Source organism: Benincasa hispida, chromosome 11, assembly GCF_027475165.1.
Source record: "Benincasa hispida cultivar pf3 chromosome 11, pf3_genome.v1.1, whole genome shotgun sequence".
Classification (NCBI taxonomy): domain Eukaryota; kingdom Viridiplantae; phylum Streptophyta; class Magnoliopsida; order Cucurbitales; family Cucurbitaceae; genus Benincasa; species Benincasa hispida.
Window position 1 is genome coordinate 80697136 of NC_143488.1, and position 72089 is coordinate 80769224.

At 34.4% G+C, this 72089-nt stretch overlaps 1 protein-coding gene across 1 annotated transcript; it reads right to left on the reverse strand.

Annotated features, from left to right (window-relative positions):
• Window positions 1-7607: 7607 nt before the first annotated feature.
• Window positions 7608-52715, reverse strand: LOC120090125 (ferredoxin-dependent glutamate synthase 1, chloroplastic/mitochondrial). Its single transcript, XM_039047644.2, has 33 exons — window positions 52175-52715; window positions 49344-49656; window positions 47693-48135; window positions 47427-47558; window positions 44193-44291; window positions 43627-43697; window positions 39436-39532; window positions 38709-38801; window positions 37752-37897; window positions 33746-33905; window positions 26110-26220; window positions 25769-25984; window positions 25270-25427; window positions 18805-18934; window positions 18577-18635; window positions 18362-18467; window positions 15292-15388; window positions 14864-14979; window positions 14547-14744; window positions 14304-14414; window positions 13799-14038; window positions 13601-13699; window positions 12890-12985; window positions 12608-12805; window positions 12317-12391; window positions 12020-12148; window positions 11791-11889; window positions 10639-10781; window positions 10446-10539; window positions 9786-10024; window positions 9611-9689; window positions 8542-8625; window positions 7608-8217 (listed from the first exon to the last, which is right to left on the reverse strand). The coding sequence occupies exons 1-33, from the start codon at window positions 52478-52480 to the stop codon at window positions 8056-8058; spliced, it is 4899 nt and encodes a 1632-aa protein (XP_038903572.1). The 5' UTR covers window positions 52481-52715; the 3' UTR covers window positions 7608-8055.
• Between the last annotated feature and the right edge of the window lie 19374 nt (window positions 52716-72089).

Genomic DNA, 72089 nt, shown 5'->3' on the forward strand with positions numbered 1-72089 from the left:
TTTCACAAAATGACCGAAACCCAAAAACTTTTCTACCAATGACCTCTTCCTAAAAACTTTTCTACCACTAACCTTTTTCCCATGCGAAATTTCAAAATTACCCCCAGTTTTAAATCATCCTTCAGACCGTTTGGTGAATGTGTGTCTCTAGGAATACTTTACAACGATAGGGTCTCCCTCTATTTTGTTCATTTCTTGATCGTTAAGAGAATACTAACCGACCGGATAGAGAATACTAAGCGAGCATTTAGAGAATATTAAGCAAGCGTTTAGATATTACTAAGCAATCGGATAGAGATTACTAAGCAATCATTTAGCTAACTCTTATGCGATCGTTTAGACATCTGTTATGTGATAGTTTAGCTAACTGTTACGCAATCATTTAGATATCTGTTATGTGATCGTTTGGCTAACCGTTATATGATCGTTTAGATATCTGTTACGCAATCATTTAGTTTTTGTTACACGATCGTTTGGCTAATTGTTACGCGATCGTTTAGATATCTGTTATGCAATCTTTAGTTTTTTTTATGCGATCGTTTAGTTTTTGTTATACGATCGTTTAGGTTTTGTTATGCGATCATTTAGATTTCGTTATGCGATCGTCTGGCTAACTGTTACGCGATCGTTTAGCTATCTGTTATGCGATCATTTAGTTTTTGTTATACGATCGTTTCGGTTTTGTTATGTGATCGTTTAGATTTTGTTATGCGATAGTTTAGTTTTTGTTATGTAATCGTTTAGATAAATTTGTGTTAAATTTGTAGAATATAATTGGTGTTGTACATTTAACTAAGCAAATAAATAACTAAGCAATCACCCAAATCTAAGTAAAAGATCATTTAAGATCAAGAAGGTCATTATACGATGGGCCCTCTGATGGTCTGGGTATATCAACAAATGGTTCGGTTGGAACGGTGGAATGCATTAAAATCGAAGGCATCACAACTGGTGGGATGGGAGCAAACATGGATGTTAGGTGTTGGAGAAGTGTGTAGTCCTGAAGATTGTCCATATCCATGTTCAATATCAAATTGTAAAGTACATCTAGGTTCACTGTTCTGATCAAACCAAGCTTCACTTCGATCATCCCCCAAGTTATATGACTCAATATGATCATCAAGTGAAGACATGGTATGAATATTACGTGTCGGAATGGTTGCAAACCCATAACTTTGATTGGTTGAAATGGGTTGATCGGTTGGATTGCAATGCTGGTACATATTATCCGTGTGTACTCCATGACTTTCGCAAGGTGTAACTGATACAAATAACGGCATATGGGATGCATCACTGCCTTCTAAAAAGAAGCTAAGATCTTCATCGTCGACTACGTCAATTGGGGGAGCCGGGACCAATAGATTATAGCAACATTTGATGTGTATATCAAACATATTCGGATCAATATTCAGTCTTTGGTACATTATACTCACTAATTCACTGTCTGTTATATCATTTCTGACTTTCAAACCTTTCATATGACCATCAACATAATTTCTTATGGACTCATCCCAATCCCCACCAAATCGTACAAAGATGCGAAGTAGCATCATTGATCTACAATGGGATAAACAAATCATTGATAAGTGAACGATCATTTATACATTATAGGATTGTATCAACAATAGCGGAAGCACAAAGATCATCTAAGCATTCAAATTCACTAATTTTGGCAGAATATAAAGCATGCTTTTGCAGAAAAAGTGAGTTTCGAGACATACCTCTTGTAGAACTTCTTCAAAGCTCCTTCACCAGCTACAATCTTATCCATATCTTGTAGTAGACCACCTTAAGATCTTCCCCACTATTCTCTTAGTGCTCTAGATTGAGTTGTGGGACTCAAAACAAGCTTGAATCAAGGGATGAAGGAGAAAAGCTCGCTGCTGCAACCTTGTTGAAGAATCTTTCATCAAACTAGTTTTTCTCTCAAAAACTCTATGGATTGCATGCCCGATTTTCACTCCAATCTCTTCATTATATTTCAGATCAACATGTAAAGAGAAGAGTTGCATGAGTTACAGCTCATGCTTGGAGAAGACAATGCAATGTTAATGCTTCATGTGTGAGCTACTTAGGTGATGGATAATGGAAAAATCCATTTTTCCATTTTGTGTTATTGTTTTCCAATTTTTCAATTTTATCTAAAAAAACAAATTTTGATTTTATAAAATCTATTTTGATTTTAAAAATAAAAAATTAATTAATTTCATAAATTAATTATTAAATAAAACTTAACTAATTTAATATTAAATATTAAATTTTAACACATATCCATCTTTATATATTTAAATCATATTTAAATATATAAATTCTCCTATTCCGTTTAATTCTAAAATTAAACATATAAGTATATCTCATATAATTACTAATTCCCTTAATTATAATTTGAACGTTTCAAATTAACTTATCACGCTATTCTAGGGCTAGTCCGTTACGAGCTAGTAGGGAAACCTCGCGGACCTACAGATCATTGGCTCCAATGATTCGAGATTAATCGGCTAAACTCATTAGACCAAATTAATCCCCATTCGTTAATAATGGGTCACTTCACTAAAGCCCATAGTTGCATTCCCCTTATTGTAGATATATTATGTCCACATGATTTAACCATAATCAGCAAGTCGACCCTTCACAGGTTGTTCGTAATAACGGTTAGGTCTAAAACCTGTTTTACCCTCGAGATTATGTCTTATTCCTCAAGTCCCTACTGATCCTCTAATGAACAACTGGTTTGTGATCCAATCACCAAACTAAACTCTCTCAGCCCAGTGAGAGGATGAGCCCCCTTGTTCAAGACTTGGATTCAGTACTTAAGAGAACAACCTTTCTTCTATCCCTAAATCGGGTAGGTGTAAACTCCTTCTTGCACCCTATGTCCCCAGCTATCTATCTGGTCTTACCCCTGAAATGGGAGTCTTATTGAGCCAGCGTTGTTGAGCCAACCCTCAGGCAATCCCAAATAAACAGAAGTTCATAGTTAGCTCAGGATTGAGATCGAGTTACCTAGGTCATCTAGGTGAAATAATCAGTCTTAAATAGTAAACAACATTATAAAGTAAGAGTGACTTATTTCTTGGTCCTGATCTTATGCAAACTCATTGCATAGGACGCCCCCACTTCTCATGTCATAACATGTACGAATTAGGATCACATCGTATGTAGCACTTTACAACTTTTTGTAACAACTACAAAGTAGGCCGCATCCAATGGTGTTACCAGAATAAGGTACCCAACCTCATTCATGTACTATAGATCATTTTGACTATTTACTCGAACCTAATCCACTCTTATATCTCCACATAAAATTCAAGTACTCATACAATAGTCATGGGTCTTAGTTTATTAGATTTAGACTTTCATACAATTTATGAGATCAATAACAAGTATATTGATAATAGAAAATATTTATCATTTTACAAACTGCGAGTTTTAGGACATAAAACCCAACATACATTACTATGCGATCGTTTATAAATGTTTACACGATCGTTTATAATTTACTATACGATTGTTGATAAGTTACTACACGATCGTTTAGTAATTTATGAATGATCGTTTATATTGTAATGAACGATTGTGTATAAATTACTACACAATCGTGTATAATTTATTATATGATCGTATTGTAATTTATGAACAATCATCTATATTGCAACGAACGATCGTCTAGTAATTTATGAATGATCTTTTACATTGTAATGAATGATTATGTATATATATTACCATATGATCGTTCATTTAAAGCTAAACGACACTTATTATGAAAGCGATATGGGACAAGAAATCGTAGAATATCACTCACATTCTCTCCGTTTCTGAATCTGACAATGAAAGCGATCAACAAAGATGTTGGATTGAAACTCTGAGAGAAAGTTATGAGAGAACAATGAGAAAATTTCTTGGGGAGTTCGACAGAAACTGAATATTGAGAGTGGCCTTCCATTCTCTTCAATGCTATTGGAAGAATTTTAGTTGGGAATAAATGTTTTGGTGGAATGTTGGTGTTATATTGAATGCACATTGTATAAGGGCTGAAGAAATCGTTGAAGGAAGAAGAAATGTGGTGCGGTTTAAGGAGTTTTAAAAATTGGGGGTAATTTTGGAATTTCACATGGGTAAAATGTCATTGGTAGAAAAGTTTTTAAAAAGAGGTCATTATTGGGTCATTTTGTGAAATTTTTTCATAAATTGTCACGTTTTTAAATTATAAAACTATATTTCTAAAAAAGGTGAAAAATAAAATTTGAGAAGCTTTTGAAATTTATGTTTATGTTTCTCTTTTCGACGCATGTACCTCCTTTTTCAACTCTTTTCCCCTTTCTACCTTCATCTCCCTTCTCTCTTTTCCATCATAATCTCCCTTTTTTCTTCTTTAAAACCCTTTTTAACCTTTTAATATCTCTCTTTTTTATCCTTTTCAATTTTTTCTAATCTCTACTTTAAATATAAAAAAAAATTAAAAAAAAAACTTTTGGTATGATCTAATTTTTGTTTATTAAATAAATTAATAAATAATGACTCTTTTCATAACCATTTAAAAATTGTGCTTTATTTTCTCTCAAAATTTCTTATCAAATTTTCAGCTTTTAAACTAAACAAAAACATTTTGATTCTTAACCAAAATTTCTAAAAATAAAAATAAGTTTTTGAAAACTATATAGTTTTTTGTTTCAAGATTATTTTTAAAAAGAGATAAAAAAAAATAATAAATCTAGCATTTCTTTTCTTAAATAAAATACTTATGAATTAATTGTTTGTATCCAGTGACGGTTAATCATAGTTATAGATTGATAACCTTGAAAAACTGTAATATTTTTTTTTTTTTAAATATGAAAATCTCCATTTTCTTTTTTTAAAAAATGCACTTTTTTAATGACACTTTTTCTTTTTTTCCCCTTAAATTTGACTTACCTATAGGGTTTTGGAAGCTCATTTTTCTACGCAAAACTGTTAAAAGAAAAGAAATGAATATATTTTCTATTCTTATCTTCGTCTTTTGATTTATATAATAACTATTATTTCTTTTTCTTTTTTTTTTCAGGGACAACTATTAATCTAAATACTAATAAAACATAATCATGGTAATCACTAACTAATTTTTTTTTATAGTTCAACAACAATAAGCTCAGTATATGGGATCAAACAAATGACATATGAGATAGTAAGTAGGTGTTTTATCTATTTGTGTTGTTCAGAAATTCACAATCTTTGAGTAAAACATTGATTGTGAGACTAATATTCAATTGGAAATTATTTTTAATCACTACTTTGAACATAAATTTATTCGAACTATTATCCATTGTTAAGCAAATTTTTACTTTTAAATAATTTTTACACGGTTGAAATTAACATAACTCAGCAAACATAAAGATTATAATCTTGACCAAAAAATCAAAAATTCGAATATCTCACCTCACATATCTTTTAACTCAAAAACCAATCAATATGTATTCGAACAAATTTGGCTCAGAATCTTTCAATCAAAACCCACAAATTGCCAATTTAGAATACCCTACAACGCTCAAGGAACATTGTTAACTTTTGTTTTCATTGTTGTTTTCCAAACAGCTGACCAACTTTGTTTGGTAACTTTGTTTTAAATGAAAAATTAATATTTTTGGGGGGAAGGGAAAAAAAGGGGCAAACTTTGACAAAATGGACAACTTTGTTATCTTCAAAATGCATTGCATCTCCCCTCCTTCAGTCAATTTCTGATTATTTCATTTTCCAACATGACTAATTTCAAGATTATCTAAACCCCTCTCTCTACATTAATAAATAATTCTTTGATCATATCATATGTATTATAATAATGAGAATAAGAATGTTTTTTTACCTAGTCCTTAATATATCAACATGACATTTGTCCTAGCAATAGATTTGGAACCACGAACTAAAACAACATTATTGTCACATCTTTGTTGAGGTGAACATACCATTTTTATTTAGTAGGGATGAGAGATTGAACCTTTAACCTCTAAGAGGGAAGGAGGGAAGGAGGGAAGGTCATAACAACTACCATTAAGCTAAGCTCACATTCATAAAAAAGAGTGTATCTTACCGATAATTGGCATCCAACCTTCAGATTTAGAAATTCAATTTCCACCTCATAATTATTATACTAAAGAAAAGAAAAGAAGTATGATTTCATCTCAATCGAGTTAAGATGTGAGTTTAGTGAACGATATCATCTCAACCGTGTTGAGATGTATATTTAGTGAACCATGTTCCTTTATCAAAATCTATAAATTCAGAATTGGTTATCTTTATAGGATTCCATTTAATGGACAAATACTACTATCCCATAAATTATTACGATGTGAGTTAATTAAAAATTAATCAAGTCAATGTACAACCAACCTATCAACCTAAAGAATAAAAGTTCAAATTAAATCTACGGTTTGGATGTTTTAGAACTCAATAAATAATAACAAAAATGAAAATAAATAAATAAATATATATATATATATATATATATATATATATATATATATATATATATATATGCTTGTTTGGAGTAAATGAATATTTGGTTGCTAAGATTTAGAGATACTTTTAGTTTCAGATATTCTTAAAAAAATATCTTAAATGATCTATGATATGATAATTAGTTAAAAAATTACATGCCAATTAGTAGCTTGCTAACTACAAACTAGATTGAATCTATTTTATTAATTTTTTTTTCATCCAAAGAATGTGGGACATGAAAATTTAAAAACTCAAGAATTAAACAAACACTAACCTTCAAAAACTATATATTTTTTAGAACATTCACCAAACCTTAGGGATTAAAAATATCTCTTTTGAATCTTGAAGATCCGATTACTAACTATTTGATTTTTTGTTTTTAATTTTTAAAAACTAACTTATAAATTTCTTCTTTAATTATCTACTTATTACTAATGATTTAAAAAACCAAGTCAAATTTTGAAAACTAAAAGAAAGTAACTTTTGAAAATTTGTTTTTGGAATTTAACTAAGAATTCAACCATTGTACCTAAGAAATATGTAAATCATGGTAAGAAAATAAGAGAAAATAAGCTTAATTTTCAAAAACAAAAAACAAACCATAGTTACTAAACAAAGCTAAAAGATTGAATATATAAATCTCACTGACAAAAAAATGTATTTTACCAATAATAATAATAATTCCTAGAGAGCCTTAAGGATTTAGTGTGGCCAAATAAAACTGAGTTTGAATTTAGACAACCTATCAAACTCCAAAGTGAAACTCAAGCACCATACACCATGACATCAAAGAAAGAACGATGGTCATCTCTCTTTTTGGGGCAAAGACTCTTTTTTGTGCCTCTAAAGTAGAGTACACAATTGGCCACTATCGCTATCGTCCGTCTTGGGGGCCTCTTGGCGATGGTTCACAAAGATCGACAAATCTACCTTTAAATCATCGCACTTCCTCACTTCCTCACTTGCACACATTTTATTGGCCCTTTGTATTATCTACTTAGTGACCTTTCTATGGAAGAAAAAGAAGGATCTCATGTCACTTGTTCTCTAGCTGAAGATCTTCCATACTACTACTCAATAATACTAGGAGCAAGCACTTCAAACAAACAATTTCATTTGAAAATAAAAGCATTCATGAGTAATCTATAAGAATAGACATTGTTCATTGATGTTTTACAGAATGTGAGTACAAAATAATCGGAGAATTTTGAAATCTGAAATGCAAGAAAGCAGATTAACTAGGAGAAAGAAAGCAATGGCCAATAATAACGAGCCAAGGCTAATTTATTTTTACTTAAAGTATAAACAGATGCTTTGCTTCAACAAGAATTCGGAAACCTAAACTACATGAAATCTATATATTATTTTTATGCTGCAAATTGATATTTACAGAGGGATCAATACAAGAGAAGGCTTACACTGCTGAATGGTAGAACAGGGTTCCTTCACCACCAAGTCATATAGTCTTCACCGTCGAGTTACGTGTGCGTCTTTTGTATCAAGAATTCCCATTCCGAACCCAGAAGTCGTAGAGTTGCAGTGTTTGCAAACTAATCACATGATCAAAGCAATTGTTGTTTTGATCCATTAGGCTGACTGAAAGGTCACTTCTCCAGTAGCTGTTCTTACATACTCAGCACTTGCCTCTGGGGTATCTTCCTCACTAGGTGGAACCAGTTGCCAGAAGAGCGGTAAATAAGTTTCCCACTCGCTCAGGATAACGGAACCTTTGCTGCTACCAGTTTTTTCCTATTTGTCAGAAGAATTAGTGTTAAAGTATTATATAATTAAATTTACCATATTCCATCAGCTTAAACTTTTTATCAGAACATGAGCAACTAATATTGATTTCCGCTTATTAAATCTGCTACAAATTTTCAAACCCACAAGGGGACTGTTAAGTGTTGATATAATTAAATTTACCATATCCCATCAGTTTAAGCTTTTGGATCAATCAGTGATTTAAGAGTCAGATATCTCAATTTGTTCCCAGATATTTAGATAGTGATTCAAATGGAATCGACAGTTCCATCTTCAAATGTTTGGAGTTAATGTGAATTGGAAAATACTTACAACATGGGCTTCGATGAGGCTCTTCAGCTGCATTTGCCCCACTGGAGCAGTTACTCTCTGGATTTTTACAATTTCTTTGTTCACCTGCTCATATTTCACAAGAAATATTCTGATGTGAGAATAGGGAGGAATCTAAGGAAATAAAGAACATTATATAAACATATAATATGCTAGCAAAGTACTTTTTTAAGTCTTGGCTCAAGGACAAGAAAACAAAATCTAAAAATAAATAAATAAATAAATAACAATCCGTAGTGAGCTAATGTACTGGATATTCATTAGAGAAATTACTTCTGCAAGTTGAGATAGCAACGAGATACTAACAAAGAAACTGCATGTCATTATATATCTACCTTTTCTTTTGGGGGGATTCTACTCTATAGTGCCTACTAGCCTAATATTATTGTCATCATAAAGATGATATTCACTTATTATCTCACATAGCAGAAGAATATGACGCTATTTTTGCTGTCTCATTCGCTCAATTCATGTCTTTTGGCACAATGATATGATGGATTTAACAATCCAATTTTTGGTTAAAATGTATTAATGAATGTTCCATCCAATCTAGACTGTCAAAAATCAGAAGCACCACATAATTGTCCGATCATAATTCATAAAACCAGTCACTGTTTATGTACGCTATTTCTTCCACTTTGTTTCCTAGAGTTGTTTCAGTTTCAAATTATATCATCATTGCTAACCTAATTTACAAAGTCCAAATGAGCAATTTAACCTCCTTTTGCAAACCCGAACTGGGCATCCAGCAACATTTATACTACTCCTTAAAAAGCTTTATTTTGGAAAAATAAAACGATAATTCTAACTGGAAAGTTCATGGTGAGTATGATGATTATCATCTCAGAATATCAAGCAGCAATAATCCACAGACTAACATAATTCATATTATTTTAAAAAACCGAGCTTTTCATTCTCTTGCTATTATTTGGAGACCAACATAATTCATGCTTTTATCTTCACACACACACACACACATATATATTAAAAAAAAAAGTGTATAGGGAAAAACAATTAGAAGTAAAGATTGGCTAGAATGAGGAGCAAAAACCTTCGGAATAAGAGTATCATCCTCGTCGAGAATATAAGCTAAGCCTCCGGTCATTCCAGCAGCTACATTTCTTCCCACTCTAAATAAGTTGGACGAAAAAAAAAATTGTCAATATAGTCCTCTCTAAGATCAACCAAAATACTGCCATATAACTTGGATAAAGAGAAATACATACTTGCCAAGTACAACAACGCAACCACCAGTCATGTACTCACAGCAATGGTCACCAGTTCCTTCAACCACTGCCTGAGCAAGTGAATTTCTGACAGCAAACCTCTCCCCGGCTTTTCCTCTAACAAAAACTTGACCGCCAGTTGCTCCATACAAACATGTATTCCCTACTATGGCTGCATCCTCAGGAACAAATCCAGTATTTTCGGTTGGAGTTACAACTAATTCACCTCCCGCCATACCCTTGCAGATATAAATAATTAGAGTTAGAAACTGTATAATATTCATGCATAAAGTCACAACACAAAGATGGACAATAAGATTCATCTACACAAACTATTAAAACAATAATATTGCATGTAATGTCTGATATGGAAACAGGCTTCTTTTTTTCTTTTTCTTTTCTTTTTCTTTTTTGAAACAAGAAACTTTTATTAGAAAGATATTTTCACCGCAGTGTGAGAATTTTGAATGTCATCAAAACTATCCTAGGACCCCTGCACAATCTACAAGGCAGCAGCTTTTGACTGCTTATTGTAAAGGTAATAATTTTCCGTTCATCCAAAAGTTCAAAACATTACATGACAAACATGGGGTCCTGAATCAAGTTGTTTCATCTCTACTTGTGATATCAACTCTTCCAGTATAATAATTTTTTAAGTACCTTTCCCACATAATCATTGGCCTCTCCTATAAGCCGAATGTTCATTCCAGGTGTAAGAAAGCATGCAAATGATTGTCCAGCGCTACCTGTGAACCTGAATACACGAAAGGAAATATTGTTCACCAACATGTGACTATGCCCCCAATTTACTTCTTGTTACATAAGTAATAGTTCTTTAAAATTTGTAACATACGTAATGTTCAGTTGGCCAGCAAAACCAGTGTCACCATATTTCTTTGCAATCGCCCCTGCTACACGCCCACAAACAGCACGATCAACATTATATATCTTCACTGTCTTTTGTACTACTTTCTCATTCTCAATTGCATCTAATATCTGGGTACATAAATTGAAAGGGAAAAAAGAAAGAAAAGAAAGAAAAAAGAATCAGGATATGGTCAGATAAGTTCAGCTAATACCTTTTCACTCATCACAAGTTTTTTAGAAGTGAAAGTTATAGCTAATAGAACAAATGGTGAACAAAACTGAAGAGTACTACATTTTGACTTTTACATATTCCTCACTCTTAGAGACTCTAAAAATAAAATCAGTTCAGAAGTTTCTTTCCACCATTAATACGCAAGTTTAATAGCATGCCTGTCGGGAATTCTTATACTATGTATCAAGTGTCAAGTCAATAATTCCCATGAGCTTAAAAAAGTGAAAGATGGGAATATAAAGCACAAACTTGCAGGACCCCATCAAAGAAGATTTACCATATACATAGCTCAAATAAACATGCCTAGGTGCGCTTTGACAGTACTTAGCCTCCTCCCCGAGGGAGTGCCTTAAATTCTTGTTAATTTATAATTTCTTCAAGGACATGAGAAATAGAACCCATAAAAGCCTATAACATTTATAAACAAGGGACAGTTGCAAATATAAACATTACACTCAAAGTATTAGCAGATATAACATAATGTAAAAAAAATTGCAAATATGGCCAAATTTAAATAGTCTATCAGTGATAGATTATTATTGGTAAGAGTCTATCAGTGATAGACCATATCTATCAACGATAGAAGTCTATCGCTGATAGACTTGTCTATATTTGTAATTTTTTTAAAATTATGTTATAGTATTTATAATTATTCCTAAGAATGCTACCAATTGCAATTACCCTATAAACAATCTCTTAGCAAATAACAAGAGAAGAGTTTAGATTTTTTAGCCACTTCCACTCAGATACAGCATGATCAGTGGGATATTCATATAACAGTTACTGAAAGTTCTGCACAAGTATTTAGGTTCTAAAACAAGGAAGAGGTGTTTTTTTCTTTTTCTTTTTTTTTTTGGAGGGGGGGGGGGGTGGGCGGGCCAGGCCGGGCCTCATCTTCATTCATACCTGATTGTCTGAAAGTAGGATATCATCCAGAATAGGACCATTTGTGTGAACATCTTGATTGCGGATTTCAGTACTGCTCCATTTTGGTAATCCAACATTCTAGAAATAAGTTTGAGATGGCTATATAAGAACACTGATAAACAAGAACATAATTGTGTGGTGATAAAATCCTGTAATAACACCCAGTATGCAAAAACAAAAGTTAAAATGGTTCCATCTAAGTACATACAGAAAGAATATAATTGAGATCGAGATGTTGTGTCTTCATCAAAGAGATATCTCGGGGTCTTAATAATTCCGTTCTTCCGATAATATCATCCAACTTCTCATATCCCAGCTGGGCCAATGTACCCCTTACCTGAAACAAACAATAAAATTCGATTCACCATAGAATATTAGAATAAAAAACTGAGCAAGATAAAATCACCAAAATGGAATGAGGAAACTTCCAAGATTAAAGTCTATAATGAATGCCAATTGAATGTCTTAACAGATGGAAAACTAGAGTGGCTGGATGAGAAATAACCTCCTCAGCAACATAAAGGAAATAGTTGACAAGATCGCCAGGTACACCAGGAAAACGTGCACGTAGCTCCTCTCTCTGAAAAAAGCAAGAAATAGTAGTAGGTAGATGTATATTGAACTCCATACAAATATGAACTAGAGGTTGAACTGCTGCGACTGTATGAATGAATTCAATGTACACAACAAAATTAACTCTTACAAGTCATTTCACACGGTTTTCAAACAAAAAATAGAAAGTTGGCTTCAAAACCACTTTCAAAGCAGCCTCTAAGTTCCGTTTCGTATGCATTACCTGACTGGCAACACCAACTGGGCAGTTGTTAGTGTGGCATATACGAGCCATCACACAACCAGTAGCAATCATGGCAACTGAACCAAAACCATATTCATCCGCACCCATTGCTGCGGCCATTAAGACATCAACTCCACTTTTGAAGCCACCATCAACTCTAAGAATGACTCTTTCTCTAAGTCCATTTTCAATAAGGGTCTGTATATTATCATTCAATGATCACAAACCATACCTTCCAAAAGAACAAAGTAATGAATACAAATAAGATAATGAACATGAAACCTGATGTGTTTCTGTCAGTCCAAGCTCCCAAGGACCACCAGCATGCTTAATGGAACTTATAGGACTAGCTCCTGTTCCACCATCATGCCCTGATATCTGCAAGGCATATCAGATACATGAATCAACCAAATGAATGGACTGAAATACTGAAAATTCAGAACTAATAAGAGAATCAAAGCCTGAATATCATCCACGTTCATCTTTCCTTATTCTTCCATTTATTAATTTAATGCTTGCAGCTTTAAATTAAAAGAAGTTGGAAGATGATAAAGTACATTTGCTCATTGGAAAATATATGTTAATTTGGCAATATGTTTTACGGTATCACAGGTCATAACCATAATTTAAAGATTCAAAACTAATAAGGGAATCTATCGACTTTCTTCTTTTCCTATTCTAAGTGAGAAAAATGAGAGGAGAGAACTAGAGTGAGAAAAACAGCGAGAGCAAATAACTAGAGCAAGAAGCGAGAAATCTAAAATATAGATATTTATATATTAGCTGACGTCATCAGAAAGTCAGAAAACTTGGTTTTAAGATACGGGTGAAATCTCATTTTCGCAAGATTTTTTAAGGCATCCATATGAATCTCATGAATCTCCCAAATGTAGAGAGACTGAAGCCAGAGAACTTGTATAGAACATAAGCTACACTGTACCAAATAAATTACGGACTGCTCCATAAATCGATGGAAATTTGAAATGTGGATACCTGTATAATATCAGCATTACCCTTAGCAACCCCAGAAGCCACCGTTCCAATTCCAGCTTCAGCAACCAGCTTCACTGATACCTTAGCCTTTGGGTTCACCTGTTTTTTTATGAAATGGACGATGCCTTTCATCAAAATTCCAGAAGCATCTCATCATTAATATGAAGTGACTACATTCAGCAAGCCACGGAAAACTACCTGATGAAGGTCAAAGATCAACTGTGCAAGATCTTCTATAGAATAAATGTCATGATGTGGAGGTGGAGATATAAGCGGAACACCAGGTTTGGAATTTCTTAACCTTGCAATGTAAGCACTAACTTTCTTTCCTGGTAATTGACCACCTTCCCCAGGCTTTGCACCTTGTGCAATTTTGATTTCTAATTGATCAGCATTGACCAAGAATGTTGGAGTGACACCAAAACGTCCAGAAGCAACCTGGAGATAAAATACACATTTTAGAAAGAAAGTGCAGCTAGATTTACCTTATGGACAATCCATCCGTTTTCAACTGTACATTGGCTATGTACCTTTATATAGGACGAAAGCAAACATTTATGTTTTTTTTACTAGAGAGCTAACATTAGGTCATGGTGCAAAATTAAATTAATGAAAAACAGTATTTATAAGGTGAGAAAAATATTACACAATCAGGGTTTTCATACAAATTATAGTATGATGATGTGAAGTTTAAAGGAATTACCTGCTTAATAGCACTAGTGGCAGTATCGCCATTCTGAAGGCCTTTAAGATGTGGCAGTGTTGGAGAATACCCATCAACAACATCTGCTAGAGGTCTCCAACGAATGGGATCCTGGATAATAATAATATTGGGGAAATCATTATGTCTGGAAGTACTTTTCCGATTGCTTTAATGCTGCTAAAAGAGTAGATTATACACGATAAGTTTTATGAAACACAGCTGTAAAAGCATATAATAAACTACCTCACCACCTTCTCCCGAATTGGATTTACCACCAATTCTGTTCATTGCAATAGCAATCGCTTCATGAGTTTCCCTTGAAATAGCTCCAAGTGACATTCCACCAGTGCAAAAGCGTTGAACGATAGATGCTGCAGGCTCAACCTTACCCACAGGTATTGGAGCACGATCACTTTTGAACTCCAGAAGATCGCGAAGAACCTGCATGATTTAAGAAGAAAATTTAGATGCCAGTTAACTTCAAAATAGAACTTCTTTAATCTCAGAGACTCCTGTTAAATCCTTGAAGGGAAAGACTACAGTATGTCTTCAGCACTTACATTCATGGGCCGATTAGCCAAATGCTGCTGATATACTGCATAAGCACTTTCATTTTTCTGGCGCACAGCTTTGTGGAGCAACTTTGACATCTCAGGGTTGTTTCCATGATACTCCCCTTTATCACACATAAACACGACTCTTAAGAACCTTTTTTTCCCCTCCAAGTGAGTGAGTAACCAAAAAGAGCTATAACCATGTGCCAACGCACATGAGAAAAGAAAGGGAATAATGGTTGAACTTGGAATTAACTTTTAATCATAATGATAAAAAGCACTCTTAATAACTATTTAAGTTGTCTATCAACATGGTATCATTATCATACGAAGAAAGTACAAGTCTTGATTGCTTATTAATCACACGAAATTGATCTGCACCCAATATACAAATCTTGATTGCAGTTTTGCCAAGTTTGATATTTAGCACATACCTCCTGGTCTGAATTGTATAAATCCAAAATTTTCTAGTCTCTTAGCTGTATCCTCAGAAAATGCCTTCACCCAGAAAGACAAAGTCTCCCTGGCCAACTGCAGCAAGGCATTAAAAATATTTAAGTAGAATGAGAGACGCAAAATGAATGAAAACTTTAAACTCTAAATTAAGAGTACGATAATGCCAAGTCAAGCTATAAGTGATCCGACAACCAAATTCTAGTCAAGCGCAACTTAATAATAGTATCACACAATTTGCTTATTAAACCAAAGTCAAGAATGTCTAGTAGCACATGATTTGGAGAAGTTATCCTCACAACTCAATATTAATAGAACCCCTCTAAAATTCTAAAATTGTCAATGAAATTAAAATAAAAATTCCGTGAAAAATGAAAATCTTATTTGGAGGTTGGGGAATTAATCAACTTTTTTTTCAAAAAAAGAAGCAAAGATGCTTATGACAATAATAAAGCAGAACTCATCCAAAAAAGTAGCCAGTACAAACAATTTATGGCAGCCAAAATAGATGTCTGAACAACAAAATGAGAATTTCCTTACTAGCATGCAAACATATTTTTTTAATTAAAATAACAATAGACGAGAATAAATTTTAAATTAAAATTAGAGTGGGTTAAGACCAATTGATTTGAATTAATGCATTTAATAATGTGCTTTCCTTTATTTATAAATTAATCTTATAATAATGTTTGTATGTATTAAGAAGATTTTATCTCGTTTCTTTTTTCACCACAAAAGGAGTTTGAACAACTTTGTTTCTTTATAGATATAAAATAAAATAAACTTATGTTTGTTTCATTAATTAATAAAAGTTTGTTTCTGGTTAAAAATCCAAATAAATAATTTGATTAAGCATGGAAAATCTAAGGGTATGCTATGAGGTCCTCCTAGTTGAGTGGTTACAAAATTTTCCTCTAGTTCCTAAAATAGAATGCATGGACAATTCATTTTTGATGAAATGTCCGTGTCTAACACGTGTCTGACACTGACACGCTCGGACACGTGTCTGACACACAACTGCGTCTCTATATTTTTTAACAGACACTCTCGACCACGCTGGTGGGCACATTTTTTATTTTGCCTCGATTGAAATAAGCTCAAGCCTACCCACTGACTATTTAATAATAAACAATTTAAAAGGAAACCCTAACTAAACACAGCAGCCCTTTGGTTATTTCACTCCCATTTCCTTCTCGGCTCCACTCTCTATTTTCCTTTTCTTCTCGCTGGACGGCACTGCTCATCGCTAGACCACTGCTCATCGCCAACCTCCACCCTTTTTGTCCCAATCGTAACTTGCAAGGTTTTCTTTTTGTCTTTTTTTCTTCCAATTCACGTTTTCTGACTTTAGCCACTAGTTTTTTTTTTAATTAGGTGATGGTAAGAAAGAAAAGTAAATAGTATTAGAAGTATTATCTAATAATATTTATCTAGAAGTATTATCACATACATTAATAAAAAAATAAAAATAATATTAAAAAAAAAAAAGTGTTCCCAATGTGTCCGGGTCCTACATTTTTAAAAATTGGGTCGCCGTGTCGTGTCGTGTCCGTGCTTCCTAGTGCCTAACGTTGTGGCATATACATGGCTCATCTTTCTAAGTGGTGACACTAGGTGGAAGGACTCGCAAGAACCTTTGAAAGGCCATCTCTTCGATTTACTCTCCTTTCTCTATATGTGTCAACCTTTTTACTGAAGATGCTCTAGACAACCATTTTTAGGGAAGATAGGCAGGTAGGAGATGCCCCCGCTGCCTTTTCCCCATTTATTCCTTGTCTTCCTCAAAACCTACTTTGATAGCTCATGTCCTACCTAGAACAGGGGATTTTGGGTCTTTCAACTTTAATTATGTGCATCCACTCATAGACAAGGAAGTCTTCTGACATCATTTCCATGATTTCTTCAATATTGAGTTTTTGCTTACCTTCTGGATCTAGGAAGACAGGGATGCCCGTTTGTGGGAGTCCTAACCCCTTCAGTGGTTTTTCTAATAGCTCTCTCTTCTCCCTATTGTGTGACTCACCGCATCCTAATCCATCTTTAAAACTTTGTTGAGGAAATTGAGGGTCTCAAAAAGAAGATTAGATTCAGTGCCTGAAAAGTCAATGCATAGGAAGATTAACACTAATGATTCAATAGAACTCAAGGACACAGTTGTACAACCTATAAAACAGATCCTATTCAAGTAAATCGTAACACTAAAGATTCAATACGAGCTTCCTCCTTGATGTTGAATTTGCATTCGTTTGTTTTGGGTAAGAATGCCACAAAGAACTTGTAATACATGCTCTAGGGATACAATTTTGCTTAATCGGTACAACTCTTTTGACCTTTGCTTAACAAATCAACCAAAAATGTTAAACCACCAATTCTTTTTTTTAAACTCAAACCGAGTAGTCAAGACATCAACCTGCGTTCATTTATATTGTGCTCCTGATAAAACATAATAGTAAAGAGCTCTTTCTCCCACCATTTGCCTCCTTTCCAGCAAGAATTAGAAGTCCAGATACCACCCACACTTAGCTCCACTGTCAGTTTTCCAATAAGGGATGGGTTTTCATCCTAAATACTTCGTTTAGGGTGGTATCTCCCTAGAAAAAATACGCCATGGTTTTCATGAGTCTCTCCACCTGGGAGATGTAGACTAATGCTAGTAGCACTTTCCCTTGGGCCTTTTGGAGAGAAAGAAACAACAGATTGTTCTCACATGAGTCTTCAAATATTTTTTAGTTTACTGCCTCCTTGTGGAGCGCATTACACATTCTCATCAATCTAGATTGGAGGCCTTTCTTTTTGTCCCTTTCCCCAAGGCCTTCAAAAAAAAGGAAGGGTGGGGGGGTACGGCAGCGGGGAATGGCATGACACAAAACTCATGACCTCATGCATGAACCATACATACAGGCCCTCACTGCAAATGTGTAAATAATAAAAATATGCATAAAAAAATTAGTTCTGGATAAGCCTTTCAATGGCTACCCTACCCTGAAGAATTCCTTCCTCATACATAAAAAAAATAAATAAATAAGGTTAAGCTCAGATAATACTACTTGCCTCATCAAACGTCAGCCCACCAATTTTTGATATGCTCCCACGAAACGCAAAATCTACAACCTCATTTCCTAATCCATAGATCTCAAATATTTGTGCACCACAATAGCTAAGCACAAAAAACCAGAAAAGTCGTCAAAAACATAATAGAGTTACAAGACAAAACAAAGTAAACAACGTCTTAGAAACAGATGGAAAATGGGAACTACTATCCATACCTTGATAGTAAAGAAATGCCCATTTTGGAAAGAATTTTGAGAAGACCAGCCTTCACTGCCTAGTGATATAGCAATTGAGTTGGATATGCATCCAAAGCAAAGTAACAACACCGTTCAGTTCCAAAGACAACATTTCAACAGAGAGTCATCAAAACACTATGTTAAGGTTGGATTAAAACATAATAGGTCAGCCCATTTAAATATGTCTTGTAATACAGGAGCCCAAACCTTGCAAAAGTTCTTTTGCGCCTGTTCAATCGTTACAGTAGGCATCTTTCCATTCCGCATCATATTTACAGTCTTGTTACTGAGACGCCAATGCCGACAGGTTTCCAGAGCCAAGTATGGGCAAATAGCACTGAAAAGATGATTTTAGGCTTTAATATGCTGCACCTTTACTTATTGAACCATTTTATGCCATAACTATTAAGGAAATAATTCTATTCAAATTAATTATTTACAAAAGAAGAAATATAGGCTTCAAAAAGATTTATATCTTAATTACCATGAGTAAGCAAAATAAGAAATATAGGCTTCCCTAATGTTGTGATTTTGCAAGTTCCGTTTGGAGCTTATTCTGTCAAAAGTTTGGTATCATGTATGCTCGTCACAGGGACATTAGGATTATGGAGGAGTTCCTCCTCAAGCTACCTCGTGGGGAGAAGGATTGCTTTTTATGGCTTGCTGAGGTGTGCAATCTAATAGGTTTTGTGGGGTGAGTGGAATAGTAGGTTTTTTTAGAGGGGTGAAAAGGGACCCTAGTAAGGTTTGGTCCCTCGTTCGCTTTCATGTTCCTTTGTGGACTTTGATTTCAAAGACCTTTTGTAACTATTCTATATGTAGTCTGTACTTTTGGAGAATAAATTTCTTATCATTTATAGTTAGATAAAAGGTACATATATATAGGAGAATGAGAAACCCTAATCTAGGATCTACAAAATTACAATAAAAGACAACTGTACATATTAATTTAAATATATCTTATAACACTCCCCCTCAAACTGGAGCAAATATGTCAATCGTGCCCAGCTTGTTGCATAAATAGTTTATTTTTGGTCCATTTACAGCTTTGGTAAATATATCTCCCAACTGTTATCTAGTCTTCACATATCCTGTAGATATTAAACTCTTCGAACAAAGTGACAATCCACTTCAATATATTTAGTTCGTTCATGAAACACTGGATTGGATGCAATGTGAATTGCAACTTAATTATCACACTATGATTTAGCTGGCACGACAACGTTGAAACCCATCTCAGATAAAAGTTGATGTATCCACACTATTTCACACACGGATTGTGCCATAGCTCTATATTCTGACCCAACACTCGAACGAAAAACTATATTTTGTTTCTTACTTTTCCATGACACTAGGTTTCCTCCTACAAAAACACAATATCCAGAGGTTGATCGCCTATCCTCTCGAGAACCAACCAATCATCATCTGAAAAACATTCAACTCTTGTATGACCATGATCTTTATATAATATTCCAAGTCTAGGAGCAGCATTTAGATAACATAGAATTTGTTCTATTGCAGCCCAATGATCCACAGTAGGAAAAGACATAAACTGACTCACAATACTCACAGAGTAAGTAATATTTGGTCGTGTCACTGTTAAATAGTTCAACTTTCCAATTAATCTTCTATATCTCTCAGGGTCTTTAAATAATTCTCCTTCTCTAGCAAGTTGAAAATTCGGTATCATCGGAGTACTACATGGTTTGACTCCTAATTTTCCAGTCTCAGACAACAAATCAAATACATATTGCCGTTGTGACAGATAAATACCTTTTTCACTTCTCATTACTTCAATATCCAAGAAATACTTCAATTGTCCCAAATATTTAGTAGGAAATTGACCCTAAAGAAAAGTCTTGAGAGAAGATATACCTGATATTCATTTCCAGTGATAACGATATCGTCAACATACACAACAGGCAAAGTAATACCATTATCAGATTGTCGATAAAATACAGAATGGTCAGGAGCACTTTTCTTCATACCAAAACATTCGAGTGCTTGACTAAACTTACCAAATCATGCACGAGGACTTTGTTTCAGCCATACAAAGATTTTCGAAGACGACACACCTTATAACTCTCTCCCTGAGCAACAAACCCAGGTGGTTGCTCCGTGTAAACTTCTTCCTGAAGATCACCATGCAGAAAAGCATTCTTAATGTCAAGTTGATGCAAAGGCCAATTATGAGTAGCAACCATAGACAAAAATAGTCGAATGGAAGTTAATTTAGCAACAGGAGAAATTGTATCAGAACAATCAGTCCCATAGATTTGGGCATAACCTTTGGCAACAAGACGAGCTTTCAAGTGAGCCACTATTCCGTCAGAATTGGCTTTTATAGCAAATACCCATTTACATCCAAATAGCCTTCTTTCCTGTCAGACGCAAGACTAAATCTCAAGTACCATTCTCATCCAATGTAGTCATCTCCTCAATCATTGCACTAGGCCACCCAAAATGAGATAAAGCTTCATGAACCGAGTGAGGAATAGATATGGAATCAAGAGACGTAATAAAGGAATAAGTGGGTGAAGACAACCGGTTATACGAAACAAACTAAGAAATAGGGTGAGTACAACTGCATTTACCTTTACAAAGGGCAATGGCTAGATCATCACTCGATTCTGGATCAAATGTCGAAGAAGCCATCGGTGTAGGATATGTGTCTAAAGGTGGTTGTGGAGGACGCTTGGAGTAAACTCAAGTGACTAGTGGGCGAGAAGGAAGAGATACAGAAGAAGGTTAAGTAGAAGAGGAAGTGGAAGAGGTAATCTCATAGATAAACAAATCATCCTCCTCTCCTTTACAATGACTGAACGGTGGGTGACTAAAAGGTATATCTTCAAAAAACGTAACATTGGGAAGACAAGATACCTATTAAGAGTAAGACAATAACAACGATAACCTTTTTGAACACACGAATAGCCTAAGAAAATGTATTTCAAAGATTTTGGATCAATTTCGTACGATGTGGACGAATATCCCGAGCAAAATAAACTCAGCCAAAGATCTTAGGGGCAATAGGAAACAAAGATTTCGTAGGAAAAAGAGTACGATAAGGAATCTCTCCATTGAGGATAGAGGAAGGCATTCTATTAATCAGGAAGCAAGCAGTGGACACCACATCAACCAAAATTGCTTAACATGCATTTGAAAGGATAAGGTGCGGGCTCTTTCAAGAAGGTGTCTGTTCTTTCTTTTAACAACTTCATTTTGAGATGGAGTGTCTGCGCAAGAGGATTGATGAATGATGCCATGATCACATAAGTAAGATCCAAAAACATGAGAGAAATATTCACCAGCATTATCAGTGTGCAACGTTTTGATAGAGACATTAAATTGATTTCGAATTTCAGCATGAAAAGCATAAAAATGAGACAAACACTCATAACAATTTTTCATTAAATATAACCAAGTCACACAAGATAATCGTCAACAAAAGTAACAAACTAATGAAAACCTGTTTGAGACACAACTGGACAAGACCCCAAATATTAGAATGAACTAATTCAAATGGAGCATTGGCTTGTTTATGGAGTCTAGGACTAGAATTAAGACGATGAAATTTAGCAAACTGACACGAACCACAATTCAAAGACGACAAAGAACGAAATTCAGGATAAATTTTCTTCAACACGGACAAAGAAGGATGACCCAAACAACAGTGAACTGCAAACCGGGATGTAATGCTAGAGTAGGCTACAACTTTTGGTATCTGGTGGTAAAAAATGTAAAGGCCCCCCGACTCATGTCCTCTACCAATAATCTTCTTCGTCATACGCGATCTTGAAACAAGCAATAACAGGAAAAAAACAAGACAACAATTAAGGTCGCGAGTAAGCTGACTAATAGAAATTAAATAAAAGAAAACTAATGCAAATGTAATACAAAGAACAAAGAAAGAGATGGCATGAGAGGAATGGTGCCGGATCCAAGAACAGAGGAGGTGGATCCATCTGCCAAAGTGACAGATGAGGATGGAGCAGGGGACAAAGGTGTAGAAAATAAGTTAGAATTACCTGTCATATGAGCGGTGGCACCTGAGTCTATGACCCACTTGGTAGATGATGTAAGAAGGCATTTCGAATTACCTGTCTCAACAATGGTGCCAGTAGTGTTCGATGAAGAAGATGCCCGCAAGGATTCCTAAAATACTTGAAAGTTAGCAAAATTGTCAGCAGAGATGGTAACAAACTTTTCAATCATATCACTGGCGTAAGCTATCTGAATATGTTGAGATCGTTGAGCCTTGTACTACAATTTTCGACAATCACGTTTCAGATGTCCTGGCTTACGATAATAATGACAAACAATCTCCTGAGAATCTGATTTTCGAACATAACTAGGCTTCTGAAAATTGTTGGTCATTCCTGGAGTAACTCGAGAATTATTATTCTTGCTTATAAGAGCACTAATAGGATGAGAAACAGAAGAACCAAATTGAGAGCTCTCAATATGAAGAATATGATTGAAGGCCTCCTCTAACAACGGAATCTCAGAATCAGAAAGAATCTGTGTTTCAGCCATTCCAAATTCAGGTGAAAGTCCATTCAGAAATATCATAACAGCCATCTTTTCTCGCTGGGCTTGTTGAACTTTGACATCTAGGCTAAAAGGTAATAATAAGGCAAGTTTGGCAGCTGTCTTTTTAAACCTCATAAAGTAGCTTGTAACAGATTCTGCTTTCTGTTCGACTCGAAAGAATTGCATACAAATTTCAAACATTTGATGGACGTATTCTTTTCCCAAGTACAAAAGTTCTAAGAACTCTAAGAGTTCCTTAACAGAATTACAATGATCTATCAAACCAACAATCTCACTCTCAATGGAATTCTTGATCTGAAAATAAAGTCGAGCGTCATCACGAAGCCAAGCCTTTTTCTTATCATCTTGTGGTGGATTCTTAGTCACATGATCATCCATATCAATACTAAGTAAATAAAACGAAATAGTACGACGCTAATCATAGTAATTAGCTCCATTTAACTTATGTTCTATTATCTTTGATGCTAAGGGAATTACATGGGATACAACCATATGTTTCATCTCATCCATGAAGAACCAACACACGATCCCACAAGCAGAATTAAACAAATCATAATCGAAAGGTAAATCAAAGAGTGAAACGGTCCTAAATGAGAGAAAAACAGTCACAAACCCTAGGAACAAAAGGGTATTTTCCAAACAGCCTTACACTCGAGTAGATGTTGGTAGAACTAAAGGCACAAATGGACCGAAAAAGCTAACCCGAGACAAACCCAACCGACAAAAGCGAAGAAGGCGGCCTCACATGCTCCCACACGTTAGCATACGGCAACGGAGCAACTTTGAACCGACAGCGTGTGTGACTCACGCATGGCTGTTTCCGGTGAACGGCAACAATAATCGAGGCAAACGACGACGGCGCTGCTCCTAAGGTGGGCGATGTCGTCAAACAACCACTCGAAGTGATGACCCAAATTCAAACCCTAACTCACAAAGCCGTCAAAGAATATTCTAAACCCTAAACAAAGAATGTCTCTGATACCATGTATTGGAGAATGAATATAAAAGGTACATATATATATATATAGGAGAATGAGAAACCCTAATCTAGGATATACAAAATTACAATAAAGGACAACTGTACATATTAATTTAAATGTATCTTATAACACTTTAGGCGTTATTTTACATAGTCGAGTCCCTTTTAGTAAAGGGAGATCCCCTTTTTTGTGGGTTTCCTTTTTATATCCTTGTATTGCCCCAAAGAAAGTTGTTGATTTCGTAAATTTTTTATTAAAAAAAAGGAGAGAGAAAGAGGAGAGAGAATGAAATCACACAAGACTTCTCGCCAAGATGTAAACCAACGACATTCACCTGGTCCATATTATATGACCTTCAAACTAGTCCTAGTAATCTCTTTAACTATGTTCCACGTAAGTCTGTCAAAAGAAAAACCAAAACCCTCCAGATATCTTTTGTAATATCGAAGCTAAAACACACCAATGTAACCATTTGAAGGCTTAGGACCACAACTATTGACACTTGTAAAATGCCTCAAATTTGTTAACTATTGAGATACTGAAGAAAATTTAACATTCAGAATCCCATCAAAATCCAATTAACGTATCCTTTACAATTACAACTTGATATAAACCTCACTAGACAATGGGCTTTTATTCTAGAAATTGTCTACTTCATCTTCTCTTCCTTCTCTCTTCGCTTGTTTCCCTCTTTTATTCCTTTTCATCTACAATTTTCCTTCCCTTTTTGTTCCTTCATCGACAGTTTACATCTCTACTCTTCTCTCAAAAACTTTTCTTCTCTCTCATGTTCTCTCTTACCACCATTCAACATCTTTATTCTAACTTTTTTGAACTCTTTCTCTCTCTCTCTCTCTCTCTCTCTCTCTACTCTCTCGTATTTTCTTTTTTCACTACCATGGGCTTACTCAAAGTTAAATATAATCCCCCTTTTCGTTATACTCGAGTATTCACCGATGATTTGATTGGTAATTAAAACCAAAGGCAGTTTGTTCTAGTTTGATTGATGCCCACTAACTTTCAAAACCATTTAGTCTGCGTACTAGACCTAATTCAATCCTAATCCAATACATTTCCATCACCCTAAAAGGAAAAATAATATATCAATGGATCTAAGAAAAATTCGGTGAATGAAAATTACCTTGCACCATATCCAATTAAACAAGCAAACTGATGAGTACTGAAGCACTGTGCAGTATCTGCTACTATAGTAGCTGACATTCGCAAGCCATTTTGAATAAGATGCTGATGAACAGCGCCAACAGCAAGAAGAATTGGAATTGCTGGGCGAGTTGCTTCCTAAAAGGGTGTACAGGTACAGCACAAAATAAGGCCGCCTTCAGCACGATGATGAATAATAATAAAATATCATAAATAAAGCAGGAAAAGAAAAGGACCAGGTATAGAAAAATTGTAGTGATAAATGAACAAGAAAAACAAATATATTAAACATGTAGAAAAAGAATTAAGCACAACATTAGCAACACATTAAATTTTTGTTCCGTGCAAACGTAGTTCAAGTGCATTATTCTCAGGTCCCATGTCTAATATATTTCTTCTCGCAAAATATATATATAGTTCAAGACTCAAGTGCATTATTTTTATTTTATTTTTATTTTATAGGTTGGAATGGTGCTTACAAGCTCTTCGGAACGATCAGATAGAACAAGCAGTTGAGAACCATTGCGAACAGCCTCATCAGCAGCATCACAAAGTCTGTTTAGAATTTTTTCCAGAGAACCATCAACACCCTTACGTATGTCAAAAAATGTTGGCAATACTTGGGCCTTCAAGTATGGATCCTTTAGCAAGGATTCAAGCTCTCCTTCATTCAAAACAGGACTAGACAAAGTTACCTGGTCGATATTCAGTAGGCAATTAGAAAACACATGAGAAGATTCAAATGTGAAAGAAGAACTCTCTGATACCTCTACTATATAAAATTACAACGAAGAATGAAAAAAAAAAAAGGCTTGCCGACCTGTGAAGCATTCTCGGGTCCTATGTCTAATATATTTCTTCGTTTTCCAATATTTACTTCAAGAGACATGACTAGTCCTTCTCTGAGAGGGTCAATTGCTGGATTTGTGACCTAAAAGTACAACATAGTGAATTTATTGCATAGAGAAGTACTACTAATTAGTAAAACCATAAGCACAAAAAAAATAAGAGAAAACAGGCAGGGCCATAAAATGTCTTTAAACTTTTGAAAGCTTTAAATAAAATGAAGTCAGCTAACATTTATTCAAGAGAGAGAGAGAGAGAGAGAGAGAGAGGAGGAGGAGGAAAGAAGAAGAAGAAGAAGAAGTCAGGCAACATGCAGAACACAGAAATCAAAATAGATGGTTTAATTGCATATGTTAAAGGAGAAGGAACGATGATGCCCGATGATAGAACTGCAAAATATAAAACTACTAGAAGACATTTTCAGCTTTTCTCTCAACAATGTTGTTCTACGAAAGGTAACTCTATATTAAGATAAGTGCCACTGTAAACATGCACAGAACACAAACAAACTCAAACAAACATCTCATGTGTCATCGCATAATATAGAGCATGCCTTTTGTTTTCGGATTTCAGTAGGCCATGTCTATGAGCCACATCAAGTACATGTAAACAAGGTTTCAAATTTTCATTCATGTATGTTAAGAAATAAAAATATACAAAAAAATAAGTTAGTTATAAAACTGGATTGCATAAAACTAAACTTAATAAAAAGAAGGAAGAAAAATACAAGTCAAAGAACAAGCAAAAACAGAAAAGTTTTTTTCTTTTTGATATTCATGAATGTCCAATCCAGCTTACGCTCACGGAATAACCTGTCTGACCCTACAATATTTGGGTGTCAAGTAAACTTGTAAGATGTTAAATCTTAGGTAGATGGCCACCATGAATTGAACTCATGACCTCTTCTTTTTTTGGTAAAAGAAACAATTCATTGATATGTATAAGGGGAGAACCCCGAACAAAGAAATTACAATAACAATTGCCAATTACTGACTAAAAAAGATTAACTGAAGTGAGTGAAAGGGTACTTTAATTTACACCAAGAAAAAGCAGTAGACAAAACAAGTTCTAAAAATCGAACACTAGAAGAACATGTATCATTAAAAAGTCTTTCGTTCCTTTCACCCCATAAGCACCAGAGGAACGCATGAACGAAGGCCAACCAAATCACCTACTTAGTACCACCAAAAGGATGACCCACTAATACGGAGGCCAAGGCATCGGAAATATTATTAAGACAAGTGAAGGACCAACCAAAAGCAGGCAAGAGAAGATCCCAAAAGCTAGTAGCAAAAGAACAATGGAAAAAGATGAACCAACGATTCAGCATGCTTATGACACATATGACACCAAGAGGGAGCAAGAGACATATAAGGCATGCGACACTACAAACGATCAACAGTATTGATGGCACCCCAGCTAAGCTCCCAAAGAAAGATTTTAATCCTCTTGGGATATCTATCCTTAAAAATCACCGAATAAAGGTGAGTCAAAACTGAATCCATATCACCCACCAAATCAGTCATAAGAGATTTCACAATAAAGCCCATAGAAGGATCAAGAAGGCACAAACAAGCCATCAGGGGAGGAACGTAAGCGGCCAGATGCCAAGTAAAGGGATGATGAAGCCCATTCAACAATCTCCAACTCAGTAAGATTACAACATAAATTCAAATTCCAAGTGACATAGAAGAGATCCAAGTATTAACAACAATAACCTCAGGTTGTAGCACAAGACGAAAGAGCCTTGAATACTGTTGGCAAGGACACCACAACTTAGCCAAGAGTCATGCCAGAAAGACGCAGAAGAACCATCACGAATACGAGTCTAATCCAATTGGCAATCAGATCAGCAAAAGTATAAACGTACCACCAAAAAGCTCTGGAAAAACCACCAGAAATAGGTGAGGGCCAAACACAATCCGTGGAATAATACTTAGCAACAATGAGCTTCCTCCATAAAGCATCATGCTCAAATAAGAATCGCCAAGTCCATTTGGCAAGAAGAGCAGAGTTTCGATGTTTAAAATTTCCAATGCCAAGACCACCAATAATCAAGGGCGCTGAGAAACCACCCAATTCACATTATGTAAGCCACAATCACCACGAGAACCTTCCCAAAAAAAATCTCTAACCAACTTATCAAGGCAATCAATAACAGATGAGGGAGGCTGAAACAAAGACAAATAATAAGTTGGAAGGCTAGAGAGAGTGGCTTGAATGAGAATGTGACGGCCCCTTTCGAAATATAAACATACTTCCAATTATGGAGCTTATGCTGAATTCTCTCACCCACGGGCTGCCAAAACAAAACAAACTTAGAATTGCCACCCAAAGGAAGCCCCAAATAAGATACAAGCTAGATACCTATTTTACAACCAAAAGAACGCAACAACCAACCAAAATCTGAGTCTAAAACATGAATCCCAAGGAGCTCACTCTTAGCAAGATTGATTTTAAGACCCGAAGCACATTAAAAAATCTGGACAATGTCAAACAAGTTCTGTACAAGTTCTGTAAGGCAGATCTTTCAGCAGTAGAGAACAATAAAGTGGCATCAGTAAACTATAAGTGAGTCAGATAAAAAGTCGAGTGGCCAATAGGATGAGCAACAGTAAGACTCAATGTGGAGCTATGGTCAAGAAGACAACTCAAACAATCAGTAACTAGTATAAATAAGAAGGGAGAGAGGGGGTCGCCCTGTATTATTCCGCGTGAGGGAATGATCTTGCCACGGGGCCGGCCATTAACAATGATGGAATAATTCACATTAGTTATGCAACCTCTAATCCAAGTGCACCAACGACAACCAAATCCTTTTATCTGGAGAATAGAATCAAGGAAATCTCAATCAACCGTATCAAAAGCTTTCTCAAGGTCCAGTTTTAAAACAACCCCTGGTTTATTCCTCTTAGTCCAATCATCAATAAGCTCATTAGCCATCAAAGAAGCATCAAGAATATGTCTGTTAGCCACAAAAGCAAGCTGATTGGCAACAATGGTGAAGGGAAGAACCTTCTTCAAACGATTTGATAAAACACGGGCAATAATCTTGTAGGCACATGGAATAAGACTAATAGGTCTATAGTCAGAAATAGATCTCGAGTCAACCTTCTTAGGGATCAGACAGATATAAGTCTCATTCAGCTTCACATTAATAACCCCAGACATATAAAAATCATTAATAACTAACATCATATCAGATTTAAATGTAGTCCAAAAAAACCTGAAAAACCAAGCTGTAAAACCATCTAGCCCAGGGGATTTACTGACACCAAAGGAGGAAACAGTAGCAAAAACCTCATCTTCAGTAAAAGGACGCTCAAGGTCCATGGCTTAAGGGGACGAAATAGGATTCCACTCAAGATTAGTTGGAAGAAAATGTTGACCCATGTCTTTTGTGAAGAGAGATGAATAAAATGACAAAAATTTAGTCTCAATATCATAAGCAGTCAAAAGACTATGACCATCCCTGGAGAGAATTTCTATAATGGAAGACTTACGGGGGTGGGCAGCAACAATTCTATGGAAAAACCAGGTATTTTCATCACCCTCAAGAAGCCATTTCATCTTATAACACTGTTGCCAATGAATGTGATCTTGAATGGTCAGGTTGTCATCTGTTCATGATGTAGGCGATACCGCATTAGTTGATCCTCATTGAGGGCACCTTTATCTTCCAGATCATCTAAATTGGTCAATTGCGAGACAAGATAGGGAAGATTATTAACTGCGCCTGCGCCAAGCATCATTCCAATCACGAATAATATTTTGCAAACCCTGAAGCTTCATCATAAAACCATGGCTCGGCCAGCCATCTATAGGATGGGAATTCCACCAATTCTCCATCGAGGAACGGAAAAAAGGCACCAGTAGCCAAGAGTTCTCAAATCTAAAGGGACAAGGGCCCCAATCAATATTTACAAGAGATAGAACCAATGGGAAATGATTAGATGTGATGTGATCCAAGCGTTTGAGAGTAACTGTTCCAAATTTACGAAGACAATTTTCAGTAAGCAAAAACCGATCAAGAAGAGACAAATATTGTATAGGACCAGAGCTCGACCACGTAAAGCAACCATTTGATAAAAGAATATCCCGTAATAAATAATCAAATATCCATTGATTGAAGGCATGCATACTAGAGGAAATTGTTCTGTCATGTGATTTTTCCCAAGACCATCTGGTGACATTGAAATCACCACCAATAACCCAATTGTCACCTCCCAAACCAGCTAAATCATCAAGTTCTTGCCAAAAATCAGCTCGAAAAGCATTACCAGAGGGGCCATAAATTGCCGAAAGCCAAAAAGAAAACCCATCAGTCAATGATACATGAATTGATACAGAAAAGTGTCCCGATATAACCTCGAGGATTGAGAAATCAGGCTCGCTCCATAAAATAAGAATACCCCCTGACGTATCAATAGCATCCAAAGTAGTCCAACAAATAAAAGAAGAGCTCCATATGGATTTAATCAATGAGGAATCAACAGATGACAGCTTTGTTTCTTGAAGGAGGACAATACTAGGGTTATGTTGCTGAATAAGCTTCTTAACCAAAGCACGCTTCCACCAAGAATTAAGACCACGGACATTCCAAGTGAGGAATTTCATGGATTCTCAGAGGATCCCTCCCTAATAGCCAAGGTGGCAGATTTATCATAGTGGATTAAGAAAAAAGGCCTTGTAATTCCCTTTGATGCTTGGGTTTTTTGTTAGTAGTATTGGTGATTTTTTTTGTTTTTGGGATTAGGAGGGATAGAAGGAATGGCCATAACACATAAACCGTGTAAGGACAATAAAGAAGCCAAGTCATGAAGACTAATGGGTAAGGAAGGTGGAGTAGATGACGGCTATTGATTAATTGGGTGAAGGACATTTAGTGGGGAGTCGGAACCGTGGTTAACCAGGGAAGTAGATGGGGAATTTTGATTAAGGCTCAATTCTGGTGGAAGAGGGGGAAGAGAGTGAATCGGCAAATGGTTGGCAGCATCCGGTTGATTACCAAATATGGCCATATCAAGGGACTGGGTGATAAATTCATCTTCCTTGGTGGGGCTAGAAAGATAACCCTCTGTGTCAGAACCGGTAGGTAGGTTTGGTTTGTTGGCTGAGGTGGAGTTTAGAGAACCAGGGTGTAAAGTGGTAGGGCTCTCACCGAAAGTGACTGCCGAATTGAATGGGCTGGTATGCTGGTTTTGGAAAGTAAAAGATGAGGTTGACTTAGGTGAAATAATGTGGCTAGGATTTGCATCTGAAGTGGGGGAAGGTAAGGGTTCAGTTGGTGGGCCCACATATTGATCAGTTAAGGAGAGGGAGGGAGGAAGATTTATATTCTTCATATTCATAGGAGATTCGGCCAAAGAAGGAAGGTTTATATTCTCCCTAATTATAGGAGATTCGGTCAAAGGATCAAGATATGGGGAGAGAGAGGGAGTGACCAATTGTTTGGGTTCAATAACCATTGACTTGTCTTTTTCATTTAGCCGAGAATCAATTAGATCCACATTTTCAGCAACCCCTTTAATGTTGTTTCCTTGTGGAGAGAGAGGGAAACACCGTTATCCCTGAAATCCGACGCCGGTAGGTTGAATTCCCACCAAAGTTTCATCAACGGCCAACTCTTTTGGTAGACGCATTTCATAAGGAATGAAATTTCGCTTGTTTTCCTTGATCTTCAGGCAAGCAAAAGAAAGAACCAAGCCCCATTCAATTTGATTTGAAGGTTGTACGAATCCTCCACACATATCACCAATGTACCTAAAAATGTCTTTGGTCAAATGAGTAATTGGGAGATGAAACACATCAATCCAGCCTCCATATGATGCAACCATTTGTTGTTGGAAAGATGATGGTATGGATGGGGAGATAAATAAACTAAAGATTCAAAGGACCAATGGAAGTCCAATCCGAGTTCGCACATAATTTTTTAGAAATATCCAAACTATAAACGTGCAGTAGAGCTTTATCATCAGAGATGGGATTAATAGTACAACGGGATGATAGATAAGATTGGAGAGACTCGGATAGCCAGTCATGAATCACTAATTGCAAACCGTTGAACCACCACCATAGCTTGCCAATCGAACTGTGGTAGCAAAAGGGCAAGAGAGGGACGAATACCACCAGGATTTGATGGGGGAATGCCATTATTGGTCTTTTTTTTTTTTTTTGAAACAGAAACAAACTTTTCATTGATGTAATGAAAAGACTATTGCTCAAAGTACAAAGCCCAAAATACAACAAAACAAGATAATAATCATAATAATTCGGAGCTCAATGGATCAATAGGTGCACCAAGGCAATCTCAACTAGGTTGACACCCCATAGCACCCTCATCATATCCATTTACAAGATGAAACTATCAAACAAAAATCCGAGACTACTAATAGTTACAAAAATGAGGGGGATGCTTCTTGTTTGAACAATTCCTTTGAAGTTCGCGTGGTAGTATTGATTGTTGCCTTGATCATTGATTTAGGTTTCCAAGATAGTCTGAAACCAAGGAAAAGAAAGAAAACTATCCTCTTTTGTCTTCCATAGCAGGGACAAGGATTATGGAGCGGCGGCCAGATTGCTCTAATAGGGTAAACTCGGCAAAAAAACCATATTTGTTGTTGTGGTTTTTAAGCCACAAAGAGTATCACCATCATCAATCAACTTTCTAAAGAATTTATGGTTGTAGGGATCCTTGAACAAAGATTGGAAAGAGGAGGCTAACCAGTCAAGCGATTTCCACGAGATAAAGACAGAATGGATGTTGGATTGACTTTGTTCTGAAAGCTTGAAGTGCTTTCCATTAACCGGAACAATCGGAGTTAGGGAGAAGATTTTAAGTCAATACATATCGATCGGATGATGGAGGAAGAAGGGGTAATCAGTGGAGGTTGGGGCATGGTGGTCAGAGGCTGAGGGATGGTGGTCGGGACTAGAAAAGGAAAGTTCTATGGTGTGGAGGGAAGAGGAGAGAGGAGAGAATATTTTTCCTCCTAAAGCTGAACCCATGACCTCTTAATCCTTTATCAAGGTCATTCCCCTATTTAGGCCAACCCATGATGGTTGCAAATAAACATAAAAGTGAATAACACATACAACTAAATTGAGAAAGAGAAGAAATCTAGCTCAGATGTAGTGGTAGAAATCATGTCAAAGAAAGCCATTTTTTGTTTGGGAGATGTTTATTTAACTAATGCAATATTTGACTTATTTAAAAAATATTTATTGTGTTGGAGAACGTGAACGTAGCATCCTTGAGAAATAAAATTTTCATTCTGACGTTAATCATTGCAAAAAGTTGAATATACCAACGAGAATAGACAAAAATATTTTTGGATATAAATTAGTATAAAAGGATGAAGTTTTATAAGATAAAGAACTGCAATTTAGTCAACATGTCTGGGCCTTATTTTAGGGGAAAAATTAAATGGAAATGTGCTCATGTATGTTAGGTTGTGGTCCATGCTGTTTGCAGCAGCAAGCTGCCGTATTATGTTTGGACATGACAAGTACACATAACAGCAAAACCTGTAGTACTAAGGAACAGCACGCAACAGTGAAGGACATTCACAAGTATTTCTATAATCAGGAAAAGGAAACTTCCAGTGAACCTGTGCAAACCGTTGCTTAAAATAATCATAGAGCATGTGTGGCTTCTGAGACAATATTGCCAGTGGAATATCATCTCCCATGCAGAACGTAGGTTCCTTTCCTTGAGCAGCCATACTCTCTATAATCATTTGGACATCCTCACTAGAGTAGCCAAATGCCCTGATGCAACAATTTGAATTAATTAGAATGAATAGAGATAGCAAAATATCTCAATGAATGAAGGCAAAAGTCTTGAAATAACATGAGGAACCTGACTATAGTAATATAAAAGAATAAATTATCATTTTATGCAAAGAAGTCACAAGTGCATCAACTTCATACCAAAGATAAGATTGAAACAAAGTCTAATAAGTTGATGCGTACAAAGATGTGCATGAAAAGAACAACATCAATTACAAAAATGAAGTAAAACTTACAACATTAATTGTAGATTTAGTTTCCTTCAAACCTCTCACTATGTAGAGTTTCTTATTCCAATTGTCCTATTCTAACAGAACAGAAGATCCAAGTAATAAGTTGATGCGTAAAAGAACTAGAACCTCGATAAATTCCTACAATGAAAAGAAATCTTAACATCCTAGAAACCAAACTAGGGTAAGGGACCAAAGAAAGATTGTTCAGAAAAAATTTCTTTTTTTTGTTTTCGTCAGGAAAAATAGTGATAAGCACCAAGTTTAGGCAAGTGACCAAAGAAAGATTGATCAAAATAAATTGCTTTTTTTTTTTTTTTTTGATTTAGTGATAGACCCCCAGCTAAGGTAAAGGATCAAAAAAAGATTGCTAAAAAAATGAACTTTTGAAGGAAATTTTGTGATAGAAAGTTAATAAAAGGAAGGTTTTGTAAAACAAAGAAATCAAAATTCCTACCACTTGAAAATCTTATTTACAGGCTACTCTTTATTCTTTACCCCATTTTTGTATCCAATCTACGGATCTTTTTGTACTTAATTATTCATCCCATTAGTAAAAACTACATAATAGTTGCATGAATTAGTCAACTAATTATAGTTAGTGAGTTAAGAAGACCCCTAGATAAAGGCCTATAGAAAAGATAGCCCAACAAAAGGAGCCAAATCAAATCCTAAGCAAATCCCATGTAACTTAGCTAATCTTATCGTTGACTATCTACTAATAACATTAAGAAGAAAGATTACCAAGAGAAAGGCCAAGAATTTAATAATATAGTTAGAATTAGGGAAAATAAAGTTATTCTTGGGTAAATACTAGATATTCCCTTTTACCTCATTTGTGTATTAATCCCTTATAAATAGGGAGTTCCTCTCCTGTTTTTGACACAACTTGATTCATAATAAAGATTCAACAGCTTGATTCAGGGAAGACTTCTCCTTAGCCATTTAGGCTACACCAATTTGGTATTAAAACGGACATTGGAACAATTTTGGCTCCGGTCAGTGGAAGAACAAGAAACTCTTGGTGATGCATATCGCAAGAACGAGCTTCTTGAGCTATGCTCGTATCTGAACAGCGCACACCTAATTACAAGGGAGAACTCTTTAACGTAGAAAGTTTCATCGAATCATTCGAGAATGGAGTACTACAATGCTAGAAGACTGCTCAAGACCAAAAAATACTCTCTTGATTACAAAGAAAGAAAACCATGAAAAGCAAAAGCTTATTCGGGAATGCCAAAGAATTATCCCTACTCCAATTCAGAGGCTAAAACATTTTCAAGAACATGGCCAAATTTGAATCAGAACATAGACTTAGAGAAATTTTGGAAGAGAATGGATGAAATCTGGCATCTTTTAAGTAATATACCCAGATGAGAAATGACAAGAGCAACAACAAGGCTAAAATGTCAACCATTGAATGTAGCAGGAAGAAAATCGAAAATTTATCCAAAATCAGGAGCTCAGGGGAATAGAAGACGATCAAGAAAATATTCAAGAACTTACCCACAGCTATGAAACCACGCATAAAATACCCACAAACCGACATCCAAAACTCTAACATGTAGAAGAAGAAACAAATGAAAATGACAAGTCAAGCAATTACCTAGCAATGGAAATTGAAGGCAAATCATGTGATGGAAACTTGATCTTGCAAATTCCACACAAAGGCGAAGATGCGACCAAGAGAGATGATGACGTGAAGTTCACGAGCGAAACGAATGGAAAATGGTGCATTCTTGGCATGGGTTCTTTTCCTACCTATGCGTTTGAGTTAGAACCAAAGAAAAGGATATGAAGAAAGTGCAAGGGCAGAATCTGCATGAAGAAGACAAGATACATCAGTTCTCCTCTAACCCGCCCACGTGAACTGACCCAACCCATGTGGTCAACAACCAAAATTTGGGTTTTTTTACCCACGGCCCATATGATCCAACTCAAAAACAATTTCACTCTACTTTCTTGAATATTTTAGCCCAACACATAGCTGAACAAATTCCAATTAATGTGTTGACCTGGCCCAAGCAACACTTCTCTCATAATTGCAATGATAATTACTTCACTTCTTCATATTCTGAGGAGGAACTGCCATTCAAAATTGATTCAATGGGAATATCAATTGACTTACTAGACATTTCAGGAGGGCATGCTGCGATGTGCCCACAAGATGTTGCTCAAGATTGACAAACGATGGAGAACATCAATCAGATTAGTCCAAAAGATTTGCTTGATTTTGTTGTTAGTTCCTTCTTTTTTTTTTTTTTTTTTTTTTTTTTTTGATAGGAAACAAACAATTATATTCCAACAAAAAAGAGAGCACAGCCTAAGGGCAAGGAGTTAAGAAGACCCCTCCCCGGAAGACTAATACAAGAGAGCCTTCCAATTGTTAAAAATCATCAAAAGGCTGTAATTACAAAAGAAATTGGTGTAATTTGTGCACCGCCTAAAGGTTGTATATTGAACAATAAAAGAAAAAGAATTACCATAAAAAATTCCACTATTTTTCTTTCCTTCCAAAGACACCAAACAAGAGATCGAATGGCACATCTCCAAAGAATCTTTCCTTTACCACTAAAAGCATAGTTGTCAAGCCCATCTATAAACCAATAATCCACCTTTTTTGGGAGACAGCACTGCAACCCAAAAATGCTAAATATATTTGACCACCCCTTGAAAGCATAATCACAATGTAAGTAAAGATGGTCCAAAGACTCCTCGTCCTTCATACAAAGGCAACAAATAGATTTGGTTGTTAGTCTTGAGATCAATGTTGGACAAGTTTCAAATGAGGCTACTATCTTTGAGTTTCAATCATTTGAAGACATTTCAAATGAATTCATTCAAGCAACTAATGGTGAGATTAACCAACAATACATGGAAGCGTGTTTTTTGAACTTGTTTTAACATATTTTATAACTACAGGAACTACTGGGTCCTCTTGCTTATGGAACTTGATTGGCAGGACTTTTGGCATGGCAACCAAACCTTGGGACAACTTGGTAACGTTCCTTGGTGTATTATTGAATATCAAAGGTCATTTTCAGTTGGAATTCTTCCAACCATCGGCTCAGGAACATTAATTGGAGGATGATTGTTTACTCCTTTCCTACTATCTTCTTTTTTATAAAAACTTGATGACAAGTTTTTTTCCTCGCTTACCGTAAGGATAGAATTGATGTAGGGATAATTAGGGGAAATTAGGTTATTCTTGGGTAAATCCTAGGTTAATCTCCTTTGCCCCTATTTGTGTATTAATCCCATATAAATAGGGAGTTCCTCTCATGTTTTTAATACAACATGATTCATAATAAAGATTTAAAAGCTTGATTCTTGGAGTATTTCTCCTAAATCATTCTTAGGCTACACCACCTAACGTGGCCAATTGCACAAATTAGGCCCTGTAGAGAGGCATACTTAACAACCCACATTAATCCCCAAAGTTGAACTTTTGAAGGATTATTAAAAAAACATATAGTTCATCTAGATTCCAGTACAAGGATCAGTAAATAAAAAATTTCTTTACAGATGTTATGAACAAGATAGGCTGTATAATCTGTCCTAGACACCTTAAAAGAGACATCGAAAAGAAACTTACTGTTGGCTTCTCAGCAATTTATCAGTATCCAATACCGTTGATGCAAGAAAATTCTCAGGCTTCAATGAGCGCATATTTTCCTTGATCCACTTTCCATATGGATATGACAATGCTACACGTTTTTTAACTTCTGTATTCTCAAAGACCTGCAAATCGATATCAATTCAATAACCGCGTTACTTTGGAGGTTTGAGGAGAAAGAAACAATAGAACTTTAAGTGAAAAGTACTCTTTGCAAGATGAGAAGATAGATATGATTTGATAAATGTATCCTTGGTTCTTCTTGTAGTTTTTCAAAGGAGTTCAAAAACTATTCTATCTGCTGTGGAAGTCCTTTGTGTGCAACTTGGACTCTTAATTTGTTTGTTGGGTTGGTGCTTTCAGCTTTGACTTGATTTCAATTGGCATTATTTTCCATGGAGGTTCTCCTTAGCACGAAGCTCATTAGGAAGCTTGAAGGGAGAAGAGAGTTGTCAGAGGAGAAGTGAAATTGAGAACTTAGTTGTTACATGCTTGTAATGTATAAGTAGCTTTTGAATATTGGGGGAAAATGTTCTGAGAGAGAGAGAGAAGTTTGAAGATTGGGGAAAAGAAGGCCAGATTGGACAAAATCTTTCTAATTTGTTCACTTTTTATTCTCCTAGTCATATTTGTATGAATTGGAATCGGGAGGCCTTCACTTTGTATTTCTTATATTTCCCGTTTTCTCCCACTCCAATGGAGTTTATTTCCTTTGAACATTTTCAAGAAGCTTGATTCTTATTTAAAAAGATAATAATCATCATCATAATTTAAGCAAGCTAAAGATTAAATATGTTGATTACAGTACAACAAGACAACTAGGTCTGGCAGTATTTAATCTGCACCACTGAACAAACAGTGGCCAGAACTTCCAAACAAGACCACGTAACTATACTCAGATGCAAAAATTAAAACCAGAGAAAATTCAAAATAAACCTGTCCGGTCTGCAAATCAGCAGTAATCATCATTCCTGGACCAAGACGGCCTTTCATTGTAACTTTAGACTCATCCATTGGTAAGACACCAACCTGATAAAGAAGATGCCAGTCAATATAAAGCTGAAATAGCAATTGTGCCTCAAAAAATTGTAAGAACACGTTCTTCTCATTATTTCACAAGGAGAATGCCTCATAGATAATGCATACAAGCACAATGGAACAAACTAAAAAATGAGTAAATACATAAAATGACATTAACTTTATTTTTATTCATATTTCTTTTGGCTTTAACAAAATCCTTTTTCATTCCATTCCATCGATAGAATTTAGAATTTTAAAAATATTACAAGAAACATGAACTCCAACTGAGATCACATCAAAACATCAAAGCAACTCCTGAACAACCAAATTATTTTGGTGTCATCAAGGCCAAGTAACTAGAAGGTACATACACCTAATCATACCAAATACATACTGAAACTGGTTTTAACTATTTTGTTTCTGAACCAGAGGCAGCTTTCGTTGAAAAATGACAAGAGACATTCTAAAAAATACAAACTCCACAAGAGAGTGAAAATTAGAACAAAAAAGAAGGCAAGATGAACCACAACAGAGAACCAAAAAGAAAAAACAACAGAAAAGAAATTTCCATGACGAGAAAACACAGAGCGAACAAAACAAAAAGAAACTAGCAACTAAAACAAATAGAAGATGGAGAACAAACCTCAGATGCAACATAAACAAAATTATCTGATGTGCGCCAATACCGAGCTGGGCGCAATCCATTACGATCAAGACAGGCACCAACTGTTTTTCCATCACTGCACAAAATCAATTGCATTAACAAGGATCAGAAATTAGCATGAACCTATATTTTTCAGAAAAGGTAACAAGGCTTTACACTGAGGTGTACAGTGTTAAAACCAAAAAAGGGGAAATCTTAATAAGATACACAGTAAACCTCACCTTTCAAAAAATGAAAATTAGAAAATAATAGCTTCAACCATTCAAAAGAAATGACAAGAAAACCTCCCGACTATATTTAACCATGTTAAAGGGTAATTGTAAATGAAACGCAACAAAACACTATGCACCTACTCATTCTTATCCAACCCAAAAAGAAAAAAGAAAAAAAGGAGAAACTATCCCAAAAAGGCTTTCCATCACAAAAGGCTTCTTTTTTTTTTTAAGAAACATTAAAAGATATATTCCAAAAGAGGGAAACATCTCAGGGGCGGGGTTGAGGCACCCCTCCAAAAAGAGCTACACAAGGAGGCCTATCACTAATAATCAACAAAATTAAGGGTGTAATTACAAAAGAATTTCTTGTGTATCACCAAATGCTTTCTAATGCTTTCTAATGCTTTCTAATTTATGTATCACCAAACAAGCCTCTTTAGTTTGATACGATTAGATACAAAAGGAAACAAACAAAAGAAAGCAAAAGCAATAACCAAGTATCCTGTAATGCACCCGGACATCTCACTATGATGACACCCCTATATTACCCTCAGCATATCCTAATACAATCAACAAATACAGCCAACAAAATAAACATACTAAATCAGCCAAGAATACAAGCCAAGAGAAAATTATACTGAACAAATTAGGGCTCTCTAGTTCAAGTAGAGGACTTGGATGGAAACTCTGAAAATGCCAAGAAGGACAGCACGAAGAAGAAGCTGTGAGTCTAGCAATGTCAAAACGATCCCTTCAAGTCGTAAGCTTATCATGAAAGACGCGCCAATTCGTTTCAAACCAAAATTTATCTAATGAATCATTAAGAGCTTTAGTCCAAATCAACTGTGGCCTAGACTTCAATGAAGGATGTAATAAAGCCTGCAAATTACAAGGGAGGCTGCCAGATAGTAACATAGATTCAACACAAAATTGTGAGCCTCGAGATGAATCAGAAAAATTCAATGCCAAACACACAAGCATGTTCTGAAGATCTATTTATCATATCAAGCTGGCTCAATGACTGAAGGTTCTTGAGACTTACGACAAACAGATTCAATGAAACTTGTCAAAGGGGAAAATCAACCCAAAATTAATCCACGGTCTCTAACTATGGACTTCAAATGTGTAGGAATTTCAGAAGAGGACAATGGAGAGAAACATGAAGCAGCCAACAAGTTATTTTTCAAGTCGTCTTCATTTTGAAACAGAGCATTGAGATCAACCCCAAAGTTATCAGCTTGCACTGCTACACTTCTTGGTCAGCTTCATCCCCGACACAATCTATGTCCACACTCCTAGCACTGATAGGAGATTTGAGGCTGGATTATATGCTCCTTTTTTGGTGGAAATTTGAAGGAGAGCATGGAATACCTCTCATAAATTGAACCTTTGAATTTGGAATGATGAAAGCAGAGTGTTTAAACTTCTGAGCTGAAGGTGAGCTAGAAACTGACTTGTCGGCAGGGACTAGTAGTTGAGCACGAACGCAGCAAGCTTCTAACAAATCCGGGTTGTTATCTGATACAACTAATTTAAAGCTCGACCTCTCTTTTCTTTCAGAAAAAATATCGGGAATTGAACCTTGACGCTGCTTTCCTCAAGCAGATCTGAGTTCATAATTGTAGACCAAGAATTTAGCAAGGAAGCCTTTTTCCTTGCAAAGTGCTTAGGGAAAGGCTTCAACAAATTCGAGCGTCTCTTGGGTTTCACCAAACATGAAGTGTGTGTGGAGAGAGACTTTTCAATTTTACTTGTGCGCTGCTTCGTTGAAAAGAGGACTAATGACTGTTTTTTCAGTTCTTGTTTGCTTTGGTTTGATATTTTGTCTCTTTGTATTTTGTCTCATTGTAATTGAGCTATTGCTCTTTTATGATATCAATGAAAAGTTCCATATCCATTTCAAAAAAAAATCTATCGTTGATTACTATTCTTGGAGAGAGAGAGTAATTTTGCACCCATTTACCGCCTTTTCAATAATTGAGGATCCAACAGCTTTTTCATTAGAATGTTGAGCTTCATTGGTTGGGATTACAAGAAGATATGAAACCCCTTCAGGTGTGGAGCTATTATTCCTAGAGTGTGAAACAACTGAGGCGTTATCATCATTGGTGGCAAAGTCACCTTGAATATTTTCGAAGGGAGATCAATCAACTCTTTTGGAGTAACAGCTTTAACGCCATTTAATGGGGAAACAAACGTCTACTCTCTGGTGGCCTAGATGTCAGACTGCCTACTTCATTCTCTCTTCACAATAACTTTGCCTCTACGTTCACCTTTGTCCTGTTTGGTTTCTTGATTGTCTTCTCCGTCAGGTGTGAAGGTGAACTGGATTCAGGGGAAGACTTATGGCAATCTTCTAATGAATTCTACAAATTGAATCATCCCCCTTAGTGCTGGAAACTAATGGATTTCTTGAAAAAATTGAGGGACTTCAAGATGGTAACAGAAAATCCAAATCGGGATTTAATGATTCAAACTCCAAACCTTCATTCTGCAAAACTTGATTCAAACAAACAATATCAATTGGATTAATAAAATTTTTAACGAACAATTCTCCTTTCACCTTTCGAGGAGGATCAATACATTCTATATCTTCAAAATTGAATATATATTTCCATGATGGCATGAATCCACATAAGTTTTTCTTAACTTGAATTTTAGCTTCAGATACGATAAGGATATTCAATGCATCCGTCGCAATATTTTCCAGACCTCCAAAGTATGCTCCGATAGCTTCAAACGTTTGTTTGCACCAATAATCCAACGGGAGATTCTTGATCAAAATCCATCCTCCATAACCTTTCGAATACAACAGTCGGCTATGCACAAATTTGTTCCACTTCTCAAACTTCAGGTGCAACGAACCACAAATCTGCCATTTGCCTGGTTCCTCAATCAATTCCTCTAGAGATCCTTGGTCCGCTTTATTAGACTTTTCCGCAAACAGAGGATTGACAATGACATTAGATTGAAAGTATACTCTTAACGTTTTAGCTATTTCCAACCAGTCATTGAACTCAAACAACTTATGGGCTAACGCAGTAAAAGCTCTCTTTCTGAGTTATAGTTTGTATTAAATCACCGACTAACCCAAAAGTTTAAGCTAATGGGTGAAGGTAAATTTATATTTCATAGTTTTCTTTGTTTCGATTCGGCTCATCACAAGGCTTCTTCCTGGTGCTTTTTTCTAAATTTTATGTAGATTATTTGTTCCAAGACTTATGCCTTTATTGGAACACTTTTGTTTCTCCTATGTAATTTGTTTTTTCACCTTATTTTATGCTTTCTATCTCTTGTACTTTATGAGTTTTTGTTTCTTATCATTACATCAATGAAAAAAACTGTTTCCAGTTCAAAATAAATTGTAATCAAAATGGGACTATAATTAATAAAGAAATCTGTGTGATTTGAGCTCCACCAAAAAGCCAAGTTGGCTTCACTTTTGACTTTAAAAAAGGAAAAGAGTTCTTAATTATACCCTTGCCTCCATCATAATCAATTGCAGATCTTTTAATAACTCCTTTTGTCACGTTTGTATATTTTGTTCTCTTTGTGAAATAGTTTCTCTTTCTTGTACAAAAATATAAATAGAAAAATAAAGACAGGTTGAAAGAAAAAGGAAGAGTGGCAAACGAGAAAAAAAATAGCGGGTGGGTGAAAACTAAGCTTAAGAGATGCCCAACATGAAGACTATCTGCTTTAGAAACGCTGAAAAGATGCAATAACTTTTACTCCATTTCATCAATCCACGACTCCATTTCATCAATCCACGACATTGTTTTTTCTTCATGAACAAAACATGCAACAATTTAAACTCAAAACTCATATTTTACATCTATGTTGAATTAGTATTAACATCAAAAACTTAGACTACAAGGCGAAACTTAATTTATTAACTCACTGCTTAATATCATAACCACCAGACACTTAAAAAGAAGCCTTTTTTAGATGTTACCTGAACAACAATAAAGCAGGTCCATCCCAAGCCTCCATTTGACCTTTGTAATAGTCATAAAAGTCAACAACCTAAGAGAAGGTTAGAAAAGCAACAAAAAAAATCATCTCCAATGTAATTTTAATATGGGTACACAACTAATTAAGATTGGTGAAAAAGATAGTTAAGACAAAAAGGAAAACAAAAAGGAAAAGGAAATGGAGAAAATAATAATAACAATAATAAACTATTAGGAATCCAGTCTTACAAAAGCACACATGACCATTAGTCTCTTTTCACTAGTTCAATGAAAATCTTTGTTCTCTCTTCCAAAACAGCAAACAAAACAAAAGCATACAGAAACACAAGGGAAGAATGCATTCCATGAAATAGAAATCCATCCGTAAGAAAACAACCCAAGTAGCCTAACACCCTCATGGAATCCAACATGTACTGTAAACTTATTTTATGGACACTGCGTCCTGTGAATTCAATTTGATGAATGGAAGGTGTGCAAACAGTAAATTCCAGGGAAGAAGAGAGAAAAAGATGGAATGACAAAGTGATAAGGTCAAAGGCAATGGTACCTCGGGATATTTGATCATCAAGGTAGGATGGTTCTTGTAAGCCTCAGGAACAAGGATCATGAGAGCCTCCTCGGGAGCACGGCCACTTCTTATTAACAACTAAACCAGTAGAAGACAACAACTAGTAAAATATGAGGATCTAGAATCAGATTATGCAGAAATTCAGTAAATACATAAACTAGAAGTGGTCATCTATCTTTCAGGCTTCAAGAGAAACATACCAATTTTTTTAGAAAGCACAGAAATATTGATAATAATAGAAATACAATTTCCATTATGAGCACACTGTAAAGAACCAAATAAAATACCAAAATCTCAAAATCCAACCTTTGATCAATATTTTTTGTGAACAAGAAACAACCTTTTATCAATATTACACAAAATAATTAAGTCTGCCTAATTAACGTTCATCAATTTTAATTCTCTGTCAGCTGGAGCATAGACCAGCTCATCAAGACATCAACAACTTCGGTTTCTAATTGTCAAATTCTAGATCCTCCTTTGATGTTGATGGCAAATGAGTAGATTGATTATTGGCGGAGCACTCATATGCAAGGTGTGGTTATCAAGTTGGGTCCTTTTTTTCTCTTCTGATAGGAAACAAAAATTTCATTGATGAGATGAAAGTAGAAAAGGGGATCCTATCGGATTACAAAAGAATCTCTCCTATTCATCATAAAATTAGTTAAACTATAGTTACAAAATGGAAAGAGCAATTTATACTATAACGCCCCATGTTTAGGAGGGGAACATGAATGAACCGAGATCACATCCGAATGAGAAAGATCCTAAGGACATAAAAGTATAGTTAGGAAATGCTTAAAAGAATTGGAAGTTACTACCACTACCAACAAGGTGCACTTTCCATTTTGTGGCCCAATCAAAGGAACTTCAAAGTTAAGCGTGCTTAGCTTGAAGCAATTTTATGTTGGATGACCTCCTGAGAATTTTCCTAATATACATGTGAGTGAGGACAAAGCATGCTAAAAGGACCCGTGTTGGTTTGTGGGGGATAGTCGTTACTCCTAAAAGCATCAAGACAAGTAAGGATGACGTAATCAGGTCAATGGGGATTCAAAGAATGCCTGGGCCATCAGGTGCCGAATCCGGATTCTGAATCCTGGGCCTGGGGCGTTACATATACCAACTAAGAGATAAGAAAGTAATAGACGTGAGTGTTGCGTTGTAGTCGTATTCCTTATCGGTAAAGATAAGAGAGTTTTGTTCAAGCCAAGTAGTCCATAGGAATGCACAACACGAACGAAGGTTAGCCATAGATGCTTCTTCTACCTTTTGAAAGCGTGGCCATTGAAAAGGAAGGATAGGAATTAGGATACCTTGAGAGTGTTGTTTCTTGAAGGTAAATTTAATATTATATCTAACACTCCTCTTCACTTGTGAGTTTGAAATATGTTGAAGACTCAACAAGAGCAAATCAATATTAATTGGGAATGGATTAACATGGCATGGGTTATTTGTAGCTCTGATAGGTGGTGACTGAAAGACAAAAGTTGGACGACGTTGGAAATTTTCAGCTAGAGCTTTCATGGCTGGAAAAAAAAATCAAAAAATTCACCAAATACAAAAATCATTTTTTTAAAAGAAAACGAGACATTTCATTGATATAATAAAAAGAGTTTAATGCTCAAAATACAATAACGTAGAGACTAAAAATAAAAGTTCAACTTAAGGATACAAACTAAATTAAACAAAGAAAATGAAAGCATTCCAATTTAAACAAATGTCTTGAATAGAATAATTAGAAAAATCCTTTGAGTGAGAACACCATGAGAATGCATGTAGACAAGCTGAAACCAAGCGAAAAGACCAAGAAAGAAACCCTGATGATTTGATTCAAACCATATCTCAGACAAGAGAGCTTTCACGGCGTTGGACCATAAGATTTGAGAAAAATTTGCTAAAAGAGGGCCGCCTAAGAGCTGAAGAATATTATTCCAAAAAGACTTTACACTTGCTTCTCCCTTTGAGTATCAAAATCATGAAATCATGATCTCATCTCTACCAAACGGAAGAACAAGAGCAGTATTCTGAGCATGCGAGACTTGAGGCCACTAACCAATAGAAGGAATAATCATAGACCCAGGAAGCTTCTGATATAAAAGAACTCAAGGTCACAGTCGTACAACCTATAGAACATATCCTTTCATGTAAGGTCGTAGGAAGCTTCATATATAATGTTGCAAAGAAACCCAAAATTTCATTCTCAATATCTTCGTGAGAAATAAGAGAAACCCCATTGCGAGAAATAATTTCAATAATCAAATTTTTCTCATTCTCAAGAGAATAAAGATTCAATAAATCTCCCTTAACAGCATGCTGAAGTTCCATTTCAAGATATAAAAATCATTTGTTGATATTTGTGATTCTGAATAGTATAAAAACCTCTTGTTGGAGTGCCCTCCCACCACAAAAACCCGAAAGGAAAAACCTTTTGGTAATCAATGTGCTTTGTGCTCCATCCTCCTCCTCCATGTAATAGTTTTCTGAAGGAGTGGGCTCTCTCTACTCCCCACCCCACCCCTAGGCTAGTTTATAACACTTTTCTGGTTTTCCCTTGAATAGATGCTTCTATTTATAAATCTAAAGAAAAGAATTACTACTTACTTTGGGAAATGTTGAACTGAAACCATAGACTTCAGAGGTGCTCGATCCTCCATGTAATAGTTTTCTCTAGGAGCAGGCTCTCTCTACCCCATAATTGCTACTTTTTAACTCTTTTTTAGGTTGCCCTTGAATATATAATGTCTCTATTTATAAATATAAAATTTTAAAAAAAAATTAATAATAATAAGTTTGGGGAATGCTAACCCTTTTTTGTCCAATATACATGCCAAATGGATGAACATTGTATAATCCTTTTTGGTTTTTTTTTTTTTAAATTGAAGGAAAGAACATTTGTACTATCTTCTCATACTTTTTTTCCAAAGCTCTCCTTTTTAATTTAAAAGAAAAAAATTATATTTGTGGCCTCTTAGATTATTTTGTACATTGTCACTGCCAATTTTCGATTATCCTTCATTTCTTATTATACGGACCATTGGACATGACACTCAACACAAATTTGTAATCATTGAAGAATCTATATAACAATGCACAAGCAAACTTGCAAGTAATGTGTTCAAAATATGCAAATAACCAAATTAAATATAAGACGATTAATATGGTCCATCTCCATGGATATGCATTTTCACTAATAATGTATATAGATCTTACTTCGGCTGCACTATCGAGATTGGCTGAATCCGATGCCCTTGGGTTGCCATATGGACGAATTTCATTTTCACGACCCCGCCATACAGATGACTTTAAGGAGGCTTCTCGAGATTGCATCCAATTTAAGTTTCCCTGATTAACAGTAAATAGTTAGCTTAAAGGTATTTACTGAACTTATACCATAAACACATTAACATCATAAGATTAGAGACAATTAGTAGAACACCAACAAAAGAAAACATACAGACAAACAAACAAATAATTACCTGTATCGTATTGATCTCTCCATTATGACCCAGTAACCTCATTGGTTGGGCAAGAGGCCATCGAGGACTAGTATTTGTACTATATCTTCGATGATAAATTGCAAAGGGGGATTTATAGAGATCATTCTGAAGGTCATCATAAAATAATCCAAGAACCTCTGAGCGAAGCATTCCCTTGTAAACTATAGTTTGATTCGACAAAGAACAGAAATATAGCTCACTTCCCCAACTCTTAGAGTTTGCTTCTCTTTCAATCAATTTCCTACAAATGTAAAGTTCTCGTTCAATGTCGTCCACATTCTCTTCTTTAACTACTTGGACGAATACCTGCTCAATGTTTGGCATGGTCTTCTTTGCATTTATACCAACCACAGAAGCTTTCACAGGAACGGGCCTCCAACCAAGCACCTCAAGACCTTCTTGTCTAAAGATACTTGCGATAACTACAAAACAAGGATTAATAGCTTTACCTAATTAAAAGTGCAATAAAAGTGATGTCCATATAGACAAAGTTGGATAAATAAATTATTTTGAGTGTTTTGACAAGCAAGCCTAGGCCCCAGAAACACAAGAGATGTGCACCTCACTTCAATGAAGAGAGGCCCCCACCTTCAGTGCAAGTCTGCACACTTAAGCGTGCTCTAAAAGCCCCCTCTTATTTTCTTCTTTTATTTTTCTTCAACTTTTTTATGAAGAATCTGTTAAATACTATTCAAATTATACTTTTTTTCCTTTCTTTGATAAGTAAAAATTTCATTATGAATGAAATATCCAAAGTGTTACAAAAGGGGCCCATAAACAGGATTGCAAAACATTCCTCCAACTAGAAACAAGGAAATTTAAGTTGTCACTGTTGAGGGGATGTGTATTTTTACACAGAAAAAGAGCACTGAATAAAGATGATTCAAGAACTTTCCCAGGAGATCTCTCTTTTCCTCGAAAAATCCTTGAGTTCCTCTCATCCCATATCTTCCAAAGAATGGCTCTAATTATGCTAGCCCACAAATGCCCTTTTGTTTCCTCAAAAGGGAATCAATGAACATCATTCTGATTCACGTAATTGTGTCCAAAGGAGCGGCAAATTGCCAACCAAAAGCAGCAAACTCTATATTCTTTCCTCTCATTCTAGTACTTTTTTCCTGAATTTCTCTCCCAAAAAAACTCTAGATTCTTAACTATTTAATACTCTTTATTATTAACGGATCGAAACTTGTAAGAAAAGGCTTACGTCAGCTAATCATATCAAATCATTTCATCATCCCACATCTGCCCACAGTTTACCATAGGTAAAAGAATATATTGCTTTTTTTTTATAAAAACAATTTCATTGATGTATGAAATTACAAAAGATGGGAAAGAAATCCAACTTATCCAATTGGTATTAAGAGACGAAAAAGTGTAAGATTTAAAACGTGGTAACAATTTACATCACGATATAGCTAAGTAATACTGTCCAAATAACACAGAGTTCAAGAGTTCAAACAAAAATTGACCAATTGTAGCTTTTCAAAACTCAAGAAAAAGTTTTGTTAATTGCCAAAAAATAAATAGATAAATATACACACTTGAGTAAAAAACAGTAGCAATAATCAATAATAAAGGAGAGACAATTAATCTGGTTCAAGTAGATCAATTATAATTGAACAATCACCTTCTTTTGCCTCTTTATTTTGGCCATCATCTTTGGGGAGAAAAACCATGCCAACGCCAGTATGCAACTTATCAAATGAAGGAATTCCCTGCCCGTTGGCCCAATTATCAAAAAGATCCCATGGGATGGAAGACATTAATCCTGAACCATCACCAGAATCATTATCAGCTCCACATCCACCACGGTGTTCCATACAGCCTAGTGCTGTAAGAGCATCCTGAATAATCTTATGGGATGCTTTGTTTTCCAAGTTGGCAACAAATCCAACTCCACATGCTCCTCTTTCTGATATTATGTCATCCAAATTTGCAACCTGGTCAGCATCAAATTACATCAAGTATACAGGTATAACTAAATGCTTTGATTACAGACATAGAATACAATGATTTTCAAAAGGGTGGCTTCTCATAAAGCTTAAACAAATCCATAAGAAATTTGAATTAAGTTATACAACGAATATAGAAATTAGAGTTAAGGATTAAATATCTTGCACATAAAGAGAATTTAAACAAAAAAAAAGTAAAAGCAGGGAAAGAGAACTTTATTCAAACAGTGAAGCCACTTTATTGAGTTTACGAGGCCTCCGAGTGCACAAGTTCTATAGGAATAGCTGCCTAAACTCAACAGGAGTGGTTTAAAAATGGTTCTTAAAGTTTCTCTCATTACTTCAATGTTTTATTATCTTATCATTCATGATGCTATTCATTTACATATTTTTTAAATTTATCTTCATTTTTCTATTGTGCACTTCAGGGAGGAGGGAGGAAGAAAAAAAAATACAGCCCGGAAGTATTCCAAATCTTTGCAAGATTGCTAACTTTCTCTTCAAAAATCCTTTTCAATCCTCTCCATGATCTCCACATAGTAGCTACAGATGAGATTATTCATATGATTTTAGTCTATCTCCCTGTTATCCTTGATTCAAAACGCATGCAAGGCAAAAGGAACCCTTGCTTTAGTTAAAAATAATAATTAATTAATTAATATTATTATTATTGTTATTAATTCATTCATTCATTCATTCATTAAAAATATGTCCAAATACCTTTCTCTAAAGAATCACTTGCAAAGGCTCTATCTTATTGTTCATGTTAATATACTTTTTGACAAATTTATTCATACTTCGCTATTTTGTGCTTCAAAAAAGTAGTCCCGACCTTTCTTTCTCTTTGCACTTTAAGAAACATGACCTACCACTAAAACCCAATACAACCAAGCCTCCCACATGCCTCAAATCCCAAAGCTGAGCCGAACACTTTGAACCACTTTACCCTTGGATTGCAAGTCCAAGGACAAAGAATAATAGATGGTCAAGAAGTTCATGTGCTTGATTAGAAGAAACACATTGCTAGTTGTAGGGGCACCTCTTTCACACACCTTCCATTAGTACTGATCTTCCTATAAGCAGCCGCAAAAAATCTTCCTACCAGTTCACCAATTGCTAGAAAGAGTTTATGTCAAGGAACACTTCTTCTTCTTCGAGAATTTATTGCCCAACAAAAGGAAGAACAACTTACGGGTCAGGGGGAAGAGGGCACTCCATCCTAAAGAGAACTAATTACAAGAACACCTTCCAGTTCAGTATCCTAAAGGCTAAAACTTTTCGGACTGATAATCAAACAACTGGACTGAAATCGGCCATTTGGGTTGAACGTTTCTTTTAAGTAAGATAAATAAAAATGTTATTAGCAAGAGAATTAATGACCATATGAACCGCCGTGGGTTGGGGTCTAGTGACATTGAGAGATGTGAGAAGGGCAAAGAGATTTTTAGAAAATGGTACCTATATAAGATGTTAGAATCTTACAAGTTTCTTGACATCCAAGTGTTGTAAGGTTAGGCGATTGTTCCACAAAATTTGTTGATAGAATTGATGGTCACATCATTCGCAAAGTCTACAACAGAAATTTATAATACCCTCTACGATTATTTTGGAGTATAATTGTCAAAGACTACCTAAATGTGATCCTGACCTGATGATTTTCAACCTTCTGGATCATATACGCATGTAATGTACTATCTTTTTCCTCAAGGGGCCTCTTCATCTCTAAGAACCATTTTAAGCAAGTATGGAGGCCGATGTAGGCTTTCTAAACACTAATACAAATAGATTGTCGTGGACCAGAAACTTACAAATGGATCACTGTTACTCCAAAAATTCTTGACAGGCAATGATGCACAAAAAAACAACATTAAGAAAAAATGTTTGACGTCAATGTCATCCTCACACAAACATCAATTTAATAGAATAATCAATTATGTCTTCTTTTCTATTGGAATGCCTTAAATCTATTATTTGGAGCTCCAAACGACCAAACACGAGATCTCACTGAATCTATAATCTGATATTTTTTCTCTAATAATAAACTATTCTCTCCCTCTACCCGTGAACATGGCTAACATACTTTTAGTGAACCATGTAAATCTTAGTGTCGATTTTTCTACTCTCTACCTTTTATGTTTTCTTTGTTTATCAATTTCATAACATTCTCCACGGGGAAAGGACACACACATAAGCACCAACTACCATACAATCTAGAAGTAGAACAAACCGTAGGATAAAACAGCAGCTACTTTACACTACATCCCAGGACTCCAAGACCACCCCCAATACACACATTACAGAAATGCATCAATCAACTTCCTCGTTCAATCATCAGAATCCTAGTACGTAAAACTAAATATAATTCACAAACGATCGTCACTCCGACTACACAGAGAGACTCGAATAACAAGACACGGTGAAGCGTTCCCCATCCAGACTTGAACCGTCAGTGTGAACAATAAACATACTTTCAACCAAACAAACACATCTCGGTAGAAATACGTACCTTAGGAAGGGGTTCAGAAGAAGAAGGAGGAGGAGAAGAACGGAGTGGAAGATCGAGAACCGCGTTGATCGATGAAGAAGACTTGGAAGAAGTGAAGTGACGAAAGGAGCGATTAGGCAAAGACGAAGAAGAGGAATACGAGAGGGATGATTTCCTTCTGGTTCTATTGGACCTGCCATAGAAAGCAACGAAATCGAGAAGGGAGAGAGCGTGAGTGGGAGAGAGAAGAGGAGAGTGAGGAGAAAGAGAAGGAGAAGAGGAAGGGCGGAGATGGGAAATGGAGGAGGAAACAGAGGGAAACGCCATGGAAGGAGGAGGAGAAGGATCGGAGAATTATGGATGGGAGAAGAGGAGGAGAAATGGGATAAGAAGAAGAAGAGGAGAAATGTTGGGAACCACCCGAGCCTCAGCTGAAAGATGTAGTAGAAATAGTAGTAGTAGAAGTGCGGTCTTATGCTTTCACTCTTTTCTCTCAACTTCGTCTTCTTGTTTGTAGTTGATGGATGGGTTTTTTCTCTTTTTCTTTTTCTTTTTCTTTTTCTTTTTTTCTAAAAATATTTTATTTTATAGTGCTTTCTCTTCCTCCGCTGATGCTGACGCTTTCAATGGCTGCTTTCCACTGTGGAAAGTTCTACTACTTTTCTGCTGTGTCCACATCCCTTTATCACCCTCCGTTTTAGCTATCCCCTCTAATTTCTTTTTTCCTTTTTTTATTTTTTTGGAAAACGTTAATCCGTTTCTAATACTTACCTACTCACCAAAAATATTTCACTTTCAACCAACATTTAAGTCCACGTCAACGCAAATATCGAGATATTAATTTTACCTAAATTTCAATAAAAATATTGATGAAATATTGAGATCTCAATCCATATTTTTCGAAAATTTATTAAATAAAATATTCCAAATTTAAATTAGTAAATAAATATTTTATGATTTTCAAATAAGTTAATATGTCTATTATTTATATTATATTTATATTAATATCACGTTGACGTTTTTCTTTTGTGTTTCGTGGATTTTTTATAATATAATGGAAATATTGATTCACATTTTATGTCGATTTCGAATCCATAGAAACGTAAGAATATTAACATGTTGACGGAAATTTAATATTATGCTTTCAGCTTTATTTCATCTTAATCAATGAATTTTTAAGTTGGTTCTGTTTTTGTTTCTTGACATTTAAATAATATATGTATTGAACAAACCAAATTAGTTGTTTTCTTAAATTTTAAATACCACATCGAGCAAATTAAAAGTTATATTGTGAAAAAAAAATGGATATTATGAAAATTTAGGGATTAAGATAAAACAAAGTTGAATTTTTTAGTATATCTGAGTGTTTGAGTTAGGTTACAGCAAGGGCAGATTTAGTATGCGTCTGAGGAGGGCTCGAGCCTCCCTCAACTTGTATATATATAACATAGTATCGAAACCACTAGCTAACCTAGTGGTAAATTTACATTCTAACCCTCTTTGAGCCCAAGTTCAAGTTGTTATTCACTACATTTATCTTTACTAAATTATATAAAGTTCGTGTCTACAAAATTTTTAGATTTGTCACTAGCTTATAAGCATCTCAACTAATCTCATTAAGCAACCTATCTTACCTTCCAACAATTTTAGATATCGATAAAATTCATATAATATTAAATTTTAGCCTGGCAAACATTATCAAATAAACTTGTTCTCTCTAGGCTTTTAATTATACATATGATTTTTGTTTGACTACTATATCGGACACGAATAACAAGCTTGGTAGTTGAATGACCGATATGTGATTTAAACCCAAAGTTAAACTGCAAATTTAGACTATTGACTTTAAAAAAAAATTCCTTCATTTGTCTGGTTTGGTTTATGAAAAAATGTTAGAAACTTAATGCACATCATTAACATTTTTTTAAGATCAATAAATGTCTAAGACATAAAATTAAATTTTATGTGTAATAAGACCAGATTTAGAATTTGTTGAATACAAAATTTAGAGTAGGAATTTGTTGAATAAATTATTAAAAAAAAATAAAAATAAAAATAAAAAATAAAAAATAAAAAAGGTCAAATAGATTAAGAATTTATTGAATACAAAATTTAGAGTTTACAAAGTGCCACAGTTGAGTCTCCTTTCATCCATCAATCTTGTCCAACTTCAAGTGTTTGTTCTTATCAAAGCCCAACGTAAAGCTAGATAGGGCACAATTATGATTCACATCATCGGATATATTTAGTCTCAGCAACTATCACACTTTTAATCTTTCCTCTTCGAATAAAGATATACTCCTCCTATCAATCTATCTAACTTAATAGAGCTACTTTCCATCCAAATCAACTTAATTTGATTTATAAAATAAATAAATAAATAAAAATTGTACTAGCTTGTCGAACTAGGTTTAAACCATGACCTTGATATCAAATGATAAAAGACAACATGCCCTTTGCATATCTCTATAAGCGTGTGATATTTTTCATTTGGCTTAAGCTTTCACAAGTTATTTGTTGGAACCACCCAAAATGTCTCATACAATAGAGGTCCTTGTTCTAATTTATACTATGAATCTCAATGTATAACTTATTTTCATCTAATAGTAATTAAAATTAGTTCGATTGGTAAAATTACATTACACCACAATACATAATTTAGAGATATCCAGAGCTACATTTATAGATTGAGAGACTAAATAGACACATCTGCCTAAATTTAACATTTGAATTTATAGTTAATTAGGATGAGATATCAATATTATCATTCTAAATGTTCGATGGTTCAATCTCTATGTCACAATTATTCAATTAAAATAAATCAAATTTATACATTATATTAATGTACGTGCCATCATGGATTACCTATTTCTCATCCCAATTTGGAATACTTGAACGGGAATGATGGAATTATTTAATCAACTTGTTTGGAAGGAGTTTGCTATTCAACAAACCACTTCGTTTTAAAAATGGTCCTTTTTTTTTCTTTCAACTATCATGTTGTCATTTTCTATACCATAAAATAATTGCATAAATTTTTCAAATCATAGATTCTAATTTTAAAATGTATAATCTTAGGCTTAGCTAACCATTTGATTATTTTAAAATTGTTCATGTTTCTTCTCAATTTCTTAAAGTTACTTTAGTTTTTTTACATCTAAAAGAGTTGAATTATGAGTTAAATTCTAAAATAAAAATAGATTTTTTTAATTATTTTTTTATTATTTTCAAAATTTAGCTTGACTTTTAAAGATATTGATAGAAAGTAGATAACAAATCAAAGAAATCTAGAGATGGGATGATGTTTATGAGCTTGATTTTCAAATATTAGAAAAACTAAAAACTGAAGGAACTCTGAGGTCCTTAGCGGAAGCGGAATTGTTCCCAAATTTTATTTTCACATAAATCAAAATTTACAGAACAAAGAAAATTATGCATATCAACAAAAACTTTACAACATACTATTAAAGGAGAATTTAGGGTTAGAAAATGTACACTTACCTTTGAAGAACCAAGATCTTCACGATAATCCTTCTCAATCGGTCATGAACAGTCACGATCACAAACACCCAAAAAATGCAGCAACACAAAATAATTTATTAGGTTACTAAGGTATTTTCTTTAATTGAGAATCCACGGGAGTTTTATGGGCTTTGTGTTAATTTTTTGGAAGAGAGAGAGAGTTTTTTGGGAGGAAAAAAATTCTTTTTCCCTCCCTTTAATTTTAAAATCAAAACTAAATTAAAAATATAGTTTAAATTTAAATTAAATATATTACATGTAATGACTAATTTATTATATATATATATATATATAACTATAGGTTATATTAGATATATAACACATAACCTATAGTTTTTAATTCTCTCATCAATGCATGGTATTTAATATAAATCACATGTATACTATAATTATATGAATCCAATTCACATAATTAATATTTGAATCATATTCAAATATTTAATTCCTCTCAAATAAAACTTTATATTATAATGTATCAAACACATTATATTACTTATATCATATATAATTAATTCCCTCAATTAATTTGAAGCATCTAAATTAACCAACAATTAATTTGTTTCTCAATTATCCCAATTAAGCTACCAAGGAAACAGTATGATGATCCTTCACAAATTGTTTGTATGTATAGTCGGGCCAAGATTACCATTTTACCCCTATAGTTACATCTAACTTCTTAAGTACCATTGATCCCTCTAATGAACAATAAGTCACAGTTCCACTATGACCAAACCTCTCTCCGGCCAGGAGAGGGTGTGACATCACATTATTCAAGCCTCGAAATTAGCCCTTAAGGAAGCAATTTATCTACTTACCACCATATTAGGGAATGAGTGAATTCCATCTTGTGTAGCAGTGTTTTCACCTCCCCTCCCCAAAATGGTAGGTTTATTGAGTCGGTGATCTGGCCACTCTCACCCATACAAATCAAAATACCGCCTTCATAGGCAGGAGTTCGCAACTCACTCAAGATTTAGGTCATGCCACCTATGGTCATCCTGGTGAAATGTAAGTCTCTATTATTAACAACGTTATATAAAGAGACTATTCATTTCGTGGTCCGCTCTTATACAAACTCGTTTGTATACCCCCTCATATGTTTCCATATGAATGATCAGGATCAGATCATCTGTAGTACTTTACAACAATTGTAACATCTAGAAAGTAGGTAATATTCGTAGTGTCACTAGGATAAGGTATACAACCTTATCCATCTACTACAGACCATTTAGGTTATCACTTAAACAAAATTCACCTATATGTCTCTAATACATGTTTAAGCCACAGTTGATAACCTTGAATGTTAGTTTATTGGTTTGTGGGTTAATGCTACTAAATGTCAAATAAAATATCCCATATTTTATTAAATAAGTAAAATGTTTGTACGTTACGATTACAAACTATAGGACCCACGAGATTTAGGCATCAACCCCAACAAAAGCCATATAATTATCAAACGGAGTTTTAATCTTCGAATTTTTAAGAATGGGTTTAAAAGGTCAACGGGTGTTTTCTATTATTTTTTAAAAAATTTAATATGACATTTTAAATTAAAATTTTATATTTCATCTCTCCTCTTCCACTCACTTTGCTTGTTTTTTTAATTATTTCTTTGAATTTAAAATAATAAAAATAATTATTCATACACCTTTTTAACTCATTCTTAAATATTTTGAAACTAAACTAAAAAGAAGTATATTTTAAAACTTTATAACATTAGCACCAAAATATCTTCTTCTTTTTCTTTTTTTGCAAAGATATTATATTAATGGAAATTTGTACCAAATAATACAAACAAGAAAACAAATCTTATCATATATTCCACGTTTAAAATATTTGCTAATATAGCAAATATCAACTGGCAAGCTATTAATATTTTAAAAATTTCCAAATCTACCCTCTCTTTCCCAATTTTCCTTTTTTACTTTTTTGTTTTCCTTCGTTTCACAGTGAAACTCTGGCGTCTGGGTATCGTTATGCTTCCATTTTCTTTCATTTCAATTTTGTGAGTTTGTTTCCTTTTCTCTATTGCATCTTCAATTGTGAGTTGTTTTCTTTTTGTGTTCTTTTTTTATTTTGTTTTTCGTTTTTTTTTCCGATTTCTTCTGCTCATTTACTATTTTCTTCTTCTTCTCAAGAACTTAATGATTTCTTCAACTCACCCTAAAAAAAGTGGATTATGAGGGAAGTTTGTTGTGCTTTCATGAGGTTTTATTTTCTTCATTGCGTTCTTAACTTTTTCTTTGATATTTTGAGGTTTGCTCAATTAATTAAATTATTGCATTATTTACTCTTTTCTTTAATGATTTTGAGGTTTGTGTTTTTCACTATTTTCTTTGATATTGTATAATATTTCTAGAAACATATCGATATATTTTGATGTTTGATATTTTTCGGTTTGATATTACGACCACTTGACTTTTTGTTTTTCATTTATAATTTTTTGCAATTTTCACTGTATTAACTTAGGATCTAGAAGTTGTTGTCATCAATCGTAACATATCAATAAGCTATCATTGATAGTGATTATCATTGATAGAATATATGTCACTACTATCATTTTTTATGTGTTCATTGTTTCTTATTGATATCCGTTGAAAGACATGCCTAGTTATAGACTAGTATAAGTGATAGTGATAAATTTATATTTGCTTTTGATAGATATTAGAACTTATTGATATTGTTATTAAATAGTTTTTGTTTTACTTTCGCAGGAATTTTAAAATATGGTTATTCCAATAGTTATCTTTCATAGTGGAATATAGAATAAAAAACATTGTTACGTGAATTATAAATATGTTGGAGTTTTTAGTAAATGCCATAATGGTTTTTGAAGATTTTGTGGGTTTAATAGTGAAGGAGATTTGTTTGAATGCATCTCCTTCTTCCATAGAATTTTCAACTTTTATTAGATTTTGTTATGAATGAAGTTCAAAATATAGTTTAAATTTGTGAAGATAAGGATGTAGCTTGGTTTTTAGCTTTAGTTAAGGAACATAATACAAGAGATCTTTCGGTTGCTCACGTCACTTGTTTGTGTTTGGAAGTGCCTTCCAATGTTGTTTTTAGTGGAGCTTCTAGCGGAGCTAAGAATGATTTTTATGTTGTTCATTCTTCTATGTCTATGATTGATGATGGCGATTTTCCAAGTGATTATGGATATACATATTGTTCGTGATTTGAAAGAAAATTATGTGTTTGCTAGTAAAGAGACTTTATCAAATTGTTTTTACTTGATAGAAGTCAAGAAGAATTTTGAATTTAAGACTGTAACATCAAATTCAAGAGCAATTGTATTTCGATGTGTTCAAGATGGTTGTTAATGGTATGTGAGGGCATTCCGTTACAAGTGCAGTGTTTTGTAGATGCATAGGAAATTTATTGATATTCGTGATTGTTCTATAAAAAGTGTTCAGACTTCTCATAGGCAAGCTTCCTCGTCCTTAATAGCTGAATGTTTGAAAAATGATTTTAGATTTAGTTCTTATCATACCTCAACTCCTAGTGATATTGTAAATAAAGTTCGTCGGGAATTTGGAGTAAATATTAGCTATTATAAAGCATGGAGAGGAAAATAGCAAATAATGAAGTCTTTGAAAGGCGATGCATGCGAATCATATGTTTTGATTCCAAAGTTTTTTATGAAGTTAGAAGAAAGGAATCCAAGTTTATTTTTTTTTTATTTCCAACTTATTAACAAGTTGCATGATCTATCGATGATAGCTTCTACCACTGGTAGAAGTCTATCTCCGATAGCTTCCATCATTGATAACATGAAAATGATGGAATCTATTGTTGATAGACTCTAACCAGTGATAGACGTTCTCATTGATAGACATCAATCAATCATATACCTTTTGTAATTTGGCTTACTCGTTTAATTTCATGTTTATCTTATTTTAGGTACATTCACTACCTTCATTAGGTTCTTGAGATTCCCATTGAGTAATTCTAGGTTCATCATTTCTTATTTTTCGTGCAAATCCAATAGTAGGGTTAGATAGTCTTGGTATAATCTTGAAAGCAATATACCAAAGCAAAAGGAAATCCTTGGAAGAAAATTGAAGATGGCTTAACCCTCCTTAGAAAACTCTACAGCTAGTTCAAAGGACACCCTACCCCATGGATAAGATCTAAATTTTCTTCATCATCCAACATTTTTAAATGCTTATAACTTAATTTGTTATGTCCTTGTATAGGAATTAGGAAGCTTTCTAAAAAATGCAAGTTTGCAAGGTTGACCTTTACATCAATGAGTATATTGGCATTAGAACCTAAAGTAGGTTAAAGCTCCCTCCTTACAATTTTCGTATTTGTCTTGAAAAAGAAGTTCCTAGTTGTGTTTTCCATTGATTTTTTTTTTCATTATAGAAACCATCTACAGGGTAATCATCAAAATTTAAACCTGTTATTAAACAAAATTCCTTGAGGTCAAATTCTAAAATATGTTCTTCTATATTAAAAGGCCAAGATATTTTGTTTCGTAGTCATGCATTGCCTTCTAATCAGGTGTGATATTAGTTGGATAGGTACCATTTTTATTTTCATATTTAAGAAGTGCCCAAAAGGACATTCCCTAAATTGTTGCAGTGATAGCTCATCTAATTTTCCTATGTTGGATAGGACTTCTAAGGTTATGAAGAAGCTGACTTTCAATAGGTTTCTCCATTCACTTTCTGGAATAACTAATACATTTTCATGTTTATATAACAACGTAAATATAAGAAAAAATAAATAACAAATGTATATAAATTTATAAAATATCATTAAATTGTGGATATTGAGCTTATTGTGTTTTTTTCCAAATGATGTTGATCCTTCCAATAACTTTCTCTTTCCTTTCTCCATGTATACTAAAAACAAACACTAACAATACCACTTTATAGAAACATTACATTCACATCATTGATAGTAGCCTATTAGGAATATCACTTAAGGATGCTATCAACGGTATCCTTCTAATGTTATATACTCTTAGTGGTACTATCAATGATAGATAGTGACAGCAATAAAAGAATACCACTAATAGTAGCTATCAAAAATGTAAATTGATAGCATAATTAAACAATCAACAAATCACAATATAGGAAACAAAGACAAATCCATCAACAAACTATCAACATATTATTATCACAATCAGTAGGAACAACATACATCAAAATCATAGTTGTGATTACTTGCAAACTAAATCAGGAATCAAACACGGTACAAATAACTTCACATAATCAACTTTTGTTAAGAAAGAAAAGTTATCACAATGACCAAAATGTGTAGTAAATCAGTGAATGAAATCCCTAAAAAAGATGGAGAATGCATGTAACCCTAATTTGAAGGAAATCAATGAATACCAACAACATATCAACAAATATCATTTGAAATTGAAATCAAACCTGCTCACATTGATTTTAGGAAGAGGAATCAGCAACAATAGAAGATAGTTGAAGAATCAAAACCACTACTGTAAATCATAATCAAACACAATACAAAAAACTTCACACAATCAACTAGGAAGAAAAACTATCACAGTGACCAGAATGTGTAATAAATCAGTTAATGAAATCCTTAAAAAAGATGGAGAATGCATGTAGCCTTAATTTGAAGGAAATCAATGAACTATCAACAACATATCAACAAATATCATTTGAAGTTAAAATCAAACCTACTCATATTGATTTTAGGAAGAGGAATCGACAATAATAGATGATAGTCGAAGAATCGAAATCACTAATGTCAACACATAATCAAACACAGTACAACAAACTTCACATAAAAACTTTTGTTCAGAAAGAAAAGTTATCACGGTGACCAAAAAGTGTACTAAAAAAACGAATGAAATCCTTACAAAAGATGGAGAATGCATATAGCCTTAATTTGAAGGAAATCAATGAACTATCAACGACATATCAACAAATATCATTTGAAATTGAAATCAAACCTTCTCACACTGATTTCGACAACAACAGATGGTAGCTAAAGAATTAAAATCACTAATGTCAACACATAATCAAACACAATACAAAAAATTCACATGATCAACTTTTGTTCAGAAAGAAAAGTTACCACAGTGACCAAAATGTGTAATAAAACAGCGAATGAAATCCCTAAAAACGATGGAGAATGCATGTAGTCCTAATTTAAAGGAAATCAATGAACTATCAACAACATATCAACAAATATCATTTGAAAATGAAATTAAACCTACTCACACTGATTTTAGGAAGAGGAATCGACAACAATAGACGATAGCCGAAGAATTGGAATTACTACTGTCAACGAAAGAAGAATGATGTCCTACGGTTTCAAAGTTTTGCTATAAATGAAGAAGAGACAAAGAAACGAGGAAGAAGAGACAAAGAAATGATGAAGAATAAACGTACCTTTTGAATTTTGGAGCAAAATCGAAAGGAGGAAGAAGAACCGCACAGTCGCTATCTATGGAGCGAAATCGAAGGAAGAAAGAATTCTACCCGTGATGACTGATTGTCTTCCACGATTTGAAATGGTATTGCTTGAAAATGGGTTAGACCGTGGAAGAAGGATGATTGTAGTGAAATAGGGCTTCTCTTGAAAATGGGCCAGACCGTGGATGTCTATTTTCGTCTTTTCAGACTTTTGAGCCTAAATTTGTATTATATTTGCAATTAGTTTTCCTTTTATTATATAAACTTTAATATTTATGGGCTAATGATTATCTATATAAGCAATCCTATATTAATTATGTGAATGGGAACCGGACATCTGACCTCGAAGTTGATACTAAAAATACTATACTAATTTAGCTATACTCATTCTGTCCCAAAAAGTTTTTTTTTGAAAAATAAATGTATACCTTTTTTTGCCAAGAAAAATGAAATGTATACGATTCATTGATTTGAGTAGGAAAGCTAAAGGTGCGGTTAACGGCTTCATTTATATATATATATATATATATATATATATATATATGCAAGAAATTTGAAATAACGACTACGTAAAATATATTTTCATTTTTGTTTTCATTTTATTATTATTATTATTTTTACTTCTGTTGTACATAAAGATAAAATATGATTTTTATATGATTGGATTCTCCTCACTTTATAATAAGGATTACAACTAACAAGCGTGGCAGACTAACGACAATATAGTATATATTACTTTCCCTTTTCCAATAAGATGCCTTATTTATAAAGATTTTTTAATGCAGTTGGTGAATAGTTGTTAAGTTATTGTCCAAATGTGATCATTTGTGTCCCATTAACCTTGATTGCATCCCATGTGAACAACCAAATTGATTTATCGTAAATGTGTTAGAACTATATTAAACTTTTTGTAGTGAATAGTCCAGCTCTATTCATCGCAATTGATCTATTTTGTATGTATCGACTTGACACAATATAATAATATTTTGAGAACTTTTTGGATGATTGAACTTGTTATTCAAATATATATTTTTATGGTTCAATATAAAGTGAAAGATTCAAACATCAGTTTTCGAGGTTAATAATACATATCATTGTATTTATGTTGAACCGTGCTTATTTTGACATTGAAAGCATGGACCACTTTGTTCTCATCTTGGGGAACATGACAAAAACAAGAGACATTACAATCTTACCAGCAAAATTAATCTCCTCAATAAATACCCGGATATCATATCCACAACAATGGCGAGACTGATGCTAACACCTCCCTTTTTGGGTGGATTTATAACCGCATGGTGTGTTTGGGAAGCTGGACTGTAATTGGGATTACTGGGAATCAGAAGAGTATTGAAAAACGCAAGTAATTGAAGGCGGAATGAAAATGAGATTGTGAAGCATGTAAATGATGAGAAACAGAGTTACATTAAAAACTATCGGAATGAAATGAGTTTTGTACTACAAATCGGACCCAAAAACTCAATCTAAACATGAATATTTTATTACATTACATTACAATCTCATTTCATTACGGGTCACCAAATGCACCCTTAAGAGCACATTACTCTCGGGATCATAGATAATTCACCCGAGCCCTTCTTTATCATCGTTATTAAACCAAAAAAATTTTTCACTTTAAATATGTTGGAAATTTATTCTAATCGACCTAAAATCCATTTATGTTAATGGGTTGTTGTTAATTTTTTTAATATTATTTCAAATAGTAAAAATATGTATAAAAATGTGAGCATAGCTCAAATAGTATAATGTTGTTTGTACTATTAATTTCGAGGTTAGGGATTCAATTCTCTCACTCTTGTCGAAAATAATAATAATAATAATATTATTATTGTTATGTATTAGAAAAATATGTCTCATTGATGCTCACTTACATCTTTTCACTTTTATTTTTATTACTAAAAATTATGAGTTTCTGCAGTTTGTAAAAATAATTAGTGAGTCAACAAGCGAAATTGAATCGAGGGTAAAAAATTGTCAAAACCAAATACTAACTCAAATTAGAAGAGGCAAATCTCCCTCTATGATTAGAGAGTATCTAATTTCATATTCAACAAATTAGACGAAGGTATTAGTTGCATTGTTGTTGTTATGCTCGGTTAATTGGAATGTCAACCTTGTGAGAATATAGTGACGATTTCATAGATCCAATATACTCATAAACTTTGGGGTTATATCAATTAAAACCTTGAACCAATAATTATATATCAATCTAAACATTTAACTTTTGTAAGTGTAATTTCAATTTAAACCTTCCACAACTTTGCGTTTAGAAAAACATTATACAAGACTTATTATTGTATCAATTAATCTTCTAAACTTTTATTGGTGAATCAATTTAAGCCCGTAGTTAATTTTCATTAAGAATTGTTCATGCATGAACTTTAATCATCCGTTTTGTAAAATTGTCATTTGAAGAAATTTACATATGAGTGAGAAATGAAGAATAGGTGGTTTTGAAATGTAATTGTAATAAGGAATCTAAATTGATTCACTAATGGAATTTTATGAGTTTAATTGGTATTGATTAATTTTTTCATATGATATTAATCGAACAAAATCTACATGAGACTGTAAAATGTAAATTTACGAAAGTTCAAATTTTAAATTGATAATTGATATAATTATTAGTTTAGGATTTCAATTGGTATAACTCTCAAGAATTTATAATTATAAATTGATATTTTTTAAAATTATAACAAATAAACAAAAGAAGTAAAAAGAAAAGTAAGTTTTAAACAACGAATCAACCAAAATTACCATGAAGAGCACGACATATATGTCGGTGCATAAGTCATAACATTTTTTGTTCCAATTAAAAATTCATAAATATTTTCAAACTTTTCACTCATGAAATTTATTAGAAGTAACATCATTTTGATGTATTCACTAAGATAGTTTTTCTTGTTCTTTTCTAACCGAAGTTAACCTCGGAATTCGAAAAAAATATTAACTTCTTTTCATCCACATTTAAAGTATCATTTTTTTGAGACTTTTGGATGGAATCTCGATCAAGACGAAGATTATGATCATATGTAATTATTTATGAATCTTACATAATCTTTTCCAAAATTTACTCTTTTTTTAAAGGAGAAACCACATTGTAGATCATCTAAGATATGATTTTCTTTCGTAGACCACCACATAATCCCTCGAAGGAGAAACAACGAGAAATTCATTAAATCATTTAGAAATTTAGATTATCATGAAAGGAGAAGATTTGAGATTTTTTTTTTTTTTTTTTTTTGGAACTTTAGAAGATTTGGATTTGGATTTCGAACGAGAAAACATGAGATTTGGTAATTCAAAGTAAGAATTAGGAATCTAAAGAAGATTTAAATAGATCATGTAAGTTGATATAAGATTTAGGAAAGATTGCATACAATGTTCATCCCGACTGATATTCCATCGAAGAAAATCCAAAAAATCAATAGTTTATATGTATGATTAAAAGAAGTAATTTTTATTTGAATCTTAGGTTCGATCTCAGTCGAGAAGAATTGAGAAAAACTACTTCAACAAGTTCTCTAAGAGACAGTTGTTGAAGATAAAAACATTTGAGGGTCATTTCTGACAATTTCTTTTTATAGATTTTAGTGAAATATTAAGATGTTGACAAAAATCATTGTCTGGCATATAGCTTATAAATGGTCAACATGAATTTAATTTGACTGACCTGAATTTATACTACTATCCAACTTCGAGATCGTTTGAGGTTCGATCCATCTCACTCTATAAATTATAAAAAAAAAAAAAAAAAAAAAAAAACATATAACTTATAAATTTTAGCGAAATGTGAAAATGTTAACAAAAATACTACCACCAACACTATCTTATAAATTTTATTAAATAATCAAAATGCTAAATATAATATCACTTTTAGTGTTAGTATAACTTAATACAATGTCAATGTGAGCATAATTTAACTAACATAAAAGTTTTATTATCAATATTAAATATCACAATATTTGTCAGATAAAATCGGATGAAGGTATAAATTGATACATTTATGAAAATAACTTTAATTGAATACAACCAAATTGATATTTTCTTTTTTAAAAAAAATTGTACCATAATGAACATTTAATTATATATGGGCAAATAATGTTATTTTTCAATCAAGTAATGTCACTTGAGAAATGAAACTTTTTTAAAGCATATAATTGAAATCTATCTAAAAATTTGTTGATATTTTGTATAATTTATCCTGATTATAAAAATTTATTTCAATCTAAATATAACTTAGTTAAATTAGGCACCAATTTTCATCTCAAAATTTCATAATTAGTTTCTTCACCTCGACATTAAAAAAAAAAAAAAAAAAAAAAAACTTAAAAAAATTATAAAATAGATATTTTAGGCATTGTTTGATAACGTTTTCTATCTTTTTTTTTTTTTTTGTTAATAATGAAATAGAAATATATTTGATATCTGTATTTGTTTCTTGGTTCTTGAAAAAAAAAAAACAGAAACAGAAACTAATTATTAAATTCTTGGTATCTTTTTCCCCCTATTTTTGTTTTTTCTTTATTGTTTTGTAGTTTAAATATAACTCAGCAAAATTTAAAAAATGCATTAAAATATTAGAGAAGAATTATCGAAAGTTTACGTTATCAAATACTCAAAATACAAATAAGTCAAGAAGCAAAATTAGTTACAATAAGACAATTGGATAGAATCATCATTGTTTTCAATTATCTGTATGTGCGTGTGCGTGTGAAGCAAAATTAGTTACAATAATACAATTGGACAAGAATCATCATTGTTTTCTATTATATGTGTGCGTATGTGTGCGCGCCATGCCTGCGTGCACGTATGTGTGTTGTGGGTGGATTTTGGAATCAAGGGTAAAATGGTCAACGAACAGCAAGCGAAGGAGAGAAGAGCAATCCCAAAAGAAAGGCGAGCCCAGCATAAGCTTAGCCAAAAAGGGATGGAACCCTAAAAGCGCTAGGTAAAAATGTTGGACTGGTTGACCTCGGCCCGAGGAGAATTTAGGAAGAGTCAGCCCAGAAACCCTAATCAGATAAGGAATGGGAGAAGGATCGAAGCCTATAAATACATCATTATAACTCCATATGAGGTAAGAAACTTTTTAATTTTTTTCCATTCTTTAGTTCTCTTACTGACTTAGACATCAAAAGCATTTTTCTTTGTTTTGCAATTCTCTCTTCCCTAAATAAAAAATTTACCATTAATATCACGTGGAGGTCAGGTGCATTTTTCTTTGTTTTGCAGTTCTCTCTTCCCTAAATAAAAAATTTATCGTTGATATCACGTGGAGGTCAGGTGCAGTTTTATTTTACCAAAATTCGACATCAACAGTTAGCATCATTTGTGGAGACGAGAGTGATCTACCCATGCAAAATTAGGAATATTTGCAAAATTAAAAAAATAAAGGCTACAATGGCCTAATTCTTATAAATCACGATAAAGAAGAAATTTGGAACGCAGGAGCCATGGGCGAATCAGATCCCCATGACCAAAATCAAATGAAACCAATGTGTTAGAGAGTCGAAGTTGAGTTCAAAATGACTTAGGCCGAGGCTACCAATGCCGAGGATGAGGCCGTAGCTGGGACTACCAAGGAAAAAACCAATGTAGAGGCCAGATAGCCAAGGTCGAGGCTGAGGCTACCATTGTCGAGGCAAAAGATATTAAACTAAGGCCAAGGAGACCAAATTGAGGCGAAGAATCAAATCTGAGGTTGAGGCTCAATATTATTATTGAAGCATGAAATTATGACTAAAATTTCACAAGGGGTTAGCCGAGGCCGGCCCTAAGTGCATCAAGAAACAATATTTTCACCATTCAAACACATCTAAGTATACCACGCGCACTATAGAAGATGATCGAGACCGAGTCCTAGACCGAGGACGACCTCAAGCACATAAGGGCCAAAAATCACCCAATCTTAACGTCTAGGAGGTTTCATGAACCCTAAATGTCTAAGGTTGAGGTTAAAGTTGATGTCAAGGCTGAACTAATCGATATGATCACGAAGCGACACAAGAAAGAATATACCAAGTGGGGTAAAGATTGTTAACTTATAATTATAAAATAACTACAAAATAGCCAAATCTCGGGCTGAAAATGGCAACTAAGAACAAAAGTAGGCAAGGGGGCTGATTTAAGCCTAACCCAGGCCAACATGTTCGGTGTCACGGTCATGCTTGTTTAGGGTGTGTTGTCCATGACCGCATGTTCGCCTCTACCTTTTTTTACTATGCTTTCATCTTATGTATTTCTTTTTGCTAGGTAGTTTGCTTTCTATGTACTTTTCTTAGTGTGTGACCACTCACCCATTTTCATATGTAAGGGCAACTGATGTATTTTTGTTCAGAATGCACTATGTGGGGGTAAGACTAATCATCATATCCTCATACCAATTAGTTGTATGTTATAAAGCCGTGTTGTTACTTATTGCTTTCTAGTTGTACGACTAATGTTCATTGTTTACACATGCTTTCAAACGTTTGCGAAAACCTTTTCCTCTAAACCCGTTTTCTAAAACCTTTTCTGAAGAACGGGAGTGGAGATTGTTTGAAACACCCATTGTGCCATTGGCTATTTGGATTTGGATTGGCTGACTTGTTCAAGGGCGAGAACAAGTGCCACACAATCGCCTCGAGACCCTTACGAAGGTGCGATTATGACACTCGGCCTTGGCCAAGGCCTAGGGCGACCATTGTAAAATGGTTGGGCAAGTTTTATGCATACCCTGGTCTAAGAGATCATCTTAGGCTCAAAGTATTGCCAAGGAAAGATGCTAGGCCAAGGCCAACCCTTGCCAAATGCCTGGACAAGTTTTACGCATACCTCAACCTAAGAAATCATTTTAAGATCAGGATATAGTAAAATGAAGATGTTTGACTGAGGCTGAGGCCAATCCTTGCCAAGTGCCTAACGGTGCAATTTTTACGCATGCCTCAGCCCAAGAGATCATATTAGACTCAGAGTATTGCCAAAAAAAAAAGGCATTTGGTCTCAACTAAGGCCGAGGCTGACCCTTGCCAAGCATAAAATCAGGTGCTCTTCTTGACCTGTTAGGTTTTTTTACCTAACATGAATTGACTCCAAATAATGGCATTTGAAGAAATCTATGTTTCACCAATGATAGGAATGTATTCGAATCAAGTTGTTGTCTAATAAGTATTCTACCTTATCATCTCAAAATCTCTGAATTTATGAAATTTTGATTTAGAATTGTGCAAAATAGAAGGTCGAGGCCGACCTTAGTCAAAGGGAGGTCAAGGCCAACCCTATGAAAAGGTAAGTCGACGCTGATCCAAACAAAAGTGAGGTTAAGGTCGACCCTATGAATAGAGAAGTCGAGGCCGACCCAAGTCAAATGGAAGCCAAAGTCGATCCAAACAAAAGGAAGGTTAAGATCAACTCGATCAAGCAATGAAATAAAGATCCATTCATCCATTGATAAAACCATACAAAAAGTACAAGGAAGGAGAAACAGAACATCCAAAGAAATAACAAACACGAAACAAAGATAAAACCAACAAATAAACAACATAGTATCCGATAAGAGCATCAAGAATTAACATCAACATTATTATCATAAGAGTGAAAAGCATAAAGTGTCCTTGCATAGAGTTTCAAAATCCTGAATCAGAATCTTTCATTTTGATATAATCTGTTTTCATGAATTTTTGTTCAAGATGTGTAGTATAAAAAAGAAGAGATTCAACTCTCTTAAGTTTAGTCCGAATAGTTGATATATTGGCTTTGGAAGATTGAATATATGCCTCGGAGTCATAAAAAATGGTTGAGGTGAGCAAAGTTAGATTGAGCTTGAGCTAAATTCTTCACAATGTACACGGGATTACATTAAATAGTTAATGCAGTTAGCCATGATCATGGTCGAAGTAGCGATAGGGAGAATGACTGAAAGGAAAAGACAAAGGAGGCTATTCAAAGTTAACAAACTAAAATAACTTATCCTACCTTAGCAAAAATTGAGGATGACCAAAAAGCAAAAAGGGGGCCGAGGCCGAGGCCGGGGGAAGACTTAAAAGATAGAAGATGACAAACCGTGAGGGGAAGCGAGTCCAAGAGAAACTAGTATGTGTTGCTGAACTAAAGTAGGACCAAAGTGACAAGATTCATCAAGGCGACAAACGGAGTATAGGAAAGAAGCTACACTTCAATATCCTCTATAGGTACGAGGTACTGCACATAAAAGGAAGTATGATTAGAACAATGAGGAATCAAGCAAGGTGACTCCAACAAGGGAAAATGAGCAATAGAAACTTACTGTATTCCCTAAACCATGTTGGAACTGCATAATAAGAGCCTTCCAGGCCAAGAGAGGGCCAGTTCCCACAAACCTAAAACCAGTTGTTTTTCCAATAACTAATAGAGGATGGACCATTTACAACAACTCTACTTGTTAGGAACAATTTGAGTTGGGGCTAGTTAAACTAATCCCAGGAAACTTTAGAGGAAAAGTCGAATTGATTTCCATCAGAATAATCATTAACATCACTAAAGGTACTTAAGAAATTTGTTATCATCACTAGTCATGGGAAATGAATTTCCAATAGCAAGATACACAAAAGAAGAAAGTGTAAAGGAAAGAAGATCCACCTTAAGAAAGTTGGACTTAAGAGGAATGAAAAGATGAAGTATGTGTGAATAGGGGGCTTAGGGTCGTAATATAGAGAGTTGAAGAAATGAAGGGTCGACCACGAGACCAAGGTTGAGGATAAGGGTGAAGACAACTTTGTTTCAAGAAAAGGAAAAAAGAAGAAAAATGTGAAAAAGGAAAGATTAAAGTAGAGACAAGAAGCCTAAGAGATGCTACATAAAGCCTAGCAAGACAACATAAGAGTCTACTTCCAAAGTGATGTGATACCACAATGCCCAAGCATGGGAGGTAAGAGAAGAAATGACACAATAGTTCAAGAACATCACGAGGGACAATGCAATAGGTATAAAGGCGAGAGTTCGATTATAAAGATGCAAGTTTAGAGACAACCAAGTCTGGTCAGCCTTGGTTCATAGCCGACCAAGGAAAAGGTGATATGTGGCGCTAGAAGAATGGAAGGAAAATTTCGTGTATAACAGTAGAAGTGGAAGCAACTCAATTGATATTGGCAAGATAACTGTAGCCGGAAGGGTAAAAAACAATGGATATCGATACATGGAAGCTACAATCGAGCCAAAGAAGCAAGAAAGGAAAAATAATAGTATTCACACATCATTAAGTGATCGATCAAAGGGAAAAAAGGAAAAATAATAGAAGAAAAATAAAATGCATAAGAAAAGTTTGTCCTGAATAAACAGAAAAAGTATAAGAAAATACGTGGTCGGGCTTGACCCATGGCCGACCAAAGAGGGTCTAGGAATCAACATCACGGTGGGCTTTAAAGCAATTAGTTCAACGAAAGCAACCAGAGCCAGGAAGAGCTACATAACAAATTGAGACAATAAGTGACAATAGGATGAGAAAAGCGACAGTAAAGAGATGACAGGGAATAAAGGAATGCCAGGAAGCCAAGATTTAACTGGGTAGGATTCCAGATCAACTCTTCATCCAAGGACCACTCAAGATCAGTTGAGTAATAACCTATTGTCGGGGCTTATCCTGGAGGTGGGCTCAACACGATTTGGTGTATAACTTCGTCACGAGATGGAGAAACACGTTGGGAAATTGGTTGGACCTCAAAAGGGTTTGGCTTGATGGGCCCAATAACTCCTGGTAAATCTGAATTAAGTTTTGCGATGGGGTGGCGTGGAGTTTGAAGGGGAGATTGTACTCCTAAGATAGGTTCTGAGAATTAAAATTCGCGACCAAAAGCCTGGAAAACCAAAAACCCTAACTTGGGAGTGTGGGCTAATATTGTGGTTGAATTTTGGAATCAAGGGTAAAATGGTCAACGAACAGCAAACAAATGAGAGAAGAGCAAGCCCAAAAGAAAGATGGGCTTGGTCAACCTTGACAATCCATCAATAAGGGCCCAGGTTGATGAACCCAGTAT

What these genes read in the sequence shown, in the direction of transcription:
- LOC120090125 (XM_039047644.2), bottom strand. Translation starts at nt 52,480, where the DNA reads ATGGCGTTTCCCTCTGTTTCCTCCTCCATTTCCCATCTCCGCCCTTCC. An exon ending in TCCTTTATGTTGCTGAGGAG is followed by an intron (nt 12,149 to 12,316) that starts GTTATTTCTCAT and finishes TGTTTGTTTCAG; the next exon opens with GTAAGGGGTACATTGGCCCA. An exon ending in TCCTACTTTCAGACAATCAG is followed by an intron (nt 10,782 to 11,790) that starts GTATGAATGAAG and finishes TTATGTACCCAG; the next exon opens with ATATTAGATGCAATTGAGAA.